Source organism: Nicotiana tomentosiformis, chromosome 5 (genome assembly GCF_000390325.3).
Source record: "Nicotiana tomentosiformis chromosome 5, ASM39032v3, whole genome shotgun sequence".
Taxonomy (NCBI): domain Eukaryota; kingdom Viridiplantae; phylum Streptophyta; class Magnoliopsida; order Solanales; family Solanaceae; genus Nicotiana; species Nicotiana tomentosiformis.
The window spans coordinates 116538685-116610773 of record NC_090816.1 but is presented as its reverse complement, the minus strand read 5'-3'; the positions used below and the strand labels follow the sequence as shown (position 1 = coordinate 116610773).

Here is a 72089-nt window from a genome sequence, read left to right as displayed (position 1 = left end):
TCACTCGTTGTTTCATGTTGCCCTATTGTTATTTGTTTTATATTATTTTGTATATTATATTACACAGGTTATTAGAGTAGTGAGTGTCTTAACTGTACCTCGTCTCTACTCCATTGCGGTTAGTCTTGATACTTACTGGGTACCGACTGTGGTGTACTCATACTACACTTCTGTACATTTTTGTGCAGAGCCAGGTATTGAAGATAACGGACTTGAGCAGAGTTAAAGAAGGATCGTAAGGATTCAAGGTAGAGCTGCTTGGTCGTCGCAATCCCTTGGAATCTTTTTATTTCATTGTACTGTTAATTTGTAATTAAACAATATTGTATATTCGGTCCTCGTGATCATTCCATGTATTCAGTTAGTGTTCGTGACTCAGTACTACCAGTCTTGGCAGGTTGTATATTCATATTTATTCCACTGTTAGTTTTGGTTACTTATTTAATTCAAAAACAAAATGGCTTCAAAACGTAATAGAAATCGGCTTCCCTAGTCTTAGAGACTAGGTGCCATCACGACGCTTGTTGTGGAATTTTGGGTCGTGACAAGTTGGTATCAGAGCTCTAGTTTCATAGGTTCTATGAGTCACGAACGAGTCTAGTAGAGTATTGCGGATCGATACGGAGACGTCTGTACTTATCTTCGAGAGGCTACAGAACTGTTAGGAAATTTTGATTTCTTTCATTCCTGTCATGCGAAATTTGTTGAATTTGGAATTTGAACCTTTGTATCTCTATTCTCTCACAGATGGTGAGGACACGTGCTACTGGATTAGCTAAGCAGGCATCCGCACATACTGCTAGGGCTGCAAGAGGCCGAGGTAGAGGTCGAGGAAGGGCACGTGTTGCGACTAGAGTACCTGCTAGAGCGGCAGTTGAGGAGCCACCAACAGCTCCAGTTGGGGGACAGGTACCAGAAGCACCTGTTGTTACCCCGGGATTTCAGGAGACTTTAGTACAGTTCCTGACTATGTTTGGTACATTGACTCAGGCGGGATTGATCTCTGTTGCACCAAACATTTCGCAGATTGGGGGAGTAGCTTAGACTCCTATCACAGCTCTAGAGCAGCAGGTTCACATTGGTCAGGTTCCGGGTGTAGTACCGGTACAACCTGTTATTCCGGTTCGGCCTGAGGCCAGGCCAGAGGCATCGAAAAAAGAACAAAAGAGACTTGAAAGGTTTAAGAAATATGATCCACCAACTTTCAGTGGCACAACTACAGAGGATGCCCAAGGATTTCTGGAAAATTGTCACTGTATTCTCCGCACCATGGGTATTGTGGAAGTGAGCGGAGTTGCCTTTACTACATTTCAACTGTCAGGCGTAGCGTATCGTGGTGGCAAATATATGAAGAAGGTAGACCAGCCGATGCAAAACCACCAACTTGGGCTCAACTTTCGGAAATATTCTTGAAAGAGTTTGTTCCCCAGATTCTCAGAGATGCGTCAGGGCATTATGACAGTATCAGAATATGCTATCAGGTTTAATGAGTTAGCCCGTCATGCACTTATCTTAGTTTCGACAATCAGAGAACGGGTCCGCAGATTCATTGAGGGGCTCGAATATGATATTAAAATATGCATGGCTCGAGAATTCCAAACTGATACTCCATTTCAACAAGTAGTAGAGATTGCACGAAAGATTGAGGGTGTTTTAGGCGAGGAAAGGGAGTCTAAGGAGGTCAAAAGGTCTCGAGCATCTGGAGAGTTCAGTGGATTTTACTCTTTATCTATAACCCATTATAGCGTAGGCTCGAGCAGTCGGTCAGCTCAGTCCGCACATCAGATTACTCGGAGTGCTCTAGTTTATAGTGCACCACCGACACGAGATTCTTACTGTGGTTATTCCAGTTTTCTGGCACAGACTCAGTACGAGCAGCCGCGACCTCAGAGGGGTTGTTATGAGTGTGGTTATACTAGTCATATCATGAGAGATTATCCCAGACTTGGGAGGCGTGGATTTCATCAGAACACTCCAGTTACAAGCTTTATTCCAGTCGATAGTCCATGTGCACAGTCAGCTAGAGGTGGAGGACAAGTGGGTAGTGGGGCGCTTAAGAGGTGGAGGCCCGACCCGTTGATTTAATCACTATGATTTAGCTGAGGATAAAATACCAGATAGTGTTGTTATGGGTACGATCCTGATTTTATTATAAAAGGATATTTTCCTTAATTTGATTCGGTTCTGAATATTGAGGTGAGTCCTCATATTATGTTCCACTTATGGGTGAGCTTCATAAATTTGTGACCCACTTATATGTTTATCCCTGTTGGGAGATTTAAATATGTGAGCCCGCGTCTGTTATTTTATTTCTGTACACCATTGAGGGTTATAAGTCCAAAAGTAATTTTTATTATTCCTTACAGTGGGTTTAATGTGTGTCGGAATAATTGATTCCAATTTTTTTATGATTATACGCCCTACCTGTTTGAGGGTTCATTATGTGTTATGAAAACTGTTTATGAAATATATTGAAATGAAGAAAGAAAGGAAATTGAAATTTCAGTTGGCACAATGTGCAAAATACTTGTGATTAGAAGTTGAGGATTAGATCCTCGCATTTTATATATGATGTGAAATATTTAAACTGGGCTACAAGTCGCGGTGGAGGTTATGTAAGGATGAGGTCCTCGTGGTAAAATATTTATGAGTTTAAATTCCCCCTTTGTGAAATTTAATTTGTACAATAATATTAAAAGGGAGTCATGCCTGTTAGGCTTGTTTGATAATTCTTGTATATATTTTGTGCATATTCAACCATTTTCGTGCTGTAAACATTGAGTTTTAACCTATGAGATGTGTGCCGAGGTGGCGTTAAATGTGACTCATTAATCCGAGTAAGCAATCATGAGGTCTTCATGCCTCACATTCTGTTGTCAGTATTGTGAAAATTTGAAATAAGGTGGTGGTTAATATGAGATTAATTGATAATGCTCGAATTAATTATGAACAACTTTTAAGACCAGAGAGGTGGTGATGAGCATACATATGATGTGCTTCATGTCCTGATATCATTATGATAATGCAATGCTTGTAATGCTGAGATTGGTGTTATTGATATATACTTTGTGGTATTTTATTGGGTTGTGGATGTGTTGTTAGGAGTTGTTTTGGTGTTACTCTGGCAGGTGGATAGGCCCAATTACAGGGGAGACTCTGCCAAAATTTATGAAAAATTTGGGAGTTAGTAAAATTAGGAGGATTGAGATTTGCAAAGGAAGAGATAAGTTGTGTTATGTAGTTGAGGGAGAATTATCCTAAGCGGGGGATAATCTAACACCCCAGAAATATTTTGAAGTACTTCAACAATATCAAGAAAATTGATGTGTGCGTAGGCACGAGTTGTTATAACCAGTTAAGACTAATACCGTGCGTTGTTGTGATGACCCAAAAAGGTCATCTTATGTTTTAGAACTCAAATATACGCTCTTAAGCCTTAAAAATCTAATTTTTACCCTCCTTGATTTGCGTGCACAGTCCGTACATGTTTTCGGAAAGCTTTTATGTTGAAAACTAATGAAAATAAGATTTTTTACATTAAAAGTTAATTTTTGTTGACTTCGGTCAACATTTTAGGTAAACGGACCCGAATCCATACTTTGACAGTCCCGGTAGGTCCGTATCGAATTATGGGACCTGGACGTATGCCCGAAATCGAATTCGGAGGTCCCTAGCTTGAGTTATGAATTTTTTATGAAAATTAAAAGTCTGGAAATGATTTGTTTTTAAGAATTGATTGATATTTGGCATTGTTAGTATCGGGTCCGTATTTTGGTTTCGGAGACCGGTACAGGTTCATCATGATATTTAGGACTTGTCTGTGAAATTTGGTGAGAAACGGAATTGATTTGACGTGATTCAGATGTCCAGTTGAGAAGATATGAATTCTAAAGTATTCTTGAGAATTTCATTTGATTTAGAATTTGAAAATTTGGTATTTTGCTGCAGCAGGTGTTCTGCATATCCTTCTTCGCGTTCGCGAAGGTCCTCTCGTGAACGCGAAGAGTAAACTGATGAGGCAGGGATTTCTTCTTCGCGAACGCGAAGCGATGGGGGCGTTACCCTTCGCGAATGCGACAAGCCCATCGCGAACGCGTAGTGTTAGGCATTTGGGAGGGGGAGTCAGCCGTTCCTTCATCGCGAACGCGAGCAATGCCTCACGAACGCGAAGGCCAGGGAGGAGTAACCATCGCAAACGCGAGCTGGGTCTCACGAACGCGAAGGCTTGGTAGCCAGTACCCTTCGCGAACGCAACAGTGCTCTCGCGAACGCGATGAACACTGTCGCTTAGCACTTAACAGAATCCAAAAACGGGATTTTAGCCAAAAAATCATTTTTCTCTAAAACCAAACGGTGAGAGGCAATTTTTCAAGAGCTATATCTTCCCCAAATTGTTGGTAAGTGATTCTAAACCATTTTCATTCAATTACCCATTACATTTCTTGAATTTTCAACCTAAAATCTAGAGTTTTCATGGTAGAATTAGGGGTTATGGTAGAAACTAGGGATTTCGGAAATTTGGGAATTAGACCTCAATTTAAGGCTGGATTCCAAAACTAATTATATATTCGGGCTCGGGGGTGAATAGGTAAAAGTATTTTGGTCCGAACTTCGGGTTTTGACCAAGCGGGCCCGGGGTCGATTTTTCGACTTTTTGGAGGAAAAATTGAGAAATTTAATTTATGCAATATAATTGATTCCTTTAGTAATATTTGATATTATTGAGTCATTTTTGAATAGATACGAGTGGTTTGGAGGTGAATTCCAAAGGAAAAGCTGTGATTGAGAATTAAGTGTCTTTCGGAGCAAGGTAAATGTTGTGTCTAACCCTGACTCGAGGGAATTAGAAACCTTAGATTACTTGCTAAGTGAAATTCATGTGAGCGACGTATATGTGAGGTGACGAGTACTTATGCGCCGCCAATTTATCTGTTTTCCATGTTTCTCACTTTTTCTTATATTGTCTCATTTCTATGCCTAATTGTTATGTGTTATACTAGTGTTGTTCAATTTAACGTTCTTATCATGCTTACGGATTTTCTGGTGATAATTGAGTTTTTATTTCAAAGTTGAGATTGATGTTATGGAATCAAATGTTGAAGTAAGGTTTGTACTTGTTATTTTATCTCCCTGTTGTTATTTATGCATTGCATTATGGTAAGGGAAAGTGTTAGTGCACGAAGGGTGATGCCGTGCCATATTGTGAGTGTTAATGCACGAAGGGTGATGCCGTGCCATGTTGTGAGTGTTAATGCACAAAGGGTGATGCCGTACCATATTGTGAGAGTTAATGCACGAATGGTGATGCCATTCCATGATATGAGAGTTAATGCACGAAGGGTGATGCCGTGCCGTTTCTAATAATTTTATGGTGAGATTGAGAGTAAAAGCACGAAGGGTGATGCCGTGCATTTTTTTCTTCTTATTGTATTCACTATTCATGTTGATTCATGGTATATTGACTGCTCCGGTGATCATTCTACTGTAGTTCTTTATCTTTTATTTCCCCTCAATATGTTTCCCTCCCGACAATTCCTGTTATTGTATATACACTGTTAAATTGTACAGGTTGATTCGTAGGTGCCTTGCCTTAGCCTCGTCACTACTTCATCAAGGTTAGGCTCGACACTTACCAATACATGGGGTCGGTTGTACTGATACTGCACTCTGCACTTTCTGTGCAGATTTTGATACCGGCTCAGGTTGATCGAGATTTTGCTATTGGTCCGCTCTCTGGAGATTCAAGGTAGATCTGTCGGCGTTCACAAACCTTGAAGTCCCCGTCTATCTTTTCTGTTCTACTGTTTCTTTCATTCAGACAATTGTATTTCTTTCAGACTATTACTTGTAGTAAATTCTAAAATGCTCGTGTGTTGTGACTCCGGGTGGTAGTAATGAATACAGTTTTTATGATATTCCGCACTTATTATATCTCATCTTAGTTAATTATTGTTAATTACTGAATGGAAATAAGGAATTTATTTAATAATTCTCTAACGTTGGCTTGCCTAGCAAGTGAAATGTTAGGCGCCATCATGGTCTCGTCGGTGGGAAATTTCGGGTCGTGATAGTTGTTGTGAAAAACAATCAGACCTTTTGAAATGTTGGAGTGTAAGAAATTGATCTTAAAATTTACAAATATGGATAAAAGAAATAATCTCAAATGAGATGATATTGTCGGGCTTATCTCAAATGCGGCAACGTGGAATCAACCATGAGTACATGTGTAAAAGTAAAATCATCAATTTGGTGACCTTAGAATAATTCTTAGAACGTTCGAGGACGAATGCTTGTTTAAGAGGTAGAGAATGTAACGACCCGACTTGTCGTTTTAAGAATTTATGCCTCGTTCAGTGGCTTAAGGTCTCGAGAAGTTTCATAATATGTATTATGACCCCGCGGGTGTGGTCGAGTTTGATTTTCGGAATTAAATTAAAAGAACAATTCTTATGTAGAAGCTTAAATGGAAAGAGTTGACCGGAGAGTTGACTTTTGAGAAAATGACTCCGGAATGGAATTTCGATGATGACAATAGCTTCATATGATGATTTCGGACTTAAGTGTATGTTCGGATTTGGATTTGAAAGTCTGTAGGACCATTCGACACATTTTGGCGAAAGTTGGAAAATATAAGATTTTGAAAAAGTCCGACCGAAGGGTGAGTTTTTGATAACGAGGTCGGATTTCGATTCCGGAAATGGGAATAACTCCCTTGCGTCAATTATGACTTATGTAAAAATTTTGAAGTCATTCCGTATTGATTTGATACGTTTCGGCGCAAAATATAGAAGTTGGAGGATTTGAAAACTTATAATTTGATTCGATGCACGATTAGTAATTTCGGCATTTTTTGATGTGGTTTGAAGCCTCGACTAAGTTCGTATTGTATTTTGGGACATGTTCGTTTAATTGGTTGAGGTCCCGGGGGCCTCGGGTGGATTTCGAAAGGTTAACGGAGCAATTCGGGCTTGGAAGATGCTGCTAGAAAATGGCAGCAGCTGTTGGAATCGCACCTGCGGAATTTTTGTTGCAAGTGCGACCACGCAGAAGTGAGGGAGCCATCGCATAAGAGAAGACAGAAGGGCATGGAAGTGGTCGCAGGTGCGAAGAAAATCACGGACCTGCGGAAGCGCAGAAGCGGGAAAGAAAGGCGCAGAAGCGGCTGTTTGCGCAGATGCGGATGTTGCATCGCACCTGCGAATGCGCAAAAGCGGAAAGGATTCCGCATGTGCGATGTTTTTGTTGGCATTGGCGTTCTCAGAAGCGATATTTCGCTCGCAAAAGTGAGCACGCAGGTGCGAAAACTAGCCCGCATGTGCGAAACTGGGCAGAATGTTAAGGACCAAAAATGGTCATTTCGCCATTTTTCGATTGAGCTTTTGGAGTTCGGTTTTTGGGCAATTTTGGAGGAGTTCTTCAAGACTTTGACTTGGGTAAGTGTTCTATATCATAAAGTGATTATATTTCATGAATCTATGATTATATTCATCATTTAGTTCGGATTTAAATGGAGGAAATCAAGATTTTTGTAAAATCTTCCAAAAAACAAAATTTTAAGATTTGGTAGTCGAGTTTTTATTGGAATTCAATAAAATTGGTATGGTTGAACTCGTATCGGAATGTGTGTTCAGATTTCATGAAAAATTTGTGGGGTTCCGAGAGGCGGGTCCTGCGTTGACTTTTGTTGACTTTTTGGAATAAATTTTCAAGTCGACGTATTATTATCCGGAATTATTTTCGATGAATTTTAATGAAGTTATACAATTAATTTGGATAGATTTGAGCTGTTCGGAGGTCAATTCAAGCAAGAAGGCGATTTTGAAATATCGACATAATTTCAAAGAGGTAAGTGTGTTGCTTAACCTCGAGTAGGGGAATTACCCCTTAGGCATTGAGTCTTATGTGCTATTTGTGAAATGTGGAAAGTCATGTACGCGAGGTGACGAGTACGTACTCGGGCTTATACGTGCAAAATTCATTGAATTAAAGTCTTAGGTATTATTGTGTAGTAAAGTGGAAAATTATTAAATCATCTCTTTGCCATGCCTAAATCCTTATTGTTGAATCTATTTTTATAAGATAATTTGATGTGATTGTTACTTGAAATATTTATAAAATTTCGTGAGTATTTTGGTTTAATATTTCTTGGAAATTGATTCCAATATGAATTTTCTTATGCAAATAATTAATTTAAGCGAACTTAAGAATAAGTGTTAATATAATTATCTAAATTTGCATTAATGAAGATTTTGCTTTATGTTGAGTAATTTCTATCTCTATTGATTGTTTTTGGGTGTTATATATATTGTGTGGAGCCTTGGGCTATTTGTTGCGAAATTAATTGATTTTGTTATATCTTTGGAATTTGGTTGTGGCCATTGGGCAAATTCTGATATGAATTGATTTTATTATATTGTCGTGTTAATTTCTCGTGTAAATTGTTGTGTTGTGTGAGTTATTATTTTGGGGAGACAAGGGTGGCATTTCACCATTGATATTATGTGGGAATAAGGGTGGCATTTTATTATTGTTGTGTTTGTTGGAATATTATCTGTGCGGAGTGATAAGGGTGGCTATAGGGGTGATAAGGGTGGCAATATGAGCGATAAGGGTGGCAATATGAGCGATAAGGGTGGCTATTGTCAGGGATGATATGTGATGACGTGGGGTTGTGGTGTTGATAATTTTCATGCGATGTTGTGATTTTCTTGTGTTTATTTTTATACCTTGTGCAATTTGTCTTGTTGTTGGAAAATTGATAACAATCTGATTTATGTTGAAATTGAGAGTCTGTGGTTATTGCCAGGCGGTTTATAAAATAAAATGTGGGCACGAGGTGCCGTGAGTAAATAATGAGAATATTTGGCACGTGAATTGTCCGTGCAGTTATGATATGAAATGTGGGCACGAGGTGTTGTGATGAAATGATAATGATAATTGGCACGTGAATTGTCCGTACAGTTGTGATATGAAATGAGGGCACGAGGTGCCAGGAAAATATGATGATTTAATTATGGGCACGAGGTGCCGTAGAAATATGAAAAAGGGCCGAGACCCGTATTTTTATGATTATGGAATGAGGTGTCACATGGTGACTTTTTAATTGAAAGAATTATATTCAAAATATTTATTTGGAAGAATTTTTACGTAGAAAGTATTATATGAAAGAATTGTATTTGAAAGATATTTATTTGAGAAAATTATATTTGAAAAGATTTATTGGAAGAATTATATTCAAAATATTTATTTGGAAGGATTTTTACTTAGAAAGTATTATATGAAAGAATTGTATTTGAAAGATATTTATTCGAGGAATTATATTTGAAAATAATTATTTGAGAAAATTATATTTGAAAGAGAGCTATCTGGAAGAATTATATGTGAAAGACATTTATTTGAAGGAGTTGATTTAATTGGGTGTAATTGTACTTATTAATTATTGAGCGATATTAATGGTATTCTTGTTGTCTGTTGTGCATATCACTGGTTGTTTCATGTTGCCCTATTGTTATTTGTTTCCTATTATTTTGTATATTATATTGCACAGGTTATTAGAATAGTCAGTATCTTGACTGTACCTTGTCTCTACTCCATTGAGGTTAGTCTTGATACTTACTGGGTACCGACCGTAGCGTACTCATACTACACTTCTGCACATTTTTGTGCAGAGCCAGGTATTGAAGATAATGGACTTGAGCAGAGTTAAAGCGGGATCGTAAGGATTCAAGGTAGAGCGGCTTGATCGTCTCAGTCCCTTGGAGTCTTTTCATTTCATTGTACTGTTAATTTGTAATCAAACAGTATTATATATTCGGTCCTTGTGATCATTCCATATATTCAGTTAAAGTTCGTGACTCAGTACTACCAATCTTGGGAGGTTGTATATTCATATTTATTCCGCTATTAGTTTTGGTTACTTATTTAATTAAAAAAAATGGCTTCAAAATGTAATAGCAATCGGCTTACCTAGTCTTAAGGACTAGGTGCCATCACGACGCCTGTGGTGGGATTTTGGGTCGTGACAATGCTATTCTTAAAGAAGCTCACAATTTTAGATACACTATACATCCTGGATCCACAAAAATGTATCATGACCTAAAGCAATTCTATTGGTGGGAAGGTATGAAGAAAGATGTTGCTAACTTTATTTCTAGTTGTTTGACTTGTCAGTAGGTCAAGGCTGAGCATCAGCGACCTGTGGGACTGTTACAACAAATTGAGATTCCAGAGTGGAAATGGGAAATAATTACTATAGATTTTGTCACCGGTCTACCACGAACCCTTAGAGGTTATGATTCGGTATGGGTGATTGTAGATCGATTGACAAAATCAGCACACTTTTTGCCAGTGAATACTACATATAGTGGAGTAAGATATGTACATATATTTATGAACGAAACCGTCCGACTTCACGGAGTCCCAATATCCATTATCTCTGATAGAGGATCACAATTTACCTTACACTTTTGGAAATCTTTTCAAGAAGTATTGGGTACACGAGTAGATCTTAGTACTTTATTTTATCCACAGACAGACGGGCAGTCTGAACGTACTATATAAATCTTGGAGGATATGTTGAGAGCTTGAATTATTGAGTTTGGAGGTAGTTTGGGACGCTTATCTACCTTTAGATGAATTTGCTTACAACAATAGCTTCCAGTCTAGTATTCAAATGGCACCGTACGAAGCATTGTATGGTAGAAGATGTCGTTCTCTTATCGGATGGTTTGAAGCTGGTGAGACTAACTTATTGGGACCCGACCTAGTACAAGAAGCTATGGACAAGGTCCAATTGATCAAACAGAGATTGCTTACAGCTCAAAGTAGACAAAAGTCTTATGCTGATAAGAGAAGAAGAGATTTAGTATTCACAATTGGGGACAAAATGTTCCTACGAGTCTCCCATATGAAAGGTGTGATACAGTTTGGGAAAAGAGGCAAGTTGAGCCCCAGGTTTATAGGACCTTATGAGATACTAGACCGAGTGGGAGCTGTGGCTTATCGTTTGGCACTCACTCATGAGTTGTCCTTTATTCATCCAGTGTTTCATGTCTCAATGCTAAGAAAATGTATATCAGACTCATCTCAGGTGCTTGAAGCACCTGCTATACCGCTTGATGGAAAGTTGTCTTACAAGGAAGAACCGATGGCTATTGTTGATAGGCAAGTAAGAGAGCTACGGTCAAAAGAAATTGAGTTCGTAAAAGTCTTATGGAGAAATCATATAGTTGAAGATGCTACTTGGGAGATAGAAGATGTTATGCGAGTCAAGCACCCCCATTTATTTCAGTCTACAGGTACGTACTTGAGTTAAATTCGGGGACCGAATTTCATAAGGTGGGGAGGATGTAATATCCCCAATATTTTAAATGAGGACAAATGGGGTATTTAGTAAATAATTTAAGTTTAAATAAAAAAAAGAAAGAAAGAAAAGAACTAACTAATAAAACAAAAAAGGGGGGGGGGGGTTAGGAATTTAAGACAAAAGGGCCGAAGCCCATTACAAAAATATCTTCCTCAACTTTTTTAAAAGGGTTAGTGGAAGGGGACGAAGCAGAAGCTTCAGAAACGGAAAAATACAAAAGCAGGGAAGGAAAGAAAGAGAAAAGAAGAAAAGAGAGGAGGAAGAAGAAAGCTTTTTACAAAGGCTTTAAGAAGAACTAGGGGTTGAAATTGAAAGTATAAAGTTCTCATTCGGCTCAAGAGGTTAATCTTCTTCTTATCAGTTGAATTATTTCACTACATCTATGCGATTTCTTGTAGTATAAAAGAATTCAATATCAGTTTTTTTTGGTTAGTAAATAAATAAATAATTACTATAGACGGTAAGGCTATAAAGGTTTGGTTTAAGTACTGATAGGTCTAATTTTGGAGAAATAAAGTATACTAAATAGTTTGAAATTTATAGATTTTGGACTAGTTCTATGAGTAAATATAAATCCACAAATTAAGACTCAAACATGAACCCCGATGATTGGGTATTATAAATTAGCTATGAATTAGCCTGAACAAGGAAATTAACATGAGATCGATATTATGTAATTATAGATTGATTGGAGGAATTTGTACGAATTGCTCGAGGTGAAGCATTTGGTATTTCGGCACGAGTACTGTGAGTAGTAATCTTACAGCAATTTGTATTTTTATAACTTGCATGATTTACACATGATTTTTAATATGAATATGTTACCGATTATTTTGAGTTGCATGTGGGACAAGTCTTTTACTCGATATGATACCGAAATAGTTATTTGAGATGATTACTGTTGTTTTAAATATTTCCGTTGACACTAGATTTGTTTTACCGTTACTTGAATTTACTGATATCGAAATGAAATTATATGATTTGATAAGAACCGAAATACCTTATATTATTTTAAAATATTTTCTACGAGTATATACGGAATATATAGACAAGTATAAATGGGAGTAGACATTGAAGGATCCCGTAGTTAACGACAGGTTCGTTAGACCTGGTGCACCTCGTAATTACAGATTACCGTTACAACCCTCGCCAGTGGGAATGTATACCATTACTAATTTCCCTCGAGTAGGGACTACCGTTATATTTGACTTATTGCGAAGAAATCCACAGTTATACCGATTACATGATCCGTTCATTGAAACCTCCCAAATGTGAATATTGATATTATACAGTGGTTACCGAGCTTATTAATGAATTGTTAATTGTATTATAGTACAAGATAAACATGATGAGATTGAAAATTATTTATTGTTTCTGAAAGGGCATTTTTATGTTATTTTCTGTTTGACATGCTAGCATGTTTTGTGACTTGTCCCCAATAAAAACGGTTGTGGTTAAGTGTTATTTATTCACTGAGCTAGCGATTGAGCCTCGCACTTGTTCGCGTGGGCGGAGATTTTATTTATTGTTATGGTCTTTTCTTTGAACCCTTAGAGTCGTTCCATAGTCATTATTTTAGCGTCATGAGTATCCTTTCATTATTATAGACTTATGATGAGTATTGCACTTTCTTATCAAAATTGGAGATAAATTAATATTTCTAGTTGTTAGTGGGTTGATTAAAAATGGTGGAGATTTGCTTTGGTTAATTGATAAGTTGTCGATTGTTTGGTTTGATATTAGGATGGTTGGTTGTTGATTTTGAGACAGGAAAATTTTTGGATAGTCCAAAAATAGGAGAAACTCTGTCCGATTTTCTGTAAAATACCGATAAGGCTTACTTGGGAGCATTTGCTCCTAAGCGCCGGAAGATTGTCTACGATTAGTTTACGAAACGAGACCTATGTCGATGCACAAAACATAGAGAACGACATTAGAATGGCGAACTTTTAAAAAAAAAGTGTAACTGTATTATGAATGTCCAACTCCATGTATTAGAATATAGTCTCCATGAGATACATACCTAAGCTATATTATTAGTAACGGGACGACATAAAATTAAGACAAAAGACTTGCATGTGAGAAGGCTAAATAGTAAAGTATTGTTAAAGGTTGTTTGCGGTATTGCTTAATGTTCTGTATCTCGTCCTTCATCTTCTATGTATAGTCGTCTGAGTCCCTAGAGACCAATTGTCACAACCCAAGTTCATGGCACGTATTGTCCGCTTTGGGCCTAGGTCTGTACGGATTTATCTTTTGAGCTACGCCACCTCAAGCCCGAAAAGCGCGCGTACCATTTGAACTTATGTGATACCTTATAAGATTGTTCACTTTCCTCTCCCATTTCAATGTGAGATTCACCTTAGATTACATGTGCACCTCTTCTTTAGAAATTTGCCAGCCTAGAAGATTGACAGTCCTACTTGACCTGCCCTCATCAGCTCGCCCACCGTCATAGACATCGTAAGGCTCATGAGGGCGGGTCAAGCAGGACTGTTAGGTTTCTAGGTTGGCAAGCTTCTGAAGAACGGGTGCACATGTCACCTTAGATGAATCACATATCAGAATAGGAGAGAGAAAAGTAAAAAATCTATAAGGCATGACATAAGTTCAAATTGTACGCGCTCTTGTGGGCTCGAGGTGGCGTAGACCGAAAAATACGGTCTTAGGTCCAAAGCGGACAATATATACCATGGGCTTGGGTCGTGACCAATATGGTATCAGATCCGAATCTCCCTCAGTACGATGGTAGGGCAAACCTTAAAGGTCAACTGAGTTTAGGTGAATCTCAAATCTTCGAAAAGGTGGTGGGGCAAACCTTAGCGAGAACGCTGAGTCTTGGGGATAAATATAATGCTCATGATGGTGGGGGAAGATAAAGGCAGGTCAAGCATGACTGACGGACTTTTAGGCTGGCAAGCTTCTGAAGAAAGGGTACACATGTCATCTTTGGCGAATCCCATATCAAAATAAGAGAGAAAAATGAAGAAGCTTATAAGACATGACATAAGTTCACATGGTACGTGTGCTTTTGGGGCTCGATGTGGCGCAACCCGAAAGACAAATTCGTGTCGGACTAGGCGCAAAGCGAACAATACGTGTCATGGCTTAGATCGTGACACCAATTCAAACCTAGGTCCAACTGATTTCATCGTTGTGCCGATATTCTCTCCCCCGATCTCGTAGAGGTTTTTCCTTTAGACCCAATCAAAGAGAGTTGATGTGAACGGAGATGAGGCTAGGAATGCGATGGCATGGCCCATGTGCCGCATTTCCGGGTCGTCCTTTGATGTTCACTGGTACTAGCACTAAACCTTTCCTCCGAATTAGGTTCGTAGATCATCAGTCCGAGCGCGTGCACACACACAACTTATGCATTACATTAACTAATTTGTAAAATCAATTACAGTTAAAAATATGTAAATTGCCTTGATTATAAATATATTAGATTAATTTTTTAATAAAGCTTTAGCTATTAAGATTGTAGTTTCATCAAAATTCGCATGATGTAAATAAATAAATAAATACAAAATATGAAGAAGAATTGAAATGTTCTTTCACATTTCTTGTAACAAGTGATAGACAACTAATAATAATAAACTTTACAATGAATTAATTTTGTGAATTGGACTTAATCTATGTATCATGACAACTTTGCGAGATCTAAAACTAAATGTTCAAGAGATTCTATACCAAGTACATATATCCTTTATCGTTCTTAGTCATTTATTAGTTAAATAAAATTATCACCCACAAAGAATTAATATTGCTTTTTTCATATACAACGACAACAAACCCAGTTTGATTCCATAAATGGGGTCTGGAGAGAGTAATATGTACGCATGCCTTAACCCAATTTTTCATATGAAATGTTTAAATTTGTTTGTTTTCATTAGTATATGTTTTGGATAATACCAAAATAATTTAAGAAAAGTATGAGAATTTTGCTTAACGATAGTGTTAGGAATAAAGAGATCCCTTGACACTAAACTCTCATTCGAACTTCCTTCACACATTATCAATAGGATTTATTTCATAAGCCGCACTGGCATCAATAACTCTATAAATATTCCAGTCTGGGCACTTACTGTCAATGGAGTTTTCTCTACCAAAGCAAGATGCAACCCTTTAATAACCTTGCCTTATCCTCCTGCTACTTTTTTAAGCTGCTCCTTGAAGATAAAAATGAATCTACTAGTTCTAGACTTGTTTCTACGAATGTACTTAATAGCTTGGCTGAGTTTGAGAATCTTAATGTTAATTGTAATCCTAGCACTAATAGACCTACTGGCCTAAATGCAGACCCCCATGAGACTTCTTACTTATGTAACCATTGTGATCACCTAATTTTTTTATTATATTTGAATTTTTATTATCTTCTATTGTGTAAATATTTTTAGAAATTTAATATATATTTTTTTAGTTTTGTTATATTTTTTTTATATATTGGGTAAAAATTAAAAATAATTTAAAAGGTCAATTATTACTATTAATATATTTTTTTTAATATTTTAAAATAAATTAAATTTAAAAAAAGAAAATAATTAAATATTTTTTTATTTATTTTTTTAAAATTTTCGGATTTGAATAAGAAATAGGAAAAGTAGAAGTATAAAATTAAAAAGTAAAAGTAAAAGTAGATTGAAATTATTTAATAAAAAGTAAAAGAAAGTGGAAAAATAAAAGTAAAAGAATGTGGAAATTTAAAAAATGAAAAGTAAAAGAAAGTTGGAATTAAAAAATAAAAGTAAAGGTAGCTGAATTTTTTTTAAAACAAAGTGAATGAAAGTGGAAATAAATAAAAAAAAAAGTAAAATAAGTGAAAAATAAAAAAATAAAAGTAAAAAATATGGGAATTTAAATATAAATAAAGTAAAAAGTGAGAAATTAAAAAATAAAAGTAAAGGAATGTGGGAAATTATTATTTTTTTAAAAAGAAGGAAAACGGGAAGTGAGAATTCTTTTTAATTAAAAAATAATAAAATAAAATAAAAATCTAAAAAACTTCCGAACTTTTTTCTATAAATAGAAGAGAAATGTGAGGGAAAAAAAGAGGGAGAAGGAGAAAAAAAGAGGGAGGAGGGAATTGAGATTTTTCCTCTAGGATAAATGAGCTTCTACTCGTGTCATTCTTTCTTCGTCTTTCTTTCGAAAAATCCAGCAAAAGCACCTCTTCAAAAACAACTTTAAAGCCAGCAAAAACAAGCCACTAAATCACCGATTTTGCAAGGTCGGTCGGGATTGCAAATCGCGATTTTTCGTTCGAAGTTCCGTGGCCGGTGAAAGCTCTAGTCAACACTCGTCGAATTGTTTAACTCTCTTGTAATTTCAACTCTATTAATTTATATCAAAGGTCCGTTTGTTTTCCTTTCTTCACTGATTATTTTGTCCATTTACCTTCTTGTCTGTCGGTGTGATTATTGGGTAGCATGAAGTAGTAGTTCACTCTATTGATATTTGGATCATTTGAATCTGATTGTTTTCTTGTTCATATATTTATTAGACCATGATGTTAATTTTAGAGTTGCAAAGTTTTGTTCTAGGTTGATTTAACCGGATAAAGAGTCTATTGAATCACTGTAATTTGGCTTGTTTACTAATTTTGTTCATGAGATTGTGGTGTCATTGGCTTTGTTTAAGAAATGTACAGAATATGGGATATTGAGTTGAATAATTTGCTTGGGGCATGATTTGTTTCTAAGGAAATTGGTTTTTGGGCGGTTGGAGAAGAAAAGATTTTAGGCAAAAAGATTTAGTCTCATCAGGTCCAAAGTAATAAATAACATAGCTGTCCCATATTTCTCTAAGCTAGCCCACTTTTCTATAAATAATAAATTCAATTCTTCCATAAATAATTTCATAATTCATGACCTTACAACAATTTCAAAATAGTTTGAGTAAACAACTTATAAACATTGTAGCCTGCTTTAGACACGTTTAAATAAATCATTGTGACTATGGGTACGGTTCCCGTGACATAGTCATGATACGTAAATTCCAACTTAAGTGCGCGTTCACGCGACTTGACCATAACTTAAAATAATAATAAAATAAATATTTCGTTAAAAGTGCTAAAAATAATTAAAAGCGTTTAAAGAGTAAAAAATACAGAATAGGTTGTAGACATGTAATAAATAAGATAATTAAGTCAGGTATTAATTGTTAAGCGACTGTGCTAAAACCACGAAACTCGGGAGTGCCTCACACCTTCTCCGGGTTAACAGAATTCCTTATCCAATCTTCTGTATTTGCGGACCATAAATAAGAGTCAATTTCCTCGATTTGGGATTTAAAAATAAATCGGTGACTTGGGACACCATAATAATTATTCCAAGTGGCGACTCTTAATTAAATAAATAATTCCATTTCGATTAATGTCACTTTAATTGGAAAAACTCCCCTATCCCGCGGGAAAAAGAAGGCGTGACAGCTCTGGCGACTCTACTGGGGATCGAACCCAGAATCTCTGGTTTAGGGTTTAGAATTCGAGTTTAGAATAACTGTTATACTTGGTTTTTGCTTACTATCTGATTTTTACATGTTTGAGCCTAATTTGCTAAATGCCGTTTTTACCGCTTTGATATTACTTGAACTGTATATAAAACTGTTACGAAACCCTTATTCTCTCTGAGTCTTCTAAATCTTCTGGGAAGTGCACGCTGACGTGACTTCTTTTCTGTTAGTGTCATATCCCTAATTTAGAATGAGGATCAGATAAGTTGCAAAGACGGATGATATTTTGGTTACCGGTATGCTGTCCCCCGGCTCGAGTTGTCTGCTTAGGTAAGCCAGGTCTAGAACAATACACCCAGGATTTAAACTTAGAATAACATAGCCTCATGCCGGATCCCTAGTAGGAACGTTTATTTGCATCACGTGCATTTGACCTTGGGGACTGTCACGACCCAAAATCTCACCTGTCGTGATGGATTCTATCTCAATACTAGGCAAGCCAAAAATCTCAATAAACCACCATTTCTTTTAAATTTGAAAATAAAATAATTAAATTCAGCGGAAGAAATATCAAAATTTCAAATATATCACTCCTAAACTCGGTGTTACTGAGTACATGAGCATCTAATGTGAATACAATATTTCACTGATAAAAACCACTACCTGAAAGTATAGAACAATACAATAACTGAAGGAAAGAGAGGCAAGGTCAGCGGACGCCAAGCAACTACCTTGATAGTCTCCAACTGATAGTACTCTGAAATCTAACAATCTCCGCGTCCGAAAGCACCTGGGTCTGCACACGAGGTGCAGAGTGTAGTATGAGTACAACTAACTCAATAAGTAATAAGACTAACCTCTGGGCTAAAAGAAATGATGAGCTCTGCAGGTACAATCCAGTAAAACCAATGGTATAGAAATGTATGCATGCTTTCAAGTTCAACAGATAAACTCAGTACAAGTGAAATAGATCAATACTGCATGATATAAGGAATATGACATCTCAGTAGCAAGACCTCCTGTAGATACTGGTCACCAATTATTCGGTCACTCGGTACAGTTTATGGCCAGTCTAACCCTGGGGTGTTCCAACCCGTATATATATACACATCGACTGACAGTCAGTCATTTAGTACCGTATAAGGCCAATCCAGCCCTGGGGTAATTTATCCCCAAATGCAAATGATACGGACATCCATGTCCAGGTAAATTTATTACAATATAAATAAGTAAGGCAAGTCCATGCCCTAGGAAAATCCATCCCAAACATATATATAAGCAGTAAGTAAGGCAAGTCCTTGCCCTGGGAAATTCATCCCGAATATATATAATCATCTACGCTCACTTGGGGTGTACAGACTCCGGAGGGGCTCCTTCAGCCCAAGCGCTATAAGTCGACTGTGCTCACTGGGGGTGTGTGCAGACTCTCGGAAGGGCTCCTTCAGCCCAAGCGTGATATAAAGCCAATATGGCCTACCGCAGACGGGCAGTCCCGCTCCGTATAATAATAAAGTCAATGAGGCCTGCTGCAGGCGGGCAACCCCGATCCATTTAATAATAACATATATAAATCCAAATGGCCTGCTACATTGCGCAGCTCAATCCCATAAATATCCTCACAATGGACAATTATCATTGAGTGTGAAATGTATATTTTAGAACAATCAATTCAACAGCATCACAACCCCATGGGTCCTAAAATATCGGCACATAGACTAAACATGATCTTTATTACTAGCCTCAGCTTAATTCTTCTAACACGTGCCACATGTTCAGATAATAACATGATTCTTTAATTTTTCTACTTCACACGATTTATTCAAGACACACTTTCTGTGGTGCACGTCTACATGTTCGTCACCTATCGTGTGTGTCACCTCCAAACAATTCATATCATACCAAATTCCGTGATTCATACCCTTAAGACCAATTTTAGAAGTGTTACTTACCTCAAACTGTATAATTCTTTACTCCGGTATGCCTTTGCCTCATGAATTTGCCTCCAAATGCCTTGAATCTAGCCATAATTAATTCGATTCAGTCAATAAAATTTATTAGAATTAATTCCATAAGAAAATGCTAATTTTCCATAAAAATCCAAAATTTAGCTCAAAAATCGCCTGTGGGGCCCACGTCTCGGAATCCTATGAAACGCACAAAATCCGACAACCCATCCAATTACAAGTTCAATCATACTAATTTCACTCAAATCCGACTCCGAATCGGTGTTCAAATCTCAAAAATTTATTTTTATGAAATTGTAAAAATTCCTCCGATTTCTCTTGCAAAATCAAAAATCTAGCGCCGAAAACGAAGACTAATTCATGGAATATAATCACAAGGGAGTCAAGAACACTTACCCCCAGTTGTGTGGAAAATTTCCTCTCCAAAGTCGCCCAATCCGAGCTCCAAAATCCGAAAATGAAGAAAGAAACAAAAACCTACGATTTTATCTTTTGTTCAATCATTTACTCTTCGCGATCGCAAAGCACAAAAATTTCCAGCCCAAAATTTGCCTTTCACGATCGCGGAAAATGCTTCGCGATCGCGAAGCACAAATGCCCAGCTCTTTCAAACAGCCTCTAGTATAATGGTCATAACATTTTGTACAAAACTCCTAATGGCATTTGGTTTAGCGATTTGAAAACTAGACACCAAGGACTACAACTTTTATTTGTTGCTCATCTCCCAATTCCTTATATATTTCGACATATAAGCTTCCAAAATAAGCCTCGTGCAACAGAGAATTTCCAAACTCTTCCTAGATATCCTATAGTGTATCTATCATAACATTTTGTACACAATTTCAAATGACAAATGGTTTACCTTTATGAAAACTAGACACAAAGGGCTACAACTTTCATTTTTGGAACATCTCCAAATTCCTTATAGATTGTGAGATATAAGCTTCCAAAGTCGGGTCAGTGCAACAGAAGTTTGTTCTATGCGATCGCAAAAAGGCTTCCGCGATCGCGATTTACACTGCCCAAACATAAATATTGCTCTTCGCGATCGCGACCAATTGTCCGCGATCGTGATGCATACCTCTGTGGCCAAAAACCAACAACTAAGAATGGCCTTGAAATGGTCTGAAACCACCCTGAAACTCACCCGAGCCCCTCGGGACCTCAATTAAATGTACCAACAAGTCCTAAAACATCATACGAACTTAGTCGAAGCCTCGAATCACACCAAACAACGCTAAAACCACGAATCGCACCTCAATTCAAGCCTAATGAACTTTGAACTTTCAAATTCTATATCTTGTGCCGAAATACATCAAATCAATCCGGAATGACTTCAAATTTTGCACACAAGTCATAAATGACATAACGAAGCTATTCCAATTTCCAGAATTGGATTCCGACCTCGATATCAAAAAGTCAACCCCCGGTCAAACTTTCCAAAAAATCAACTTTCGGCATTTCAAGCCTAATTCCACTATGAATCTCCAAATAATTTTCCGGACATGCTCCTAAGTCCAAAATCACCATACAGAGTTATTGGAATCATCAAAACTATATTCTGGGGTCGTTTACACATAAGTCACCATCCGGTCAACTATTTCAACTTAAGCTTCTAACATGAAATTTATTCTTCCATGCTAACTCTGAAATACCTTAAAATCAAAACCGACAATTCACACAAGTCATAATACCTCATAGGAAGTTATTCAACAAATAGTTGGAAGGAGCATAAATGCTCAAAACGACCGTTCGGGTCGTTACAATCTCCCCCACTTAAACATACGTTCGTCCTCGAACGTGCCAAAAGTTGTTTCCAAGCCATCAAATCACTGTTCCATCTTACCACACACGTATCCGGGGGTGAACCCCCGTCACCCTATTCCATATAGGCTTGACAACACAATACCACTGAAATCATTGATTTAACTTTGGCCCATAAACCTTGGAAATTAATTTCCACCCTTTATAATTTCTTTCAAGACACAAATCTTACATTTACACACTATATGAGTTTGAACAAGCTGTATCAAGCCATAACCATAACCACAGATATAATCAACTAACATATTACACAACTCGCATGCTCGCAGCATTATTCCCGATCACAGTAACTACTCCAAAACCAACCACATACTAGTATTAAACCCATATCGAACCAAACCTCATCCCAAAATCTTTGTACACTGTTGATAATAAAAGAAACACGCAAAATTTCATGACCACTTACCAGACCAACAAGTCACAGAGCTCTCTCACCCCAACCAGAACCATAATCACTTTCTGAGCCGACTTTCAATATTATACTCCCGAATATACCGAAATCAAACCTGATAGTACCCATTCTAGGTCCAATGACCTTATATTACTAAACACAACTGTTCTATAGACATGCCGCACCAATATAACTCAGAGCCACAACTGTGATGCTATAAGCTCATTATATATAGTAGAACCAAGACACACAAATTTAATAACAGTAACCAGCTCTTCTAGAGCTCACATTAACATTACTTGCACGGACAACTCACGTGCTATAGTATCAATATCTTGACCCGTACGGACAACTCCCGTGCCAATAATATCAGTAGATGGATCCGCACGGACAACTCACGTGCCAATAACATAATCCGCCTGGCATGGTCACATGCCTTTAATTCAAGCATAACATACGGGAGCAATCAAATAAGTACACATGAACCATCATAACTGATCACAACTCCAGCACTCGCATGGCTATCACATCCTTCATGCACGACCATCCCTCTAGGAATATTCCCATAGTTCCTCTATGCCATATAGCAATAATTTGAATATCAGCAGTTTATCAACCAGGTGAGTACTGCAACCAATGAACATCCGTAAGTCAAAACATAATGCGCCTTTTGAAATGTGCACCCTTCTCAAGGATTACCGAGCAGTTATAACATTCATCTAATTATCTGAAATTGACCATTCTGTCTAAAATTCATGATCTTCCTTTCAAGAATGAACTGCCACCTTGTACATGTAAATCTTAATCCCGCGCCACACACCGCATCTATCATGCCATCATGTGACAAGCACGGGAATGTCATTAACAACTATGGGTAACCAGCAAATTACATACTCGGTCATTCAGTAACCTTCATCTTTCTTCCTTCCAGTAGGAATTCATAATACACAACACGTTCCCTACACCGGTAGAATATATCCGGTTCAACCCATGGTATAAACCATTAAGAACATTTTAAAATCAATTTGCACATAACCAAGCTATCAGAACTAAATTCCTCTAACTCGACCAAACCACGTAGGTCACCAAAACCCAAGAATATTGCCACTAAAACATCTGTAGAGTCTCACCACATCATAATTACCCCTATAAATACCACAACCGAAACACCCACTATGAAAATACCTTATTTGAGTCTAAGGCCGTTTCATTCACCTTCCTGATACCGAAATATAAAATCCATAATGATATACAAAAATGCCACAAGTCTCGACATCATCCAACTTAAATCTCAGATTTTAGCCATAAACAAATCCGCCAAAAATTCTCAATTGTTACATATTTATCTCGAATCCATTAGAACCTTCTCAAGAGTCACCCCCTTTATTCAAATCCACATTACACCGCCGAAATGGGCCAAAAGACATGTGCCCCATTAGCATAACAACACTCAAGGAAGTAACTCTACTTTAATACCACCTATCAAATTCATACTCTGTGCGCACTACATCATTCACAAATAATAACTCACTCATCCCACGATTTTCATATACTCATAAAGCGCAATATAACCCGTATCCAGAAATTTCCTTACACGAGTCATTCTCGAACTCCACCTCTGCAAGTCATCACTAATTCCCAAGTATACTTCAGAACAAAACAAAAAATATTTGACATATAACCATGAATTGATTTGTTAATAGCAGGCTCCCCCACTTGGCTCAAAGCCATAGATTAAAATACTTGATAACTCACAATATCCATACTTTATTACTGCCTTAATACCGCAGTCAGTTCAACAAAAATTCTTCTCAAGCTCAAGACACACCAACCATAAAATGCCTCAATCATCCGCTAATCTCGCATTCATTCTCTTAACACTCAAGTCAACTTTCTCAACCAGATTCAAATTCGAGTCTCAACACATACACCCCGCTGGCAGAAAAGAAACTCTCTATTCACATCATAAGGAACACACCTACATAAATTACTCCTCATGAGATAACCCACCTGCTTAGTCTCAAATTGACATCTTGTTATACCCTTTCGCAGCCATAATTACTATGAAATCACTTAATCTATCTGAGTCCAAACTCATTAACCAGACACGAGAATTTAATTTGCCCCAAAATTTAACAACGTGAAATATCTTTCAAAACATTCACACTCGAGATTGTACGTCACATCAAAACGAAAATAAAGCACTCAATGGCCTTCCTTTACATTTCAAGGAAACACTTCTCGTCATATTCAAATCGTTTTAACATATCCCACAGTTACATCATACTTATAACAAAGCATTCCACCGTTCATCGAGCCATAAATTCCACTTGTAGGGACATTACCGGACATATAAGTCCAAATGTACATGTTACAACGGAAGCTACCGAGCCTAAGCTGTGATCTAAACCTGGCCTCAAATCCTCCAGACTGGCCCATCACCAAAACACAGAATACATATCTTGAACCTCGTTCATAAAATCACAAGCCGGTGATGCACAACTGATACTGAGTGGTCATGTGCTCATACGAATACGTGGAAGGAAATCAAAGAGTTATGTTTCAAGCTGAATCAATTCCGCATGATAGAATACAAGAAAGTGAAATTTTTCCTAAGGTTTCAGCAGCCTCTTGAAGATAAGTACAAATATCTCCGTACCGATCCGCAAGACTCTATTAAACCTGCTCATGACTCGTGAGACCTATGTTACCTAGAGCTATGATACCAAATTGTCACGACCCAAAATCTCACCTGTCTTGATGGTGCCTATCTCAATACTAGGCAAGCCAAAAATCCCATTAAACCACCATTTCTTTTAAATTTGAAAACAAAATAATTAAATTCAGCGGAATAAATCTCAAAATTTCAAATATATCACTCCCAAAACCCGGTGTCACTGAGTACATGAGCATCTAATGTGAATACAATGTTTTACTAATAAAAACCACTGCATGAAAGTATAGAACAATACAATAACTGAAGGAAAGAGAGATAAGGTCAGCGGACGCCAAACAACTACCTTGATAGTCTCCAACTGATAGTACTCTGAAATCTAACAATCTCCATGTCCGAAAGAACCTGGGTCTGCACATGAGGTGTAGAGTGTAGTATGAGTACAACTAACTCAATAAGTAACAAGTCTAACCTCTGGGCTGAAAGAAATGATGAATTCCGCAGGTACAGTTCAGTAAACATAATGGTATAGAAATGTAGGCATACTTTCAAGTTCAATAGATAAACTTAGTACAAGTGAAATAGATCAATACTGCATGATATAAGGAATATGACATCTTAGTAGCAAGACCTCCTGTAGATACTGGTCACCAACTATTCGATCACTCGGTACAGTTTATGGCCAGTCCAGCCCCGGGGTGTTCCAACCCGTATATATATATATATATATATATATACATCGACTAACAGTCAGTCATTCAGTACCGTATAAGGCCAATCCAGCCCTCGGGTAATTTATTCCCAAATGCAAATGATACAGACATCCACGTCCATGTAAATTCATTACAATATAAATAAGTAAGGCAAGTCCATGCCCTGGGAAAATCCATCCCAAACATATATAAGCAGTAAGGCAAGTCCATGCCTTGGGAAATCCATCTCGAATATATATAATCATCTACGCTCACTGGGGGTGTACAGACTTCGGAGAGGCTCCTTCAGCCCAAACGTGATATAAAACCAATATGGCCTACTGTAGGCGGGCAGTCCCAATCCGTATAATTATAAAGCCAATGAGGCCTGCTGCAGGCGGGCAACCCCGATCCATTTAATAATAAAGCCAATAAGGCCAGCTGCAGGCGGGCAACCCCGATCCATAAAATAGTAAAGCCAATAAGACCTGTTGCAGGCGGGTAGCCCCAATCCATAAAATAGTAAAGCCAGTAAGGCCTGCTGCAGGCGGGCAGCCCCGATCCAGAACAATAATAATGTATAAAGCCATTCTTGCCTGCTGCAGGCGGGTATCCCCGATCCATTTAATAATAATATATATAAAGCCAAATGGCCTGCTGCATTGTGCAGCTCAATCCCATAAATATCCTCATAATGGACAATTATCACTGAGTGTGAAATGTTTATTTTTGAACAATCAATTCCACAGCATCACAACCTCACGGGTCCAACAATATCGGCACATAGCCTTAACATGATCTTTATTACTAGCCTCAGCTTAATTCTTCTAACACGTGCCACATGTTCAGATAATAACATGATTCTTTTATTTTTCTACTTCACACGATTTATTCAAGACACACTTTCTGTGGTGCACGTCTACATGTTCGTCACCTATCATGTGTGTCACCTCCAAACAATTCATATCATACCAAATTCGGTGATTCATACCCTTAGAACCAAGTTTAGAAGTGTTACTTACCTCAAACCGTGTAATTCTTTACTCCGGTATGCCTTTGCCTCGTGAATTTGCCTCCAAACGCCTTGAATCTAGCCATAATTAATTCGATTCAGTCAATAAAATTTATTAGAATTAATTCCATAAGAAAATGCTAATTTTCCATAAAAATCCAAAATTTAGCTCAAAAATTGCTAGTGGGCCCCACGTCTCTGAATTATACGAAATGCACAAAATCCGACAACCCATCCAATTACAAGTTCAACCATACTAATTTCACTCAAATCTGACTCCGAATCTGTGTTCAAATCTCGAAAATTCATTTTTATGAAATTGTAGAAATTCCTCCAATTTCTCTTGCAAAATCAATAATCTAACGCCGAAAACGAAGATTAATTCATGGAATATAATCACAAGGGAGTCAAGAATACTTACCCCAAGTTGTGTGGAAAATTTTCTCTCCAAAGTCGCCCAATCCGAGCTCCAAAATCTGAAAATGAATAAAGAAATCAAAACCCACGATTTTATCTTCTGTCAAAAATTTCCAGCCCAAAATTTGCCTTTCTGGATCGCGAAGCACAAATTCCCAACTCTTAGAAGCTAGCCTCTAGTATAATGATCATAACGTTTTGTACAAAACTCCAAATTGCATTTGGTTTATCTTTCTGAAGACTAGACACCAAGGGCTATAACTTTCGTTTGTTGCTCATCTCCCAATTCCTTATATATTCCGAGATATAAGCTTCTAAAGGCAGCCCTGTGCAACAGAGAATTTCCAAACTCTTCCCAAAAAGCCTATAGTGTATCCATCATAACCTTTTGTACACAACTCCACATGAAAAATGATTTACCTTTCTGAAAACTAGACACAAAGGGATACAACTTTTACTTTTGGATCATCTTCAAATTTATTATAGATTGCGAGATATAAGCTTCCAAAGTCGGGTTAGTGCAACAAAAGTTTGTTCTACGCGATCGCGAAAAGGCTTCCGTGATCGCGATTCACACTGCCCAAACAGCAAAATTGCTCATCGCGACCACATGTCCGCGATCGCGATGCATACCTCTATGGCCAAAAACCAGCAACTAAGAATGGCCTAGATATGGTCCGAAACCACCCCGAAACTCACCCGAGCCCCTCGGGACCTCAATCAAATGTACCAACAAGTCCTAAAACATCATACGAACTTAATCGAAGCCTCGAATCACATCAAACAACGCTAAAACCATGAATCGCACCTCAATTCAAGCATAATGAACTTTGAACTTTCAAATTTTATATCTTGTGCCGAAATACATCAAATCAATCTATAATGACTTCAAATTTTGCACACAAGTCATAAATGACATAACCAAGCTATTCCAATTTCCAGAATTGGATTCCGACCTCGATATCATAAAAGTCAACCCCCGATCAAACTTTCCAAAAAATCAACTTTCGACATTTCAAGCCTAATTCCACTACGAACCTCCAAATAATTTTTCCGGACATGCTCCTAAGTCCAAAATCACCATACGAAGCTATTGAAATCATCAAAACTATATTCTGGTGTCGTTTACACATAAGTCACCATGCGGTCAACTATTTCAACTTAAGCTTATAACATGAAATTTATTCTTCCAAGCTTACTCTGAAATACCTTAAAACCAAAATCGACAATTCACACAAGTCATAATACCTTGTAGGAAGTTATTCAAGACTTCAAATAGTTGAAAGGATCATAAATGCTCAAAACGATCATTCGGGTCGTTACAGGGACTCAACACATGGATTGGGTCCGTCTAGGACAGGTGTACCCAAATTAAAAGACCATCCTGATGCATCTTACATGCTACTTGTGCATCTGTTTGTTTCGGCTTGCATGTTGACCGGATTTTAGAATATGGAAAGAAAAAAAATAGGAAAAAAAACCAAGAGTGAGGTAGGTATTTGAAATCCGATACTCTATCGAAATTTCGAAAAAAAAGAGAAAAAAGAAAATAAGCAATGTTTCTTCTGTTCCGTCAAAATTGACCGAACTACGTGGGTCTGAATCTCACCGGATGTGAGATACGTAGGCAAACCTCATCGGTTTCGGCCCCAATTTTTCAAAAAATCCAAAAAAAAATAATTGTTTTCCTTTTCCTTAATTACTTCTTAAAATTCTTTCCTTTGAAAAAAGCCCAAATAAAAAAATAAAAAATTTTAACCCAATATTTTTTTTTGGTAGAAGTCTTTCAAATGCAATCAAAATCCAAAAAAAAAAAATTCTATATTTTTAGAAGTCATTTTTCCTAAAAACTCAAAAACAAATTAAAAAAAAAAAAATCAAAAATCCAAAAAAAAATATTTTCTTTCTTCTTTAGAAGCTATTTTTCAAAAAACAAAAAAGTTTAAAAAAAAAATCAAAATCAAAACCAAAAATCCAAAAATATTTTCTTTCTTCTTTTAAAGCCTTTCTTTTAAAAAAAAACGAAATTCAAAAAAATATGCCTGAGTTTTATAAAAGTAAAAAAAAGAAAAAGAATTTGCTTATTTACTCCATTCTCAATCTTCTCGAACTACGCGAGATATGATTCATATGGCATCATGATACGTAGACAATCCCCATCGGATTATATCATAGCCATAAACAATTTGAGTGAAAAAAAAAGAGAAAGAGAGAAAAATTGAGTGATAAAGAAAGAAAAGAGTGACAAAAATAACTGAGAAAAATAAAGAGCAAAAATAACAAAAAGAGAAAGAAAAAGAAATCGAGTTATGAAAAATTCAAAAAAAAAAAGGGAGAGATAAAAGAAATGATAGAGGTAGAGAATGGAAAGAGGCATTTAAAGGTCAGGATAAAGAACACAACTGTTCAAACACATGGTAGAAGCGTTTAACTGTTAAGTGCATTGCATCCTAGCATGCGATTTCCTATATGTTAAATGTCTCAAAACTAACATGGTTGTTGGGTGTGAAAATTAGCCAGGTTCTGCTCATGTGGTTGGTTTTGTTGGTAGTCTGGCTTCCCATCCTTCACAAGGTCCAAAGGCAGATATGACCTCCGCAAGCAATCTATCGATCATCTGTCCTGAGGATAGCCCGGCATCGGCTATTCCGCATCCAGAATTAGCAGTTGCTAAAGAAAATAGAATGTTGCGTCTCCGCATAAAGATAATATAACTGAACTTTTATACAAGGAATTTTCCAAGGACTGTAGTACAAATCATGAGCTTCTAAGATTTAGAGTTTACAAAGCTGATATGAAACAAATACATCATCTGTTTGAAATATGCATGAACAAATTTAAAATGCTAAAGCTACCAAGAACAAGAGGCAGTTATGACAGGAACGCAGGTATATCTTCAAATCCAACTCCCGCCATACACAACAACATCAACATCGACCATATACACGCAAGGTCTGATAAGTGATAATTTTACCATTTATTCTAGTCTATTTTCTTTAGTTTTTGTGTCCTCTAATTATAAAATGAGGTGATTTATGGTGTGAATTGCTAGATTTTCAAGTAAATGAAGTCTTGAAGAGAATTGAAATTAAATGACGTGGAATCGTACAAAAAGAGTGAAAGAAGTGCAAAACCTTCCAGTAAAAGCGCATCTGCGAAGAACAGCCCGCATCTGAGGTCTCGCATCTATGAGAAATGGTCCGCAAATGTGGAATAAGGCATGCAAGGCAGAACTCGCACATGCGAGTGGATAACCGCTTCTGCGTGAATATGTTCGCATCTGCTATTGCGCTTCTGCGCTTGAAGACCTCTTATGCGGATACACTTCTGCATGTTTTTGACCGCTTTTGAGGAAAAATAATTTTTCACCATCATCGCTTCTGCGAGCATGCATCCGCATCTGCGGAACCGCACCTACGGGGATTCTTCCGTAGGTGCGGTCAACGAGTTTCAGACCTGGGCACTTCTGCCATTTCACATTTTCTTCATTCCAAACCCACAAATACACAACCTAGCTTATTGGAAACAAATGTTTGGAAAAACTTTGGCTTATTTCCAGTCTCTTGACTAAGAGAACACAAGTATTGGAGCTAGGGTTCTTGCACACACACTTGGGACTTGAAGATTTGAAGCTTTTGGTGGAGAATTTCATACCCATTTATGTTCATTTCTTCATTTCTTTGCTTTTTATTGTATATCTAAGTGTGTAGTATTTTTTCCAACACTTGAATCTTGTTTATGGGAATATTTGTATTTAAAGTGTGGATTAAATATCTTGTTGTGCTTATGTATTGAACGTTTTTTATTTATTATGAAGTGAGTTATTGTTTCGTTAATTATTCTTGTTCTTTAATATTTCAAAAGGGATTAGCTAACCCTAGGACTTGCCCATTAACTTCGAATTAATTTTGGAAAAGATAATTTGGGGTTAGGAAAGATTAATTAATAAGAACTTGAGGCGTTAACCCTCATTTTATAGATTCTACCTAGGGATAGGATTGAACTACTTGTAGTCATATTCAGGTGTACTTAATCTCTTAATTGTTTTAGGGATAATTCAATTAGTAAGTCTTGTTAATCTTCGGAAGAAGCTAATATAGAATTATTAGCCGAGGTTAATTAACATAAACTCACTCATATTTGTAAAATCATGAAATACATTGGATCGTTACTTAAGCGAAATTCCCAATGCATCCATGCTTGTAGCCATTGATCATTTTACTTGCTTTCTAGGTTAGTTTACATTTTTGCAATTAGTTATAAATATTTTTACATTTTCGCAATTAGTTATAAATATTTTCTCAAACCTTTCTAAGTGTTTGGCTTAGCATAATAAGTGATAATTCTCTTACACGCCTAATCGCCTACACATTGTTCTCTGTGGGATTCAACTCTGACTCATAGTTGGGTAAATTATATTGCATGTTACCGTGTCTATTTACTTTTTAGTAGTAGATTTGGACGTCATTAAAATTGGCGCCGTTGCCGGGGGAACAATTTGGCATATTTAGGTTGTTTGAGAAGTAAGCGTACATGCTTTGGTCCAAACTTGTGAATATTTGTGTAATTATCTTGATCAAAATCAAGAAGAACTCTCAAATTCTCAAAATGAGAGGATGATGCTCATGTTGGAGGCTATTCTTGAAAATGAGGATAAGTAAAGCTTGGCACTCGAGGACTTAAAACAAGCACTACATCGAAATGATGAAACTATCCACACTTTGGAAGATCAAATGAAATCATTGTTTGAGGCCCATTATACCAATCAACTTGAGAGTTTGGAAAGAGCTCAAGAAAAGTCCAACTTCGAGGAAGAAAGTGAGCTTTATTTCGAGGAATCAAGAATTGAATTTCCGCCAACCGAGTCCATGCTTGTTAGCGATGCCACAAAAAATATGAAATTAGTGTCAACCGATGTGATTAATAATATGGTTGAATTTGACTCTAGTTCGAGGGACCAAGAGGATGTCAAAATCCGGAAAGAATTGAAATTTGGAGGCTTGATGTCACATCCCAAGCATTTCTCAACATTGAAATTGTGTAGAATATGGGAATTGAACTACACGAGTCAATAAGGGATTGCGAAGATAAGAGGCAAGGTCCATACATCTTACAATTTGAAGGTACAAGAAGGCAAAATGACATTCCTCACATGAAAGCCAAGAAATACAAATTGAAGCAAATGGCATTTGGCTTGATCATCTACTTACCACCCCCCTTTGCTCGTGGTCACAAACATAATTCCAAGTTAGGTGCCCAATTCATATCGTCCAAGTGGCGAGAAAAGTGGTAAAATTGATTCGCGTCGTGCCACGACGGTAAGTGCGGTGCTTGGTGGGAGGCAATCCATCATTTTCAAATTTTTAGTCGTTTTTAAAATTTCCTTTTTTAGAATAGTTTATTATGTTATTTTTGACTAATCGGCAAAGTTTTAGATTTTTTGGAGTTGAATTAAGGAGTTTGAGGTGTTGGAGTGCACAAAAACATTGGCTGACTATTCACGCAGAAGCGTCCCCGCAGAAGCGTCCCCGCAGAAGCGCCCAGATCATCGCAGATGCGCCTAGATCACAAAAGCGATACTTTCTTCACAGGAGCATGCACGCAGAAGTGCATTTCGAACCACAGATGCGGTAAATTCGCAGAAGCGCTTCACAAGACGCAAAAGCGTGATCACAGAAGCGCTTTGTTTTCTGCAGATGCGGTCCGTCGGGTAAATTTTAAAGCCCTACTGTCTTTCATTAGGTAAAATTCAAAACCCTTTCCCCCCCAAACTTAACTCCTCCATCTCTCACATAGCTTCTACTTAACATCTCCATTGCTTTTGATTTCTACAGCTCTCACACAAGACAATCAGATAATCGTCTTCACTCCTCTCTTCTACTATTATTTTCTTCTTTTACTTCTTCATCTCTTCTCCATGGCAGAATTACCACAACCCCATTTCCTTCTAATGAGTATTAATATTAGGGGTGAAGACATTGGTTGAGAGTGTGTTTGTGTGTGCTGCTGATGATGAAAAACAATTTTGGGAAGTCTGAGTACCAAATTAAATTAAAGAAGCATAACTTCTCTTTGCTTGTCATGTGTTCGACGAATTGTCCAAGAGAAATACTCTCACCATTGACCTTAAAATCAGGTTTAATCAAGTCGTGTAATCATATAGTAGGGGTGGGCATAATATCAGCCGAACCGTGAATTTCAATTTTTTGGTTTCGGTTTAATCGGTTATTCAGTCGGTGCACGATTTTTAAATTATCAAATTTTGATTTTTTGGTGTGGTTTACGATTTTGGTGTTTCGGTTTTCGGTTAAACCGAAAAACCCAAATTTTGGGTATTAGTTGAGAAAAATAGGTTTGAACATATGGGTTATTTTGAGAGTCCAAAACTTATTACCCATCTGAAGGCTGAAGCCCAATAGTCCAATACCCATTTGAAGCCCACCTAATTTACCCAAACCTAAGACTTAGTCACTTACTCTTATTGACTTACATTCCCACCTTAGAATTAGAAATCAAAAATTAGATTTAGGGTTCCTCTAGTCCTCTCACCTCTGTGCGACTGCTGCAGTGTTGTTGACGCCCGACTGTGACGCATTCTTCCTCAGCTCATCGCTCGTCCTTCTTCCTCAAGTTATTGCGACTTCTTCTAAGTTTCTTTTCAGTTTTCTTCCTCAGCTCATTCGATTTTGGTGTAGATCTTGTACCTTTTGGTGTTCCTTTTAGAGTTCACTCATCAATTATTTGATGTAAAATTTGGTTATGCCCTTCACTGGAAATTTGATGTAAAATTTTGGTGTACTTTTTAGAGTTTGCTCATCAATTTTGTGTTCTGTGCTCATTGGAAACATGTTTTGCTTGGGTTTTGATTGAATTCTGGTTGGGATTGAAACTTGGTTTGTAGTTAGGCTTTATCTGATTTATAAATATTACCTTATTAAAAAAATATTTGTTATAGGAGTTCCGACCTTAATTCTGTTTTCATTAAATTTTCTATAGATGGCAGAAGTTGAAAGTAGAGTAAGTGAGGTGGGTTCATCTGAAAGCGAACCTACTTCTTCACCTACAAATTCAGTTGAAACTAGTCAAGGCCCAAAAAAAAAAAATTGTACAATGTAGATCAACTACTTGGGATCATTTTTAAAAGTTTAAAGATGATAATGGAGGTGATAGATCAAAGTGTAAACATTGTGGTCGTGATCATAAGGCTGATTTACGATTGAATGGAACAACATCATTGAATACTCATTTAAAGAAGTGTCCAAATATACCACAGAAAGTTGATAATACTCAAACACAATTGTGTTTACAAAATGATGGGCAAACTAGTGGTGGGGTGATTTGGAAATTTGATCAAGAACTAGTTAGGAGGGCTTTAGTTGAGATGGTAATTACAGAGGAATTACCTTTTAGCTTTGTTGAAAAGAAAGGCTTTAAGAAGTTTATGAGCATAGCCCAACCTCTATTTAATGTTCCTTCTCATAGGACAATTACAAGGGATTGTTTTCAAGTTTACAATGAAGAGAGGCTTAAACTAATGAAAATTTTTAGAGAAGTAAAACCAAAAATTTGCCTTACCACAGGCACATGGACTTCGTTATAAAGAATTAACTATATGTGTTTGATGGGTCATTTTATTGATAGAGATTGGGTGTTGTATAAAAGAATACTAATTTTTTGCTCTATCTCTAGTCATAAGGGTGACGAAATGGCAAAAGTTAATGGTAATTGTTTGCTTGAATGGAAATTAGATAAGGTATTCACTGTTACTGTTGATAATGCTTCTTTGAATGATGTCACGGTCAAAGAATTGTCTAAACAACTAGATATGTGGAAAACTAATTCGAAGAGTGGTAAGCATCTTCATGTGAGATGCATGGCTCACATACTTAATCTAATTGTGCAAGATGGTTTGTAGGAAATTGATATTTCTATCAAACGTGTTAGACAAGCTGTGAGGTATGTGAGATCATCTCCGCAAAGGACCTTAAAGTTTAGGGAATGTTGTGCACATCAAGAGGTAGAATGTAGCAAAGCATTGTGTTTGGATGTTCCTACTAGGTGGAATTCCACCTACTTGATGATGGAAATGACGCAAAACTTTGAGAAGGCCTTTGACAAGCTTCATCTTTTTGATGATGGATTTTCTACTCATCTTTGTATGCATGTTTGTGAAGATGGGAATGTTGCATGTCCATTTGTATGTGATGATTAGGTGATTGTGAGAAACATGATAAAGTTTCTTGAAAGATTTCACGAGCTCATCGAAAAAATTTCAGGTTCACGTTATGTCACTTCTAATTGTCATTTTGATGATATATGTGAGCTTGATAGTCATTTGAAAGCTTGTTTAGATAGTAATGATACTAATTTGAGTAAGATGGAGGGGAAGATGAAATACAAGTTTAAAAAATATTGGGGTGAACCTGAAAAGATGAATAAAATGATATTCATTGCTTATGTGTTAGATCCTCATAATAAATTAGAGTATGTTGGTTTTGCACTTGAGGAAATATTCGAGGAGGAACCAGGGAAGAAATTAACTGCCAAAATGGATGCTTATTTGAATTCTTTGTTTGGGGAATATCAAAAAAAATATTCCAAAGGATGTTATCTTTAATCATCTCCATCTAAATCTACTTCATCTGATGACACATCTGATTCATCTAGTGGGAATGTGAGAACAAAATCTGTGAGAACAAAGCAATTGTTGAAAAGGCAAAAGGAAGACTCCGGGAGTGTAGGTACTACATCTGAGTTGGAAAGATATATTGGTAAAGGACAAGAGCCATTGTCTGATAATTCTGATGACTTTAAAATCTTAGATTGGCGGAAAATTAATGCGCCTCGATTTCCTATTCTATCTAAGCTAGCTCGTGAGCCATTCCAATTTCAAGTGTTGCATCGGAATGTGAATTTAGCACTGGTGGCCGCATTCTTGATTCATTTAGGAGTTCATTGACTCCTCGGTTGGTGCAAAGTCTTGTTTGTGTTCAAGATTGGTTTATATGTGAGGGTACTCCTATTAATGTTGAAGAAGATTTGGAGTTTCTTGAGCAAATTGAATTTGGTAAGATTTTTCGTTTTATGAGTGTTTATTGAAAATTAGTTTACTTTGTAAGTTTAAATGACACACTTTATCAAATTATATTTAGATATGGCAACGAGCGGAAGAGAAACTTGCATTGTTGAAAGAGATACTAGCATTGTTGATGCATAGTTTGAACAAGTAGTAAGTTTAAAGATTTGCTTGTTTTATGATATCCTTTTGTTATTTATAATTAAAAATATTTTATTAACTTGTGATCTTTTCTTTTTTTTGTGTAGGTTCAACTATGCCTCGTGGTCCTAAAGCTAGATCGCCTATTGGGGAACATTTTGAGCTATTTAAAGTAAATAAAGAAGCCCGCAAAGCAAAGTGCCCTCATTGTGGTCGAGTTTATAATTGTCATCCAAAGTATTATGGCACTTTTGGCTTAGTGAAGCATATTAAGAAGTGTCTCATGCCTCATCCAACAATTCGTATTTAAGACTTTAAGTATTCTTTTCTAGACTTACTTTGTGGCTTGTTGGTTGTGACTAGTTTACCACTGTTTTGTTGTTTGATGATGGTATTTCTAGACTTGTTTTGGACTTTGGTAGCTGCGAGATTTGCCACTGTGTTTTGGACCAATCCTGTTGTATTCTGTTTGGACTTGAAAGGTTAGCTTGTTTGTGAAATCCAGTGATTCGTATATTGCTAGCTTGTTTGGACTTGAAGGGCTAATTGTTATATTGTGAAATCCTGCTATTGTTCATGTTTGGATGCTGCCAGAAGTTACAATGTTATATCTATAAAAGATAAAACATTATGCCCACTGCCCAGTGGCTCAAGATGCAAAAAACACTGGACATGAAGTTTATGACCACTGGAAGTAAATCCAAGATATAAAAATCTTGAACCGTTAATAACCGAAAAACTAAATCGAACTTTAAAAAGACCGCACCGAATCGTAAATACTTTGGTTTGATTTGGTTATTAATATTACAAAATCGAAAACTGATAAACCGAACCTTACTTTCATAATAACCAGTCGAACCGACTGACGCCCACCGCCATCATATAGTGCGCTAATTTAGAAGTCTTGAGTATAAATTTTGTGCCAAAATCATGTTTGGAATTAAAAGATTTGGCAGTTTCTGAGTTTTTTGGAAACCCTTGATGAACACCGCAGAAGCGGACATGTCGCCACAGAAGCGGGCTCGCACCTGCGATACCTTGTCCGCAGGTGCGAGTTTTGGCCAGATATCACCTTTTGCAGAAGCGAGTATAATGCCGCAGATTCGACTTTGCACCTGCAATGTATATTCCGCAAGTGCGCGATTTAGCCAACAATCACTTTTCACAGATGCGATAGATTATCCGCAGAAGCGGAGCTGCACCTGTGAGGCTTTTACCACAGGTGCGGTAACTGGCAGTTTTGACAAAAAATAGTGGCTTTGCAACTGGAGCTTCCGGAGCCCGTTTAGCTTGATTCTTTGTCCTAATTGCATTGTTTTTAATTGCTTAACATGATTATAATTCCCAACTAACTTGGTTTTGATTTCTTTATTCCTTTAGTGTTTATTTTATTTTCTTTAGTAGTTTTTAGTTTATATTATTTTTATCTCTTTAGTAGTAATATACTTTTCAATAAATTATTCTTGGGTCTTCTTTATGCTACATTTCTTTCCCAAGGAATATTTTTGTATTGAACCGGGTGACATTTCCCTATGATGGATGGCGGGACGACTTTCTTAAGAGAATTAGTCTTGTTTTGGTATGTGGAGACTTTTGGATTGTTTGGTACTAATAAAATTAGTCTCTTATATGTGAAGTGTGAATTAAGAATACCCCTCCGAATTTTGGTTGTAAATTAAAAAAGTAAGTTGCGTGGGGAAGAATAATTTGTGTGATAACCTTTTGGCTCATTTTGTGACTCTTTGCCTACTAGTTGGCATGATATTGCTCAAATTGTTCTTATTAAGAAGTAAAATTGATCCGTATTGATTAGTTCATGTACCATGTGTGTTAGTTTCTGTTAAAAATAATTCTTGTGTTTACTTTTATTATCTAGAACTTTCCCGGTTGGTCTTTCAATGCTAATGTTAATTATGTTTGGTTGGAGGGATGACCTTAGGAATTCTTTGTGATCTTTGAAAAAGCCTCTTTAGCCTTTTGAGCCTACCATTGCATAAATACTATCACTAGTTAACCCCATTTGAGCCTTTAAACTTTTCTTTGGTTATCTCATTACAAACCTTTACCCTTTTTGTGAAATAATTCCCTCTTTTGAACTCGTCCCTCCTTGAATGTTAAGAATGAGGCTAAAAGTCAAAGTTGGGGGTGTTGGTGTTAATTAGAAAATGGTGAAAATGTACATTGTGTGTAGAAGCATATACCTCAAAGTTGTTTATATGAAGATATTCAAGCTCCAAAAGAAAATAGTTGTATAAAACAAATGGATTCTTGAGAAAATTAAAGAGGTGCTTTAAGGTGGTTCTATGTTGGTAACTAGATGTCAATAAGGGGTATATGGTTTAAAAAGAAGCAAAGTGCACAAAGAAAAGACAAATGTGAGTATTGTTCAAGGGAGGTATAGTCACTTGTATCCCAAATGTTTATCCTACCCTTCCTTAAGCCTACATTACAAGCTTAAAAAGTCCTTATGGGATCTCCAACCGAATGTTCTTTAATAGGCGGCGAATTAAAAAAAAGGCAAGCTTATGGTATGATATTTTGTAACACTTGAAATTCTTTGTTGAGAGTGAGTGTCTTTGTGCATTTGTCCCTTGTGTTGTTATTGTAAACACGTTGATTTTGGGAATTTCTTTCTCGTGAAAGCACATGGACTATGATAGATTGGTGACATTGATAAATTTCGAATTGTATAAATTGAGCATATGTAGTAGACTGGTGCTTTTGAGTCACTTCTTGAGTCTTGGTTGTTGTCACTTGATTATTTTGAAACTCCACTGTATTCTTGAAGTTGTTTTTAGATGAGGTAGTTATTTGGTTGAAATCACATGCTTGAGCCTAATTATTAGCACCAACCAAAACCATACGTGTTCTGCTTAATTGAAAAATGTGATTTGAAAATGATAGCGATGTTAATTGAGCTTTAAATGTTAGAGCCTCATTGAGTATTTGGTTTTGATTTGCTTGAGGACAAGCAAAAGATATAAGTTGGGGGTGTTGATAAGTGGTGATTTTACCATTTACTCTACTCTCTTTTCTTTAGTCTTTGCATCCTCTAATTATAAAATGAGGTGATTTATGGTGTGCATTGCTAGATTTTCAGGTAAATGAAGTCTTGAAGAGAATTGAAATTAAATGACGTGGAATCATACAAAAGAGTGAAAGAAGTGCAAAACCTTCCAGTGAAATCGTATCAGCGAAGAACAGTATGCATCTGCGAGAAATGGTCCGCAGATGCAAAATAAGGCATGCAAGGCAGAACCCGCACCTGTGAGTGGAGAACCGCTTCTGCGGTAACTCTTCTGCATGAATATGTTCGCATCTGCGATTGCGCTTCTGCCCTTGAAGACTGCTTATGCTGATGCGCTTCCGCGTGTTTTTGACCGCTTCTGCGGAACACATATTTTTCACCATCATCGCTTCTGCAAGCATGCATCCGCATCTGCGGAACCGCACCTGCGAGGATTCTTTTGTAGGTGCGGTCAACGGGTTTCAGACCTGGGCACTTCTGCCATTTCACATTTTATTCATTCCAAATCCACAAATACACAACCTAGCTTATTGGAAACTGATCTTTGGCAAATCTTTGGCTTATTTTCAGTCTCTTGACTAAGAGAACACAAGTATTGGAGCTAGGGTTCTTGCACACACACTTGGGACTTGAAGATTTGAAGCTTTTGATGGAGAATTTCTTATCCATTTATGTTCATTTCTTCATTTCCTTGCTTTGTATTGTATATCTAAGTGTGTAGTATTTTTTCCAACACTTGAATCTTGTTTATGGGAATATTCGTATTTAAAGTGTGGATTAAATATCTTGTTGTGCTTATGTATTGAACGATTTTTATTTATTATGAAGTGAGTTATTGTTTCGTTAATTATTCTTACTCTTTAATGTTTCAAAAGGGATTAGCTAACCCTAGGACTTGCCCATTAACTTCGAATTAATTTTGGGAAAGATAATTTGGGGTTAGAAAAGATTAATTAACAAGAACTTAAGGAGTTAACCCTCATTTTATAGATTCTATCTAGGGATAAGATTAAACTACTTGTAGCCGTATTCGGGTGTGCTTAATCTTTTAATTGTTTTAGGGATAATTCAATTAGGAAGTCTTGTTAGTCTTCGGAAGAAGCTAATATAGAATTATTACTCGAGGTTAATTAACATAAACTCGCTCATATTTTTAAGGTCGTGAAATACATTGGATCGTTACTTGAGTGAAATTCCCAATGCATCCATGCTTGTAGCCATTGATCATTTTACTTGCTTTCTAGGTTAGTTTACATTTTCGCAATTAGTTATAAATATTTTTACATTTTTGCAATTAGTTATAAATATTTTATCAAACCTTTTTAAGTGTTTGGCTTAGCATAATAAGTGATAATTCTCTTACACGCCTAATCGCCTACACATTGTTCTTTGTGGGATTCGACCACGACTTATAGTTGGTTAAATTATATTTCATGCGACCGTATCTATTTACCTTTTAGTAGTGGATTTGGATGTCATCAAGGTCCAGAAGTGTAGTATGAGTATAATCGACCACATGTACTCAATAACTAACAAACCTAACCTTAAGTTGAAAGTAGTGACCAGCTGAGACAAATGTCAGAGTCCAACACCAATAGTCAACAACAACTCATAACAATATAATAAAAGTGGTATAAGAAATAACTCAGAGATATAATGCTCAGCTCGTTCAGAGTTTCGAAAAATAGGAATGATTTTCAAGTGTAACAATAAAAACCCAAATCTTTTACTGAAATCACCAAAATATGAGTAAATCTGAAGAGCTGTGATTTTCCCCCAAAACCTTTCAACAACAGGTAAGATTTGTTTCATTATCAAATGGCATAAGGAAATTACATCTCTATGCCTACATGTCAATGTGTATGTCAAGTCATGGATGACAAAATACCGTACGGCACGAGGAAAATGCATCTTTATGCATATATGTCGAGTGTGCATGTCGAATGCAATGCAATAGAGTGATAAAACCATATGCATACTCTGAGAGTATCAATTCACTCAGTCCTCCCAGTCACTCAGTCCTCACAGTCACTCAGTCCTCCCAATCACCCGACACTTGCTCTCCGCACTCGCACTCAGTAGGTACCTGCACTCACTGTGGATGTGCATACTTTGGAGGGGAAGATCCATCCCAAGCGCTATAATAAGCCAATCATGTCTTGAATCAATAAAGCATGCTGCGACGTGCAACCCGATCCTATAAATATCACTCACAAACAACCCCTCGACCTTACTAGTCATCAATGTCTCCAGTCTTTCGGGCTCACAATGTCATGAAAATCAGCCCAAAAATGATGATATGATGTATCAATAAATAGAAACAGAGACTGAGATATGATATGCAAATGAATGAGTATGATTGAGTATGTAACTGCAATTTAAGCAAATAACTCCACAACAGATATGACCTCAGTGGGTCCCAATAGAATAAACATATAGCCTAAACATGGTTTCCAACTTGGATCATAGCTCAATTACTCTAACACATAAAAATCTCATGGATAAAAATAAGATTAGGTAACTACACAGTACCATAGAAACAACCGAGTCATAATTCACACGGTGCACACCCACACGCCAGTCACCTAGCATGTGTGTCACCTTAACACCAAATACATAACATGTATATTCAGGGTTCATATCCTCAGCACCAAGTTTAGAAGTGTTACTTACCTCGAACAAGCCAAATCCAATATTGAGCAAGCCAAACGATGCTCCAAAAAAGCTATCCCGCGCATACCAACCTCTGAACGACTCAAAACTAGCCAAAAGCAACTCAAGAATATCAAATAATGCCAAAGGAAATAAACCCAATCGATAAAGGTGTAATATTTAATCAAAATCCCAAAGTCAACCAAAAAGTCAAACTCGAGCCCGCGCCTCAGAACCCAACAAAACTCACCCGACAACCCATTCAATTACGAGTCCAACCATACTAGTTTCACTCAAATCCGACTCTGAAACGATGCTCAAAACTCAAAAATTCACTTTATGAAATTTTAGACAAAACCCCCCAATTTCTCTTTTGGAATCATCAACCAAATGCCAAAAACGAGGATAGATTCATGAAATATAATCAAAAACGAGTAGAGAACACTTACCCCAATCCATATGGTGGAAATCCTCTCAAAAATCGCCCAAATCCGAGTTCCCTAGCTCCAAAAATGTTGAAATGGGCTTATAAAACATTGCCTAATAAAAACACTAAAGTGGTCGCTAAAAGTCCATATATGGTCGATAAAGGTACCAAATCTGGTCGCTAAAGATGCTCACCAGAACTTGCTTGCACCATAAATTTAATTTTCGCTAAAAAGACTCTAACTCCCTCATACGAACTCGGAATTTGACGATTCTTGCTCTTATGAGTCACAAATAATAATACGAACCTAATCCTTCAATCAAAATTAAAATCGGATCTCATTTGCGTAATGTGATACCAACTTCGCTCGTTAAATAATTAACTCATGCTTGGAACTAAAAACCTTATCGTGACTTAATAAAATTAGACCAAACATTCTAGATCATTCTTATAAATCATTATCAAAATCCCGAAAGTCTCGAAATCGAACTCCAATCTCTAAAACTAAAAAATAGACCTTTGGATCATTATATGCTTATGCTCAAAACAATGCCAAAGTACCAAACACGTTAAAAGCCCATCTGAAACTCACCTGAACCTCACGGGATCCCAATCAAATATACCAACAAGTCCTAAAACATGATACGAACTTGCTTGAGTGATCAAAACACAAAATAACATCAAAGCTATGAATCACAACGAATTCAAGCTTTATAATATCAATACTTTTAATTTTTCAAAAACTAACGGAAAACGTGCCTACGCACCTCGAAATACCTCCAAATTTGGCACACAAGTCATAAATATTGTTACGAAGCTGTTCGAACTCTAAGAATCCAAATTGGGACCCGGTATCCACAAAAATCCAACTATGGCCAAACTTTGGGATTCAAAGCTTTTCAAAGTTAACAATATTTCGGAAAATTACGCCAAATCACTTTGGGACCTCCAATTTAAAAATACAGGCATATGCCCGAGTACGAAATCACTATATGAAACTAAAAGAACCATCAAAAGTTTATTTCAGGGTCAAATACTCAAAAGTCAAACTTAGTCAACTCTTCCAACTTAAAGCTTCCTAGTAGAGAATCATTCTTCCAAATAAATTTCGAATCATCTGAAAAACCATAACCGACTCTTAACACATGTCATAATATATTATACAAAGCTAATTGGGACTTCAAATACCTGAACGGAGTGCAAATGCTCAAAACTACCAGTCGAGTTGTTTCATGCACATACCCGAGGGTGATCCCACGTCACCCTAATCCATATAAGCCTGACGACATAACATAACTGAAGATCCTTAATTCAACCTTAGCCCATAAACCTTGGAACCCAATTTCCAACATTCAGAATTCCTTACAAGACCCGAATCTCGCATCTACACACTGTATAAGTCCGAACAAGCTGTATGGCACGATCCCAATTCCCTCTGAAGGATGTCGTGATGGCACCTAGTCTGTAAGACTAAGTAAGCCTAACAATTTGCGGAATAACTAAATAATAAACGAAACTCAAATCTCAACATATGAAATATAAATAAGAAATGCCATTTTTAATAATTGCAACTACCAAAATCCGGTAGAAATAAGTCACAAGTTTCTAAGAGAAAATACTAAGTGTCTATATACATCAGAGTCTAAAGAGAATCAGGGAAACAACATAATAAGGATAGAGGGGGACTCCGGGGTCTGCGGACGCTGGCAGATATACCTTCAAGTCTCTACGTATGGTCCAACTCACTGATATCTAGGCTGGTAGGAAGAACCTGGATCTGCACAAAAAGATGTGCAGAAGTGTAGTATGAGTACACCATAATGGTACCCAGTAAGTGTCAAGCCTAACCTCGGTAGAGTAGTGACGAGATCAGGTCAGGCCCATAATGGTTTAAAAGATAAGTAAGGCAGAATATATAATAATATTTTAAAATGACTGAGAATTTAAACAATGAGAATTTCTAGAAAATATCAGCACAGTAAATAGAGGTAAACAAGAGGGGGATCTCCCGAGGAAACCTCGTAGTCCCAAAGTAAATATGCAAGACAGGGGGAATCTCCCGAGGAACTGCCTCGTAGTTCCAAAGTAAATATGCAAGATAGGGGAATCTCCCGAGGAACCGCCTCGTAGTCGCAAAGTAAATATGCTAGACAAGGGGATTTCCCGAGGAACCACCTCGTAGTACCAAAGTAAATATGCAGCAGATAACCGAACTGAAGAAACAACGAAGTTACACAAGAAATCTTACAGCTAAAGAGTTAATTCAAATTAAGGGAAACATGTAATTCAACTAAGCATGTTGCATAAATTGCAAGTAATGGTTAAGGAACATACACATGTGATACTAGGCTAATCATGATCACTACGTATGCTAAAGCAACTCAGTTAAGGAATTTAAAATAAGACAACTCAGCAAGAACCGAAATTTCTATAATTAGCCTGTGTACGCACTCGTTACCTTGCGTACACGGCGCTGACATATCACATATTATTACAACAGTACCAAAACCTATGGAGATTTTCCCCACAAAAGGTTAGAGAAGTCACTTAGCTCAAATCTCGCTCAATCAATCGATAAAGATTCCTTTCCCTTGATTTTCTGACTCTGAATGACCCAAATCTAGCCAAAAGCAATTACATATCATGAATACAACTACAAGAAACTAATTTAAATCATAAATCTATGACTTTAGCAAAGAATCGCAAAATCGCCTCAAAAAGTCGACCCGGGCCCACATGTCGGAATCAGGTAAAAATAACAAAATACGAATACCAATTCGATATCGAGTTCACCCATACCAAAATCCGATACCAAGTCGCCACTCAAATCCCCAAATTAAACTCTCCAAATCCCTAGCCTCAAACCCCCAAATTCCACCTGAGATTGTTGATAAAAAATAAGTACAAGAGACTTACCTCAAGAAATCCCTAGAAAATGCTGTAAAAAATCGCCAAACTCGAGCTCAAAATGTCCAATAATGATAAAAAATCCCGAACCCTTGAATTAATAGAGTATGCCCAGTGTTTTCTCTTCTGCGGATCACTTAACCGCATTTGCGGTCCCGCTTTTGTAGAAAAAGTACCGCTTCTGCGGTTTTGCCCAGGCTGCCTTGCCTCCGCTTCCACGAGAAGGGGTTCGCTTCTGCAGCTCCAGCGCACTTGCGACCTCCTTGTCCACATCTGTGGTCTCGCATATGTAGAATTTTCCTGGCATCTGCGACCTCTACCCACACAGCTCCAGTCTGTTTCTGCGATCAACTTATCGCCTCTGCGGGCTCGCACATGTGGTCAATCTTGCGCAGGTGCGATTACACCAGGGATGGTGCCTTCAACCATTCATACAAGTACAAATGTTATCCGTTAACCATACGGAATCGACGCGAGGCCCCTCGAGACCTAAACCAAACTTACCAACAAGTCCTAAAACATCATACGGACTTAGTCGAGTCTTTAGATCACATCAAACAATGTTAAAAATACAAATTGTGCATCAATTCAAGCCTAATGAACTTTAAACTTCACGCTTCTACATCCGACACCGAAACCTATCAAATCAAGTTCGATTGACCTCAAATTGTGCACACATGTCATAATTGACATCACAGACCTATGCCAACTTTCAGAATTTGACCCCGATATCAAAAGGTCCACTCATGGTTAAACTTTTCAAAAATCATCCAATTTTCCAACTTTCGCCAATTGACGCTAAAATAACCTACGGACCTCCAATTCAACATCCGAACACGCTCCTAAGACCGAAATAACCCTACATGGCTATTGGAACCGTAGAATCTCCATTTCGGAGTCATCTTCACATAATTCAAATTATGGTCGATTCTTACGACTTAAACTTCCATTTTATGGACTATGTGTCTCATTTCACTCCGAAACCAAAAACAAAACTTTCCGGAAAGTTATGTAACCAAAAAATAAAATACATGGAGTAATAAATAGGGGTTTGGGGTTAATACTTTCAAAACGACCGGCCGGGTCTTTATATCATCCCCCTCTTAAAATAAATGTTCGTCCTCGAACAAGTATAGACACATACCTGAAGTGGTGAAAAGATGAGGATAATTGTTGCACATATCATGCTTGGTCTCCCAAGTTGCCTCCTCTATCGGATGACCCCCCCCGAACCTTCACAGACGCGATGTTATTTGACCTCAACTTTCGAACCTGCATGTCCAAAATGGCCACTGGCTCCTCTAACATATGAGACGGATCGCTGTGATACTTCCAGAGTATGGAAACATAGAATACTGGATGAACTGCAGAGAGACAAGGTGGTAGTGCAAGTCTGTAAGCCACCTCTCCAACCCTTTCAAGAATCTCAAAAATCCTGATATACCTAGGGCTCAACTTGCCCTTCTTTTCGAACCTCATAACACCCTTCATGGGTGAAACCCGGAGCAAGGCCCGCTCCCCACCCATGAATGCAACATCGCGAACCTTCCGATCCGCATAACGTTTTTTGCCTGGACTGGGCTGTACGAAGTCGATCCTGAATCAATTTAACTTTTTCCAAGGCATCCTGAACCAAGTATGTACCCAATAGCCTAGACTCGCCCAGCTCGAACCAACCCACTAAAGACCAGCACCGTCTACCAAATAAAGCCTCATACGACGCTATCTGAATGCTCAACTAATAATTGTTATTGTAGGCAAACTCCACAAGTGGCAAGAACTGATCCCAAGCACCCCCAAAATCAATCACACACGAACGAAGCATATCCTCCAATATCTGAATAGTGCGCTAGGAATGTCCGTCCGTCTAAGGGTGAAATGTTATACTCAACTCGACACAAGTACCCAGCTCAGGTTGTACAGGTCTCCCGAACCTTGATGTAAACTGCGTACCCCAGTCAGAGATGATAGATATTGGTATGCCATGAAGTATGACAATCTCGTGAATGTAAACCTGAGCAAGTTTCTCTAAAGAGTAAGTAGTAACCACCAGAATGAAATGAGAATACTTGGTCAATCTATCCACAATCACCCAAACTGCATCAAACTTCCTGAGTCTGTGGGAGCCCAACAACGAAGTCCATAGTGATCCGCTCCCATTTCCACTCTGGAATCTCTAACTTCTGAAGAAATCCACATGGTCGCTGATGCTCATGTTTCACCTGCTGACAATTTAGGCACCGAGCTACATATTCCACGATGTCCTTTTTAAACCATTTCCACCAATAGTGCTGCCTCAAATCCTGAAACATCTTCGCGGCACCAGGGTGAATGGAATATTGCGAACTGTGAGCTTCCTAGAGAATCAACTCACGTAAACCATCTACATTAGGCACACATTGCTTACCCTGTATCTGTAATACACCGTTATCTCCAATGGTGACCTCCTTGGCATCACTGTGATGAACCGTATCCTTAAGGACAAGCAGATAGAGGTCATCATATTGACACTCCCTGATGCAATCATATAGAGAAGACTGAGAAACCACACAAGGCAAAACTTTGCTCGTCTCGGAAACGTCCAATCTGAAACACTGGTTGGCCAATGCCTGAACATCCAAGGCTAAAGGCCTCTTTTCTATTGGTAGATATACTAAACTGCCCAAACTCTCCGCCTTGTGACTCAAGGCATCGACCACCACATTGGCCTTCCCGGGGTATTAGAGAATGGTGATGTCATAATCTTTAAGAAACTCCAACCATCTCCGCTGCTGCAAGTTAAGATCCATCTGTTTAAATAGATGTTGTAGACTCCGGTGATCAGTGAAAACCTCACAAGGAACACCATACAAGTAGTGCCGCCAGAGATTCAAGGCATGAACAATAGCTGCTAACTTAGGGTCATGGACAGGATAGTTCTTCTCATGCACCTTTAGTTGTCTAGACGTGTAGGCAATCACCCTACCGTCCTACATCAACACTGCACCGAGACCAATGCGTGACGCATCGTAATACAGTTTATAGGACCCCGAACCAGTAGGCAACACTAACATTAGGGATGTAGTCAAAGTGTTCTTAAGCTTTTGAAAGCTCTCCTCACAATCCTCGGTCCGCCTGAACGAAGCACCCTTTTGGGTCAATTTGGTCATAGGTGATGCAATAGATGAGAAACCCTCTACAAATCGACGGTAATACCCCGCCAAGCCAAGAAAACTCCGAATCTCCATAGATGAGGATGGTCTGGGCCAACTCTGCATTACTTCAATCTTCTTTGGGTCTACCTTGATCCCCTCACTCGATACCACATGACCCAAAAATGCCACTGAATCTAGCCAGAATTCACACTTCAAAAAATTTGCATACAACTTTTTCTCTCTCAAGGTCTGAAGCACAGTCCTCAGGTGCTACTCATGATCCTCCCAACTCTGGGAGTACACTAAGATGTTGTCAATAAACATAATGATGAAAGAGTCAAGATAGGGCTGGAATACACTGTTCATCAAGTGCATGAATGTTGTTAGGGTGTTGGTCAGCCCAAAAGACATAAAAAGAAACCCATAATGCCCATACCGAGTCTTGAAAGCAGTCTTCAGGATATCTGACTCCTGAATCTTCAACTGATGATAGCCTGAACGTAAGTTGATCTTAGAGAACACTTTGAAACCCTGAAGAAGATCAAATAGGTCATCAATACGTGGCAATTGATAATTGTTCTTCACTATAACCTTGTTCAACTGGATATAATCAATACACATTCGCATAGAACCATCCTTCTTCTTCACAAACAAGACAGGAGCACCCCAAGGCGACATAATGGGCTGAATGAAGCCCTTATCAAGAAACTCTTGCAACTGTTCCTTTATATCTTTCAACTCTATTGGGGACATGCGATAAGGTGGAATAGAGATGAGCTGCGTGCCCGGTAACAAATTAATGCCAATGTCAATAAGTGGATCCTGGATCAAATAAAACTGATGCATCTCTATGATAGACCAGAACAATACCTGTGATAACAGAATCTGATGTAACTACCTCTGTCCTAGCAGGAAGGGCATAATATCTGGCCTAGCCTCCACCTCTACCTGGATGTGCATGTGGGGTGATAGTTGGGGCTGTAACCATAGCTTGAGGACCTGGTGGAGCACGCGGTGCCTGAGAAATCTATAGAAGTGCACCCCTCTTAAATCTGGGGCAATCCCTCACCAAATGGCGAATGTCTCCATACTCAAAACAAGTTCTCGGAGGACGTGTTTGTTGTGACTGGAGCGGGCCTAATCGACCGCACTGACCACTAGAAGCACCTCGTACAGGAGGTACGCTAGACACTGGTGGTGCATAATAAGGATCATGGGGCCTAGTAGTGGCCGGAGCACCGCTGGCAGCTGGAAGTGCTGAATGAACAGGGCGACCCATCTCTCTTTCCTCTCTCTCCAAACGTAATATCCATCTCCAAATCTCTTGGCCTCTCTCTCCTCTCTATTCCGAGGCAGCATACCCCCCAACCTCCTCACAATCCCTACTACCTGCTGGTACGTAATATCTATCTCCAACTCTTGGGCAATGATGAATATGATATTGGGGTTGAGCCCTTCAATAAACCGATGAACCCTTTCTCGAACAGTAGAAACCAAGGTTGGTGCATGCCTAGTCAAATCACTGAATCGGACTGCATATTCTGACATGGTCAAAAGACCCTGGCGCAACAGCTCAAACTCTGCACGCCATGCATCTCTGAGACTCTGGTAACATACTCCCTCAAGAACATATCTAAGAACTGAGTCCAAGTGAGTGAAGCTGCCTCAGTCGGACTATCCAACTCGTATGCGCGCCACCACTGATAGGCCGCTCCTCTAAGCTGGAATGTAGTGAAAGAAACCCCACTAGTCTCCACAACACCCATAGTACGGAGGATATGATGGAACTCCTCAAGAAAACCCTGGGCATCCTCTGATACCAAGCCACTGAAAGTAGGAGGGCGATACTTCTTGTACCTCTCGAGCCAGAGCTGCTCTGCCTAAAAAACTGCTGCCCTAACCTCGGTCTGAACTGGAGCTACCGAATGCATCTGTATGATCTCTGGAACATGGTTGACCTGAAGCCGATGCTCTGGGGTACCAATTATGGGAGTCTGTGCTCCTCTCCCGGCCTGAGATGTGGCAGGGGTAATAGGTATCAATCCTACCCGAGCCAAGGTACTTAACATGCTCAGAAACTGGGCTAGAGTCTCATGGAGGGCTGGTGCAGTAACATGCATCTCAGGTGCCTGCCCTCCAACTGGAGCTACTGGTGGCTCCTCTGTAGCAGCTCGTGCGGGTGCTCTGGCTGCACCTTGTGGACGTCCTCGACCTCTACCCGGCCCTGGTCTCTCGTGGCTCTAGCAGGGGGCGTGGGTGTCTGGTCATCTGATCTATTTGTACGTGTCCTCACCATCTATGAGAGTATAGAAAGACAAAAATTTAGAATCCGAAACCAAAATCTCACACGATAAGGAATCAATGAAGTGAAGCTTTTCCTAACAGTTCCATAGCCTGCCGAAGATAAGTACAGACGTCTCCGTACCGATCCGAGAGACTCTACTAAACCTGCTTGTGACTCATAACACCTATGAACCTAGTGCTCTGATACCAACTTGTCACGGCCCCAATTTCCCTCCGAAGGATGTCGTGATGACACCTAGTTTGTAAGCCTAGGTAAGCCTAACACTTTGCGGAATAACTGAACAATAAATGGAACTCAAATCTCAACATATGAAATATAAACAAGAATTTCAATTTTTAATAATTAAAACTCCTAAAACCCGGTAGAAATAAGTCACAAGCTTCTAAGAGAAAATACTAAGTGTCTCTATACATCAAAGTCTAAAGAGAATCAGGGAACCAACATAATAAGGATAGAGGGGGACTCCGAGGTCTGCGTACGCTGCAAATGTACCTCGAAGTCTCCACGTACGGTCCAACTCACTGATATCTGGGCTTGTAGGAAGAACCTACGTCTGCACAAAAAGATGTGCAGAAGTGTAGTATGAGTACACCCCAACGGTACCCAGTAAGTGCCAAGCCTAACCTCGGTAGAGTAGTGACGAGGTCAGGTCAGGGTCCTACTGGTTTAAAAGATAAGCAAGGTAGAAGATATAATAATATTTTAAAATGACTGAGAATTTACAGAAAATATCAGTACAGTAAATAGAGGTAAACAACAAGGGGATCTCCCGAGATACCACCTCATAGTCCCAAAGTAAATATGGAAGACATGAGGGGATCTCCCGAGGAACCGCCTCGTAGTCCCAAAGTAAATATGCAAGACATGGGGATCTCCCGAGGAACTGCCTCGTAGTCCCAAAGTAAATATGCAAGACATGGAGATCTCCTGAGGAACCGCCTCATAGTCTCAAAGTAAATATGCAGCAGATAACCTAATCGAAGGAACAACGAAGTTACAACAAGAAATATTACAGCTAAAGATTTAATAAATAAGTAATTCAACTAAGCATGTTGCATAAATTGCCAGTAATGGCTAAGGCACGTAGACATGCGATTCTAGGCTAATCATGATCAGTACGTATGCTAAAGCAACTCAGTTAAGGAATTTAAAAGAATATAGCTCAGCAAGAATCGAAATTTCCATAATTAGCCCGTGTACACACTCGTCACCTTGCGTACACGACGCTCACATATCACATATTGTTACAACAGTACCAAAACCTAAGGGGATTTCCCCCACACAAGGTTAGAGAAATCACTTACCTCAAATCTCGCTCAATTAATTGATAAGGATGTATTTCCCTTGATTTTCCAAGAAACTAATTTAAATCATAAATCTACGACTTTAGCAAAGAATCGCAAAATCATCCCAAAAAGTCGACCTGGGCCCATATCTCGGGAGTCGGGTAAAAGTCACAAAATACGAACACCCATTCGATATCGATTTCACCCATACCAAAATTTCCAAAATCCGACACCAAGTCGCCACTCAAATCCCCAAATTAAACTCTCCAAATCCCTAGCCTCAAACCCCCAAATTCCACCTTAATCACGCATAATCTATGTGGGAAAATCAATGGGAAAACAAGATTGTTGATAAAAAATAAGTACAAGAGACTTACCTCAAGAAATCCCTATAAATGCTATCAAAAATCGCCAAACCCGAGCTCAAAATATCTAATAATGATAAAAATCCCGAACCATTGAATTAATAGAGTCTGCCCAGTGTTTTCGCTTATGCGGATCACTTGACCGCATTTGCAGTCCCACTTTTGCGGAAAAAGTACCGCTTCTGCGGTTTTGCCGAGGCTGCCTTGCCTCCGCTTCTGCGATCTCCTATCCACTTCTGCGGACTCGCTTCTGTGAGAAGTGGTCCGCTTCTGCGGCTCCAGCGCACCTGCGACCTCCTTGTCCACATCTGCGTTCTTGCAGATGCAGAATTTTCCTCGCGTCTGCGACATTTTCCCATACTTCTCCAGTCATCTTCTACGATCAACTTGCCGCTTCTGCGGGCTCGCATCTGTGCTCAATCTTGCGCATGTGTGATTACACCAAAACTGGTGCCTTCAGCTATTCACACAAGTCCAAATTTGATTTGTTAACCATCCAAAAACCATTTGAGGCCCCCGGGACCTCAACCAAACTTCCCAACATGTCCTAAAACATCATACAGACTTAGTCAAACCTTTAGATCACATCAAACAACGCTAAAAATACAAATTCGCATTAATTCAAGCCTAATGAACTTTAAACTTCACGCTTCTATATCCGACGCTGAAACCTATCAAATCAAGTCCGATTGACCTTAAATTTTGCACACAAGTCATAATTGACATTACAGACCTATTCCAACTTTCAGAATCAGAATCCAACCTCGATATCAAAGAGTCTACTCCCGATCAAACTTTCCAAATATCATCCAATTTTCCAACTTTCGCCAATTGACACTAAAATGACCTATGGACCTCCAATTCAACATCCGAACAAGCTGCTAAGACCGAAATCACCCTATGGAGCTATTGGAACCGTCGAAACTCCATTTCGGAGTCATCTTCACACAATTCAAACTACGGTCGATTCCTACGGCTTAAACTTCTATTTTAGGGAGTATGTGTCCTATTTCACTCTGAAACCAAAACCAAAACCTCCCGGCAAGTTATGTAACCACGAAATGAAATAGAGGGAGCAATAAATAGGGGTACAGGGCTAATAATTTCTAAACGACCGGCCGTGTCGTTACACTGTATCAAGTCATATCCTTAACCCCAGATGTAATCACATGATATACCACATAACTCAGACGCTCACAACAATAACTTTTGACCATAGTAACTTCTCAAAACACAGCCGACACCGGTAACAAACCTAATATCAAACAAAACCTCATTCTAAAACCTTCATACACTATCGATGTTGAAATAAACATGCCGAAACTCATAATAACTCATCATATCAACAAGTCACGGAGCCCCCCTCTTGTCCGACAAGAACCAAAGACAAATCCTAAGCCAACTTTTGATATTATTCCTCCATACATACTGTAATCAAATCCGATAGTACCCATTCTAGGTCCAATGACCTCATATCATAAAACACAACCATTTTAGTGACATGCCACACCATTACAACCTAAAGCCACAAACTGTGCAATTCGTGCACCAATTAGCAGCAATTCAAATGCACCTAAAAAAGGAAAATGTCTCAAATGAGAGAACCATCCCGCAAGCCAAACAAGTACCACCACAACGCAATGCTAAGAACCTATCACACATAGTAGAACCAAAACACACGAATCTATCACAAAGGATCATAACCCAGCTGCAATACGTGACCCATCCAAACACCGATCCATATGAAATACCTCGAGCCCCAATGCTCAAAATCAATAACCATAGGCAATTCGACATCAAGTATATAAGTGCATGACAATAACCATGGAGAAGCAAACAACAAAATATAACCCAACCTAGAAAGACCATAACCAAGGCGCAATCAACCATTCCACACCCAATCACCATCTTGCTCGAATTCCACAATAAGGCCCAAACATAACCACACCATGTGTACATATAACCAACGAATCACAACCCCTCATAGCATGGAAGAGTAACACATAGAACATATCATATACGAGTAAAATCAACTCTTACTGAATGGCACATCCCTTAACAATAGCAGTATGAAGTAAACAAATTCGACCCGGTGTAGAATACACATCCTCATTGGGCCTAACAATGGGCCCCAAATTAACTCTAGTCATCCACAAATAGATAAGTAACACTCCGAAAGTCCACAATGACCTAACGTGCTGGCTTTGGCCATATTTTCACATTCCACAACCACGAAACAGTCTGCTTATGAGAACTCCCAGTCTCCAAATCCATAGAACATATGAATCACCATATCTGATCCCAACTTCACCACCCAAATGTCTAACACATCTCTCATACATATTCATCCCACGAGGAATAATTCTATAATTCTTCTGTGCCACACAACAAAATCTGAATATCAGTAGTCGATCAACCAGGCGAGTACTGCGATACCAATGAAGCATCAGTAAGTCAAAACCCAATACACCTTCTTAAATGCACACCCTCTCAGGCATTACCAAGTAGTTATATCATTCATCTAGTCATCTGAAATCGTCCATGTTTTCAAAGAATTTATGACCTTCCCTTCAAAACTAAACCGTGACCTTGCACATGCAAATCTCAATCCCACATAACATACTGTATCTATCATGCCATCATATAAAAAGTACAAGAATCTCATAATCAATTCTGAGTCACAAGCAACTACATGCTTAATTAGCCAGGAACCTTTCACATGATCCCATCCAAAGCAAAGAGTATTAACACAAAACACATGTAGAGTCTCACCTCATCATAAGAACCAAATGAACCGATCATATCCATTACCATGCTGATCCAACCTACTACCAAGCTGTCCTATTTTCTCCGAGTTCCTTTAACTTCACCCTCAAGTTAACACTTCCCCTTGCTAGAACACCATGATCCTTTCCCGAATCTCACCACAGAAGATCCCAATTTAAAACCGCACTGCCCTAAGGCCCAAAAGTCGTTGTATTCCCTCTTGGCACCCCAAAGTACCACAATCGAGACACCCACTCTAAAGAGACCTTATGTGAACCTAAAACTGTTTCCTTTACCTTCATGATACTAAAATATAGAATCCATAGTTATACAGAAATACCACGAGTCCCAACACCATCTGATGCAAATCTCGGATTCTAGCCATATACAGATCCGAATAAATTCTCAATTGCTATATATAAATCTTGCATCCACCAGAACCTTCTCGAGAGTCATCTACTCTACTCAAGTCTCAATTGCACCACCCAAACGGGTCAAACGACCTGTGCCCCCTTAGCACGACAACACCCACAGAAGCAACCCCGCCTTAACACAACCGAGAAAATTCCTACTCCATGCGCACTACATCTCCCACAAATAACAACTCAATCATTCCATGATTCCCTTATACCCATAAAGTGTAACATAACCCGTATCCAGAGATTCCTTTATTCGAGTCCTCCTCGATCTCAACCTGTGTAAGTCATATCTGATTCACAAGCATGCCTCAAACCGAAACAATTACAACACATAACCATGTAATCAAATCGTCGATAACAGACTCCCTACTTGGCTCAAAGCCATAGGACAAAACACTCGATAACTCACAATACCCATACTCTATTACTGCCATAATCCCGCACTAAAATTCAACTCAATCCTTCATAAGCTCATGTAACACAAACCATCTAATACTTCAAATCATTTACAAATATCGCATTCGTCCTCGTGATGGTCAGGTCAACTTTCTCGACCAATCCAAACTCAAATCGCAACACTTATAACCCACTAGTAGAAAAGAAACCCTCCTCGCAACATCATAAGGATCACATATCTGTAGATTACCCCGCAGGTCATAACTCACCTGCTTAGCTTCAAACTGACATCTCTCTATACCCTTTCATAGCCACAACAACTACGCAATCACTTAATCTTCCCGAGTCTGAACTCATCAACAAGACATGAAAATTTACTTTGTTCTACAAATGAAATAACAAGAATGAATCCCTCAAAAACCTTTATAACTCATGACTGTATGAAATATCTACAGAAATCGAGCATCCAATAGTCCTTCTCACATCTCAAGCAAACTCTTCCCGTCACATTCAAACCATCTGAACACACCCCGCAGTCACATCCTACTCATCATATAGCCATCCAACCACTCATCGAGCCACAATTTCCACGCATATGAATACTACCAGACATATAAGTCCAAAAGCACATGCTCATACAACCGAAATCACTGTGCTCAAGCTACAGTCAAAACTCGGCCTCAGGTCCTCCAGACTAGCCCATCATCAGTACACAGAAAACACATCTCGCACGTCATCCATGGAATCACATGACGTCGATGCACAGTTGATACCGAGCGCTCACGTACACATACGAGTGAGTGGAAGGAATTCAAAGAGATACGCTTCAAGTTGAATCAACGCCGCACGATAAGGAAATAAAGATGGAAAGTTTATCCTAAATGCCCTGTAGCCTCTCGGAGATAGGTATGGACATCATCATACCGATCCGCAAGACTCTACTGAACGCTTGCTCATGACTCGTAGAACCTATGAACCTAGGGCTCTAATACCATCTTCTCACGACCCAAAATCCAACTAGTCGTAATGGAACCTAACCCAACCCGTTAGGTAAGCCAATTAGAAACAAACCAATTCAAAAGAGATTTACTAAGAGAAATAAAGATAATATAACTGAACTTTTATACAAGGAATTTCCCAAGGACTGGTAGTACAAATCATGAGCTTCTAAGATTTAGAGTTTACAAAGCTGATATGAAATAAATACATCATCTATTTGAAATATACATGAATAGATTTAAAATGCTAAAGCTACCAAGAACAACAGGCAATTATGACAGGAACGAAGGCACATCTTCAAATCCAACTCCTATAATACACAACAACATCAGCATCGACCATCTGTACGAAAGGTCCAGAAGTGTAGTATGAGTACAACCGACCCCATGTACTCAATAACTAACAAACCTAACCTTAGATTGAGAGTAGTGGTGAGTTGAGACAAAGGTCAGAGTCCAACACCAATAGCCAACAATAACTCATAACAATATAATAAAAGTGGTATAAGAAATAACTTAGAGATATAATGCTTAGCTCATTCACAGTTCCGAAAAATAGGCATGATTTTCGAAATTACCAAAATATGAGTAAATTTGAAAAACTGTGATTTTTCTCCAAAATATTTCAACAACAGGCAAGTTGTTTCATTATCAAATGGCATGAGAAAAGTACATCTCTATGCGTACATGTCAATGTGTATGTCAAGTCATGAATGACGCAATACCGTACGGCATGAGGAAAATGCATCTTTATGCTTGTATGTCGAGTGTGCATGTCAAATGCAATGCAACACAGTGATAAAACCATATGATACTCCCAGAGTATCAATTCACTCAGTCCTCCCAATCACTCAGTCCTCATAGTCACTCGGTCCTCATAGTCACTCAGTTCACCCAATCACTCGACACTCGCGCTCGGCACTTGCACTCGGCACTCACACGCAGTAGGTACCTGCGCTCACTCAAATTTTTAAACAAAAGCCCAAAGTCAACCAAAAATTCAAATTTGGGCCCGCACCTCGGAACTCGACAACACTCACAAAATCCGACAACACATTCAATTACAAGTCCAACCATACTAGTTTTACTCAAATCTGACTCCGAATCGATGTTCAAAACTCGAAAATTCACTTTATGAAATTTTAGACAAAAACCTCCAATTTCTCTTTTGAGATCATCAACCAAATGACAAAAACGATGATAGATTCATGAAATATAATCAAAACCGAGTAGAGAACACTTACCCCAATCCATATGGTGGAAATCTCTCAAAAATCGCTCAAATCCGAGTTTTCTAGCTCCAAAAATATAGAAATGAGCTTATAAAAAAACTAGCCAATAAAAATACTAAAGTGGTCGCTAAAAGTCCAAATCTCTCCGCTAAAGGTACCAAATCTGGTCTCTAAAGGTGCACACCAGAACTTGCTTGCACCATCAATTTGTTTTTCACTAAAAAGACTCTTAACTCCCTCATACGAACTCGAAATTCGACGGTTCTTGCTCCTATGAGTCACAAATAATAATACGAACCTAATAGTTCAGTCGAAACTCAATTCGGAGCTCATTTTCTCAATGTGATACCAACTTCGCTCGTTAAATAATTAACTCATGCTTCGCAGTAAAAACCCAATCGTGACTTAATAAAATTAGACCAAAAATTCCAGATTATTCCTATAAATCATTATCAAATTCTCGAAAGTCTCAAAATCAAATTCCGATCTCTAGAACTAAAACTTAGACCTTTGGATCATTGTATGCTGATGCTCAAAAAAATGCCAACACACCAAACACGTTAAAAACCCATATGTAACTCACCCGAGCCCCACAGGATCCCAATCAAATATACCAACAAGTCCTAAAACATGATACGAACCTGCTCGAGCGATCAAAATACAAAAATAACATCAAAACTATGAATCGCAATGAATTCAAACTTTATAAAATCAATACTTTTAGTTTTTTAAAAACTAATGGAAAACATGCCTACACAACTCGGAATAACTTTAAATTTTGCACATAAGTCATAAATATTGTTATGAAGCTGCTCGAACTCTCGGAATCCAAATTGGGACCCGGTATCCACAAAAATCTTATTATGGCAAAATTTTGGAATTCAAAGCTTTTCAAAGTTAATAATTTTTCGGAAAATTACGCCAAATCATTTTGGGACCTCCAATTTAAAAATCCGGGCATACGTCTGAGTCCAAAATCACCATATGAAACTAACGGAACCATCAAAAATCCATTCCGGAGTCAAATACTCAAAAGTCAAATTTGGTTAACTCTTCCAACTTAAATCTTCCTAGTTGAGAATCATTCTTCCATACAAATTTCGAATCACCTGAAAAACAAAATTGACGCTTCACACAAGTCATAATAGATCATACAAAGCTACTCGAGACTTCAAATAGCTGAACAGAAAGCAAATGCTCAAAACGACCGGTCGGGTCATTACAAAAGGATACTTGTTCTTAATTGTAACTTTGTTCAACTGCCTATAGTCAATGCACATCCGCATGGTACCATCCTTATTCTTCACAAACAGAACCGGTGCACCCCAAGGCGACACCACTAGGCCTAATGAACCCCCTGATCAAGAAGCTCATGAAGTTGCTCTTTCAATTCCTTCAACTCTGCTGGTGCCATACGATACGGAGGAATAGAAATGAGTTGAGTGCTCGGCACCAAATCAATACCAAAATTAATGTCCTTGTTAGGGGGATTCCCAACAGGTCTGTAGAACATACATCCAAAAAGTCTCGCACTACCGAAACAGAATCAATGGTAGGAGTATCAGCACCTACATCCCCCATAAAAGCCAAATATGACAAACACCCCTTCCCAATCATCCGTTGGTCCTTCATATATGAAATCACCCAACTGGGAACAAATCCAGAGAACCTCTCCACTCTATCTTAGGTAACCCCAGCATTGCTAACGTCATAGTTTTCGCGTGATAATCTAGAATAGCATGACATGGGGACAACCAATCCATGCCCAGAATCATGTCAAAATCAACCATACTAAGCAATAAGAGATCAACTCTAGTCTCCAATCCTCCAATGATCACCACACACGACCGATACACACGGTCCACAATAATAGTATCGCCCACCGACGTAGATACATGAACAGATGAAACTAAGGACTCACGGGGAATATCCAAACAACGAGTAAATTTGGATGATACATACGAATAAGTAGAACCAGGGTCAAATAATGTGGAAGCATCTATGTGGCATACTAAAACAATATCTGTGATCACTGCATCTGAAGCAACGACGTCTGTCCTGGAAGGGATAGCATAGCATCGAGCCTGATTGTCACCTGACCGGCCTCCCCCTCTAGGGCGAGAGATATGAATAATCCGGACGGGCACTGTATGATCCATGGCTAACTAATGCACCACCATGAATCGTATGAGCCATCTGGGAGGGCCTATAACGACAATAACTACTGTGGTGAGACTACCCTCCAGAAGAAGCACCACTGAAACCACCAACCACGAGGCCTATTGGCCTCCCTCTCCTCACGCTCCTGACTACGGACCTACTCTAGCCGCCAAGCAATATCAACCACCTCGTCGAACCTAGCACCTGATGCAATCTCCTGAGTCATGACAAAGCGTAGCCCATAGTTGATGCCATTAATGAACCTCATAATCCTCTCCCTCTCTATGGGAACCAACTAGATCGCGTGAATAGATAACTCTGAAAATCTCATCTCATACTGGGTGACAGACATACCCTCCCGGCGTAGCTTCTCAAACTGCCTACGCAATTCCTCTCTGCGGGCCTGTGGAACAAATTTCTCCAAGAAGAGAACGTAGAACTCATGCCACATAAGTGATGCAGCATCGACTGGCCTGATCAACTCATAGGCCTCCTTCCATCTGAAAGCTACCCCCGACATCTGAAAAGTGGTAAATGAGACTCCACTAGTCTCCATAATAAATATTGTGGGAAGAATCCGCTGGCACCTGTCTAAGAAGTCCTGAGCATCCTCTGACTCAGCCTCACTGAATGATGGAGGCCTATGCCTCCCAAACCTCTCTAGCCTCTTCTGCTCATCGTCACTCATCGATGGACCCACATGGGCCTGAGCAACTACAACCGGTTGGGCTGGTAGTACCGCCGATGTCTGAAGTCCCTACATCACCTGCTCTAGAGTACGGGCAGTGGGAGTTTGAGCACCTCCCCCGTCCTGAGAAGTGGCTGGTGCGGCCTGAACTGAAACCGCCCGAGCAAGGCTAGGGCATACAGTCAATATCTAGGCCAAAGCCTCCCAAAGGCCAGAAATCACAAGGGGCACAATTGGTGCCTAAGCTGGTCCTACAGGCTCAACCATATTTGGAATCTGCACCTGAGCTGGAGCAACTGGTGGCTCTATATGTGTTGCTCTGGCTGCTATACGAACTGCACCTCGGTCTCTACCACGGCCCCGGCCTCTCGTGGCCCTAGTAGGTGATACTGGTGGTCGTCCACCCGATACGGTAGCACGTGTCCTCACCATCTGTGAGAGAATAGAATAATAAAAGTTTAGTTTCCTGGAATCAACAAATTTGCACGACAAGAATACAAGAAAGTGAAGTTTTCCTAATGGTTTGGTAGCCTCTCAAAGATAAGTACATACGTCTCCGTACCAATCCGCATACTAAACCGATTCATGACTCGTAAGATATATGTAACCTAGGCTCTGATAGCAACTTGTCACGACCCAAATCTCAACACGTCATGACGGCGCCTATCACAATACTAGGCAACCCGACCACCACAATAACTACGCATACTTAAATTGATAATATGATGGAAACAAGTCTAACACTAAAAACTTTCATAAATAGTCGATATGAATAACTGCGACTCGAATACAAAATTCCCAAGATTCGGGTGTCACTGAGTATATGAGCTACTAAATGTCAACACAATCAAACTTTTAATACACGTTGCAAATATAACCCGATCCATAATAATAAAATAAAATAAAATATATATATATATATATATAGCCAAGAAGTCCTGCTGTGACGTGCAGCCCGATCTACAACCTCACTCACAACACGACTCTCGGGCCCTTACTCAGTTATCAATCTCTCATGTCTCTCGGGCTCACAAATCTTATGCCATTCAGCCCAAACAATGATACATTATGTAAGAATAAATAACAACAGAGACTGAGATATAATATGCAAATAATAGATGTGACTGAGTACATAGTTGCTATTTAAGCAAATAATTCAACAATAGAAATAACCTCTGTGGGTCCCAACAAAATAAGCATATAGGCTAAACACGATTTCTAACATGGATCACAGCTCAATATCTCTAACACACGGAGATTACATGAATAACAACAAGATTGGGTAACTACATAGTTCCACGGAATTAACCGAGTCACAATGACTGCGGTGCACGCCCACATGTTCGTCACCTAGCATGTGTGTCACCTCAACACCAACCACAAAACACGTAGTTTAGGGATTCATACCCTCAGTATCAAGTTTAGAAGTGTTACTTACCTCAAACCACGCAAACCTTTACTCTAATAAGCCTTTTCCTTGCGAATCAGCCTCTGAACGACTCAGATCTAGCCACAAACAACTTAACACAATCAACACAAGCCATAAGAATCAATTCCATACGATAAAACTAAGTTCTTTAACAAAAGTCAAAAAGTCAACTCCAGGCCCACGTATTGGAATCCAACAAAAATTACCAAATACAAATACTCATTCAATAACAAGTCCAACAATATCAAAATTACCTAATTCCGACCTCAAATCATCACACAAATCACCAAATTTTTACTCTCCAGTACATGGGTTCAAAAATCCCCAAATTTCACCTCACAAGCATCAAATCTATGGGGGGAAATCAATATTAATAGATACAACCGACCAAAAGTTGCTTACCTCTTTAAATCTAGTAAAAATCCTTTCAAAAACCGCCTCAGTCTGAGCTCCCGAAGTCCAAAAATTAGAAAATCCTCAGAACCCTCGATTTTTATATAGTCTGCCAGGCATCTCGCACTTGCGAGCCAAAAATTTGCTTCTGTGGAATTGCATCTATGGTCAAAGTTCCGCACCTGTGGGACTCACGTAAGTCCCCGACTAATCGCACCTGCGGGACCGCTTCTTCGCAAACCATTCCGCTCTTGCGGGCCTGCCCTTCAAGCCCACCTTCCGCTTCTGCGACCTCTCTTTCGCATCTGCGACCTCGCAGGTGCAGAAATCTTCCTCGCACTTGTGCTTACAGTCCTCCTCCCCAAAACTCGTTCCTGCGACACATCACACGCACCAGCGGCCACTCCTTCCGCGAGTGCGATGACACCAGACATCAGCTGCTTCAGTAATCCTCTAATTCTGAATTTCAATCCGTTAACCATATGAAATTCACCCGAGGCCCCCGGGACCTCAACCAAACATACAAAAAAAAAATCCTAAAACATCATACAAACTTAGTCGAGGCCTCAAATTATATCAAACAATATCAAAAACACGAATCGCACTCCAATTCAAGCCTAATGAAATTAATGGATTTTCAACTTCTATAAACGATGCTGAAACCGGTGAAGAAAATCTTTCAAGGACTTGTTTATTACGGGTCACGGATGTCTCCGAGCCGTTTTAATATAGCCATACCCTTATTAGCTCGGGTGTTGCCCAATGGTCTTGTCACCTCGAGTTATTCGGGCTTGCCTAAGATAAAAGTCCCCGAATGGGGATATCCGTAGCCTTTAAAGTTTGGGCATTGCCTAATGGGTCTTGTGCGCCCCCGGCTCCCTTAGCCCGAGTCGTCTGAGTTTGTTTTTGGATGCAGTCCCCGATTGGGAGTGATCATTTGAACCTGGATAAAAGCGGCCCTTGGGTTCGATACCTTTAGGGGATCGAATGTAGGAATTTCCTTAAGAGGAAAGAAAAAGGATTTTTTTTAAAGGACAAGATATTTATCCGCAAGGTAGAGATTTCTTTTTATTCTTGTGCGTAATAGTTACATATGTGTACAAGCTTTGTGTCGGGGCTCTAGAGGTCTATGTGGGCACAGTTCATTTGACCGTTTGGCCATTACAGTACATCATATTGATCGATCCGAGAGCATTCAATCATAAAGTTTCTTTCCTTGCTAAAGTCATTATCCGAGGGTAATGCCCCCAGTTTTTGGGGCCGATCATAGAGAGGCCTCAAATACTATTGTTATGATCTCCGATACCGGTTCGTAACCGGCCTTCAATTCTAAGTTAGCACGATTTACTGTTGCCTCGTTAAAAACCATGTCGGAAAACCCATTTGGGACAAAACCGGTTCAAGGTAAAAAGAGTGCAACACGTGCTTTCAGAACTAAAAGTTATGTAATTCTTTGACGGTCGCATGCAAGTGCTAGTTCAAAATGCAAATAAGTAAAAGGAATGAATGGGGTCGTACCTTAGCAGTAATATCGCTTCATGGCCTTGTCGTTTGATTCCTTGGTTGCATATCGGAACCTGAGACTTGGTTCTCCAACTTCGATCGGTATTAGAGCTTTGGCGCAGTAAACCAGTGAGAACGGGGTGTCCCCGGTACTAGACTTCAAGGTCATAGGGTATGCCCATAAGACTTCGGGCAGGATTTCCTTCCATTTTTCTTTGGCGTCAGTTAACCTCTTTTTGAGGTTCTGGAGTTTGGTTTTGTTAGTCGATTCTGCTTGTCCATTCCCACTAGGGTGATAGGGCGTTGATAGGATCCTTTTGATCTTGTGGTCTTCGAGAAACACTCTTACTTTGTTGCCGATGAATTCTTTCCCGTTGTCACACACGATCTCGGTCGGCATTCCGAACTGGCATATGATGTGATCCCAAATGAAATCGATGAGTTCTTTTTCTCTGACCTTCTCATATGCCTGGGCTTCCACCCAATTAGAAAAATAGTCAGTCATAATAATATAAATTGAGCCTTACCGGGTGCCAATGGAATGGGGCCAACGATGTCCATTCCCACTTCATGAATGGCCAAGGTGACAGAACCAAATGCAGCAGCTCCCCGGGTTGATGAATCATCGGAGCATGTCTTTGACATTCATCACATTTTTATACGAACTCCTTCACATCTTTTTCCATATTGATCCAGTAGTAGCCGGCTCTGGTTACTTTTCGAACAAATGATTCGGCGCCTGAATGATTTCCACAGGTGCCTTCGTGGATTTTCCTCAAGACGTACTCGGTGTCTCCCGGTCCTAGACATATCGCGAGCGGACCATCGAATGTTCTTCTGAATAGGGTTCAGTCTTCGGACAAAGTAAATCGAGCTGCCTTCGTACGCAAGGCCCTCGATTCTTTCGGACTCGAGGGCAGTTTTTCGGCCTTAAGATATTCTACATATTTGTTTCTCCAATCCCAAGTTAGTCTCATTGAGTTAATATCGGCATGGCCTTCTTCCACTACTGATCTCATGAGTTGTACGAATGCCCCCGAGTTAAACCCGTCGTCCTTGACCAATGATCCTAAGTTAGCAAGGGCATCGGCCTCACTGTTTTCATCCCGAGGTACATGTTGCAAAGTCCATTCTTTGAACCGATGTAATGTTACCTGCAACTTATCCAGGTACCGTTGCATTCGATATTCTCTGACCTCGAACGTCCCATTAACTTGGTTCACCACAAGGAGGGAGCCGCACTTGGCTTCGATCACCTCTGCCCCCAAACTTTTGGCTACTTCGTGACCTGCAATCATGGCCTCATATTCGGCCTCGTTGTTAGTCAATTTCATAGTCCTAATAGATTGTCTAACTACATTGCTTGTTGGTGGCTTCAATACGATGCCAAGTCCGGACCCTTTTGCGTTCGAGGCGCCGTCCGTAAAGAGGGTGTAAAGTTGGCCACAAAGTCTGCCAAAATTTGAGATTTAATAGCAGTCTGAGGTCGATATTTAATATCGTACCCACTGATTTCCACGACCCATTTGACCAACCGGCCCAAGAGCTCGGGCTTATGCATAACATTCTTCAACGGGTAAGTAGTCACGGCACATATGGGGTGACATTGGAAGTATGGTTTTAACTTTCTAGAGGCTCTTAGAAAAGCGAGCGCCCTTTTTTCTAGGTGAGGGTAGCTAGTTTCGGCCTCACCTAGGGTCCTACTAACATAGTAAATTGAAAATTACGTACCTTTCTCTTCCCGGACCAGGACTCCACTTACCGCTATCTTCGATACTTCCAAGTACAAGTATAGTTGTTTGTCTGTCTTCGGCATGTGAAGTAGCGACGGGCTCCATAGATACTTCTTGAGTTCATCCATGGCCCGTTGGCACTCCAGGGTCCATGAGAAGTTATTCTTCTTTTTCAAAAGTGAGAAGAATCGGTGGCTCTTGCCGGAGGACCTCGAGATGAATCGCCTCAAGCGGCTATGCACCCGGTTAATATTTGCACGGCCTTCACGTTGTTCACAACCGTGATATCTTCGACGACTTTGATTTTGTCGGGATTGATCTCGATTCCCCGGTTGGATACCATGAATCTGAGAAATTTACCTGATCCAACTCCAAACGTGCATTTCTCCGGGTTCAGCTTCATATTGTATTTCTTCAATATGTTGAAGGTTTCCTGTAAATATTTTAAATGGTCCTCTGCTCGCAGGGAAATAACTAACACAATGTCAATGTAAACCTCCATTGAATTTCCTATTTGTTCCTCGAACATCCGGTTTACTAGGCGTTGGTAAGTGGCACCGTCAATTTTTAACCCGAATGGCATCACATTATAGCAGTATGCACCGTATTTAGTGATGAAGGAGGTTTTTTCCTGTTCATCAGTATTTGGTTGTACCCGGAGTAGGCATCAAGAAAACCGAGGATCTCGTGGTCGGCAGTGGCATCGATCATGCGATCGATGTTGGGCAAAGGGAAGGAATCCTTGGGACATGCCTCATTCAAATCCTTATAGTCTACACACACTCTTAATTTATTCCCTTTTTTAGAGACTACCACTACGTTCGCTAACCAATCCGGATATTTAACCTCCAGAATATACCCTATTTTAAGGAGTTTAGATACCTCGTCCTTGATGAAAGCATGTTTGACCTCAGACTGGGGTCTCCTCTTTTGCTTGACCGAATGGAACTTCGGGTCCAGGATTAGCTTGTGAGTGGTTATTTCCGGTGGGATCCCTGTCATATCAAGGTGGGACCAAACAAAATAATCTATGTTAGCTATAAGAAACTGAATGAGTTTTTTCATGAGCTCGGGACTTAACCCCGTGCCCAGGTATACCTTCTGGTCGGGTAGATGCTCGATCAATATGGCCTCTTCCAGCTCCTCGCCTGTCAATTTAGTGGCGTCACAATCATCGTGGGCTATAAAAAACTGTAATCATCGTCTTCATCATTCCCCTGTTTCTCCGATCGGGTCGCGACTGGTGTCGATAATTTCTATTTAGCTTCTTGCTTTGTGACCGAATTCGGCCCTTTTTGTCGTTGCAAGTACGGATATCGGAATTGCCTCTTCGACCGCAAACATCCCCTTTGCGGCTGGCTGCTCTCCAAAGATTGTTTTAATCCCACCTGGTGTTGGGAATTTTAATACTTGGTGCAGAGTCGAGGGCACTGCCTTCATGTTGTGGATCCATGGCCTCCCAAACAAAGTGTTGTACCTCATGTCTCCTTCGATCACATAAAACTTAGCTTCCTGGATGGTCCCGACGGTATTCACCGGTAATGTAATTTCACCCTTAGCGGTTTCACATGCCATGTTGAATCCGTTTAGAACCCGGACCACAGGCATGATTTGATCTTGTAAACCGAGCTGCTCCACGACCCTCGATCGGATGATGTTGGCCAAGCTACCTGGATCAATCAATACACGCTTAACTCGAGATTTATTTATTAGTACAAATATTACCAGTGCATAATTGTGGGGCTACACGATCCCTTATGTGTCCTCGTCGTTGAAAGACAAGGTTCCTTTTGGTACGTAATCTCGAGTCCGTTTTTCCCTCGTGATGGATACTTTGGTGCGCTTCAACATCGTCCCCTAAGGGACATCGAGCCCACCGTTGATCATGTTACTGACGTGTTAGGGTTCTTCTTGTTCGGTCTGTTTGTTAGAATCCATATTCCTGAAATGATTCTTGGCTCGGTCACTCAGGAATTCTCGAAGATGCTCGTTGATGAATAGTCAGGCTACTTCCTCTCTCAACTGTTGGCAATCCTCCGTTCTGTGGCCGTGAGTGCCATGCTATTTACATACCTGGTTAGGATCCCTTTGGATTGGATTGGATTGTAGAGGTCGAGGCCACTTGGTGTCCTTGATACGTCCGATAGCTGATACAATGGCGGCAACATTGACGTTAAAGTTATATTTCGATAACGTCGGTGCTTCCTTAGGCTCTATAAGCATGCCGAAATCATTCTTGCCCATGCGTCCCCGATTACTTTGACCTCGATCACTCCTCCTTTCACTTCTTATGTGGTTTCTCCCTCATTCGTTACCTCTTCGATCTCCATTGTACGGTTGATAATGATCCCTACTTGATCTTGATTCGCAATCAATGTCTCTCCTAGCTCTATCGACGGCTCTAACGGGATAAACGGACCCCGAAGGGGGACCTAGTTGATCATCTTCGACTCTGATTTTCAATTGATACATGTTATGCACGCCGGCCCAAGTAACAGCCAGATATTCTATCAAGTTTTGTTTCAACTGCTATGAAGTCACCGAGCTCCGAACATTGAGTCCATGGGTGAAAGCTTGAATGGCCCAATCATCCGCAACCGGGGGTAAGTCCATTCTTTCCATCTAGAATCTGGACACGAACTCTTTGAGCATTTCATTGTCCCTATGTTTTACTTTGAAGAGATCCGACTTCCTGGTCTCGACCTTGATAGCCCCGACGTGTGCTTTCATGAAAGAATCTGCAAGCATAGCAAATGAGTCAATAGAATTAGGAGGTAAGTTGTGATACCATATCTTAGCTTCTTTTGACAGGGTCTCTCCGAACTTCTTCAACAAGGCAGACTCGATCTCATCAACCTCCAAATCATTTCCTTTGATGGCACATGTATAGGAGGTTACATGCTCATTTGGGTCTGTCGGTTCGTTGTACTTAGGAATCTCGGGCATACGGAACTTCTTAGGGGTCAGCTTTGGAGCTGCGTTCGGAGGAAAAGGTTTTTTCACGAACTTCTTGGAATCCAGGCTTTTTAATATCGGCGATGCTCCTGGGATTTGGTCGACCCTGGAATTATAGGTTTCCACCTTTTTGTCATTAGCTTTGATTTTCTTCTCTCATGATTCTACCCGCTTTGTCAGTTCTTCGAGCATCTTTATGATCTCAGAATTAGTCCCCGATTCATTTTCAGTCGATATTTATGTGACCGGTTCATCTCTGCTGGTGACTTCCCGGGGTGGATCGAGTTCGACTCTGCCCGGTATGCGACTTTGGTTCTGTAACTGAGCTATCACCGCCCGTTGAGCCTGCAACATTTCGAAGATCACCCATAAATTGATCTCGTCTCCTCCAATGCTTTGTGTATTTTGAGCCGCTGATCGGGCTCCATCACAAATGCTATTCTCGGGGTCGGTAGGCAGGTTTGTATTGATAGTCACATGTGAATTAGCGTCAATCGGGTCCGCAGCCAGAATTCCGATAAGATCAACGGACGGTATCTTGTCACCGAACGCTACATCGTTATTTTCACCGTGATGACCAGACTCATTGTCAACATATGGGGGTGCTAATTGAGAGTTTGACATTTTGTGTTTTAACCTGAAATTAGAGACACTTCAAAGAACAAATGTAAAGTAGTGTGTGTTATGGAGATTTGTATCAAATAACCACTATTATCCTTAGCCCCACAGTGAGCGCCAAACTCTTTACCCTTAAAATCGGATAACAATTGAATTTATAAGTGATTTTAAGAATACGTGGATTAACGTGACACAAAATGATAAATCAGATTGCAATTGAAATAAATAATGATAAAGTAAATGCAAGCCACACGAATTGAACAGTTTCAGCCTTAGAAGGTTAGCCACCCTCGAGTCAAATGCACTTCGACCGATATCAAGATAGAAGAATAAGAACTTAAAGAGAATAATAGTGTATTGCTTTGGAATACGTGTCACAATGTCCTCAATGAATTATCAGACCCCCCTTTATATACTAGAGGAGTCATACTGTAGGTACAATTCTATAAAAGGTAAAAATCCCTTGATTTGCTGATTGCATGTTCTTTACTGACACGCGCCGAGATTCTCCGCAACATATGACAGGCTACGGATATTTCGGTCTTATGTTGCTTATGCTAACAATGTTTCTTCGAGCTCGTTCGGGGTTAGGGTCGACTCCGGGGTCTCGGACTCAATGTTCTCGAAGGTAGGTGTTCTGATGCCGGGCTGATCCCGGGTTCTAGCCCGGTATCTTCAGTCTTGCATTGTCATGTTCCAAGCCTGTCCTTTCATGTCGTAGGCGAACTCGATCTCGACTGTATACAATACTCTTTGTAAATTATCCCTCCGTAACAGCCACATAAAATTTCTAAGATTACCAATAATAAAATCATATATTTTTAAAATTTTAATGCACCACATATATTAAAGACTAATATGTTACTTTTATAATTAAAGATTCACTCAATTCCACTAACAAATATGCTTGTATATTTTTATTCTATTGATCAAAAGTTATTATCGTATACATATATTTTTATTGGATAAAGTTTTCAATTAATTTAATAATAATGTATTAGTACTTTTCTTGATAATTAAAAATTTTATTTATAACCAAGTAAATATTTATCCAAACTTTAGATCACTGGACTAAAGTTATCAAGAACTGACATGAGTAAATTTTTCATTCTTTCGGTTATAAAACGCTAAGATTATATTTGAATAACATTTTAAATAAAAATAGAAATAGAGACCTCAAAAAAGCCGAGAAAATCAGCAATCGCTTATCGCCCTGACCCGAAACAAGGCCGTTCAAAATTGCAAATAAGTGAGGAATTGGGAATTGGGATTTTGGATAAACCCTAGATTAGAAATCTCTTCTCCCAGCCAGTCAAAGATTCTCAAACTAATAGCCCGCATTAACAGTCCGTGATGCAATTTCGTAGGCTCTACACCTCTTTATCAAATTCTAGCCGCGATCCATTTCTCCTCTATCGAAATCTCAAAAACCCTTTTGCTGTTTTTGACCCTAACCCACAATTCCTCTCAACACCAAGAATCTTGAAAAAAAGGCCAATTCTTGTAACCAAACGTTTAGTGTCATCATTTCCTGCTATGGCGGATGCAAGAAGACCCGCCCATGTCCCTATACCACCCCCTGAAACTGCCGATAAGGCTGAATTGTATCGGGCCCTCGAGGCGGCGGTGGGGTCGCCGTTTAGTTCAGGTCCATTGGTACCCGACCCTCATCCTTTGATCATTGTGGTTAGTGGCCCGAGTGGGGTTGGTAAAGATGCGGTGATTAAAAGGCTTAGAGAAGTTAGGGAGAATATGCATTTTGTTGTTACTGCGACGAGCCGGAGTAAAAGGCCCGGTGAAGTTGATGGAAAAGATTACTTTTTTGTGAGTAAAGAAGAGTTTATAACAATGATTGAGAGACATGAGTTGTTGGAGTATGCATTGGTGTACGGGGATTATAAGGGTATACCAAAACAGCAAATTAGGGATCAAATGGCTAAAGGATTGGATATAGTGTTGAGAGTTGATATACAAGGGGCAGCGACTTTGAAGAGGATTTTGGGTAAATCTGCAGTGTTTGTGTTTTTAGTGGCGGAGAGTGAAGATGCATTAGTGAAGAGGTTGATTGATAGGAAGACTGAGACTAAAGAGACTTTGCTTGTGAGAATTGCCACGGCTAGGGAGGAAGTGAAGCATATGGAGGAATTTGATTATGTGGTAGTGAATAGAGAAGGGGAGTTGGAGAATTCTGTTAAGTTGATGGAGTCTATTATTGATGCAGAGAAAGCTAAAGTCAGGCAAAGAACTGCGACGATTTAGAGATTGTCTCCCTTCGAGTCATTAATTTGTTTCTTTGATTAAGTTGAGCTAACGTTATTAAAGGTTTTTTTGTTTTCTATTTCTTCTATGGAATTGTATAACTTTGTCTGGTTGTTGCATTTCCATAGGGGACCATTTCATGCATGGATAACAGATTCTTGATGCAAAGGTTTTCCTTAAGCAAAAATTGTTTAAGTTTGGTACGTGTGTTAATCCTTGTCTAGCTCATTTTTGGTTGAGGCAGAGGAAAGGTTACTTCCTGTCTTTGATCCGAGATATAGTTGTTTGTTATGGTTATCTTTGCATGCTCTTTTTTATTCATGCAACTAGTCTTTTTAATTTGATATTCGTTCATGAGAAACTGTTCTTTGGAGGTGGTGTAAGTTTTGTCCTGAAGGAGATAGGGAAAGAAACAAAGATATTGCTC

The 72089-nt window shown here is 39.2% G+C and overlaps 4 protein-coding genes across 4 annotated transcripts; 2 read left to right on the top strand and 2 right to left on the bottom strand.

Annotated features, from left to right (window-relative positions):
* The first annotated feature begins 10672 nt into the window (after positions 1–10672).
* LOC138893043 (uncharacterized) lies at positions 10673–11664 on the top strand. The gene is made up of 2 exons (XM_070176811.1): positions 10673–11297; positions 11534–11664. The coding sequence occupies exons 1-2, from the start codon at positions 10673–10675 to the stop codon at positions 11662–11664; spliced, it is 756 nt and encodes a 251-aa protein (XP_070032912.1).
* A 47900-nt stretch (positions 11665–59564) lies between these two features.
* LOC138893042 (uncharacterized) lies at positions 59565–60083 on the bottom strand. Its single transcript, XM_070176810.1, has one exon. It carries the CDS (start codon positions 60081–60083, stop codon positions 59565–59567), a length of 519 nt encoding a protein of 172 aa, XP_070032911.1.
* Positions 60084–60379: 296 nt separating this feature from the next.
* On the bottom strand, positions 60380–60772 carry LOC138893041 (uncharacterized). The gene has a single exon (XM_070176809.1). The coding sequence runs from the start codon at positions 60770–60772 to the stop codon at positions 60380–60382; it is 393 nt and encodes a 130-aa protein (XP_070032910.1).
* Positions 60773–70605: 9833 nt separating this feature from the next.
* LOC104114840 (guanylate kinase 2, chloroplastic/mitochondrial) lies at positions 70606–71875 on the top strand. Its single transcript, XM_033660938.2, has one exon. The coding sequence runs from the start codon at positions 70757–70759 to the stop codon at positions 71660–71662; it is 906 nt and encodes a 301-aa protein (XP_033516829.1). The 5' UTR covers positions 70606–70756; the 3' UTR covers positions 71663–71875.
* Positions 71876–72089: the final 214 nt, after the last annotated feature.

Bases quoted from the DNA above. Each gene is read 5' to 3' on its own strand.
- LOC104114840 (XM_033660938.2), top strand. From the start codon at position 70,757: ATGCAATTTCGTAGGCTCTACACCTCTTTATCAAATTCTAGCCGCGAT.
- LOC138893041 (XM_070176809.1), bottom strand. From the start codon at position 60,772: ATGAGTGACGATGAGCAGAAGAGGCTAGAGAGGTTTGGGAGGCATAGG.
- LOC138893043 (XM_070176811.1), top strand. From the start codon at position 10,673: ATGGCACCGTACGAAGCATTGTATGGTAGAAGATGTCGTTCTCTTATC. The intron at 11,298-11,533 runs GTACGTACTTGA...CTTTTTTAAAAG, and splicing joins CCATTTATTTCAGTCTACAG to GGTTAGTGGAAGGGGACGAA.
- LOC138893042 (XM_070176810.1), bottom strand. From the start codon at position 60,083: ATGGATCATACAGTGCCCGTCCGGATTATTCATATCTCTCGCCCTAGA.